General features: G+C 44.9%; 1 protein-coding gene, 1 long non-coding RNA gene and 1 pseudogene across 3 annotated transcripts in view; 2 read left to right on the forward strand and 1 right to left on the reverse strand.

The window, feature by feature from the left end:
* Nucleotides 1–996, forward strand: part of LOC133887564 (uncharacterized) — a 9,239-nt gene extending 8,243 nt beyond the window's left edge. Inside the window, exon 3 of one of the 2 annotated variants that reach the window (XR_009903602.1) lies at nt 66–996. This is a non-coding gene — a long non-coding RNA (uncharacterized LOC133887564). The other variant, XR_009903601.1, reaches the window with a different exon arrangement.
* Nucleotides 997–4,338: 3,342 nt separating this feature from the next.
* On the forward strand, nt 4,339–7,215 carry LOC133886381 (early nodulin-like protein 18; annotated as a pseudogene).
* A 24,216-nt stretch (nt 7,216–31,431) lies between these two features.
* LOC133886815 (putative F-box protein PP2-B12) lies at nt 31,432–50,696 on the reverse strand. Its single transcript, XM_062326669.1, has 3 exons — nt 50,279–50,696; nt 50,076–50,194; nt 31,432–32,186 (listed from the first exon to the last, which is right to left on the reverse strand). The coding sequence occupies exons 1-3, from the start codon at nt 50,600–50,602 to the stop codon at nt 31,760–31,762; spliced, it is 870 nt and encodes a 289-aa protein (XP_062182653.1). The 5' UTR covers nt 50,603–50,696; the 3' UTR covers nt 31,432–31,759.
* Nucleotides 50,697–72,089: the final 21,393 nt, after the last annotated feature.

Here is a 72,089-nt window from a genome sequence, read left to right on the forward strand (position 1 = left end):
TTGAATCTGGCACTCATTGCTACAATGCTGATTCTGCATGTTCCCCAATTTTTTGTATGCACAAGTTTTGTTGACTCCTATGGACCAGCAGAATTTCTATTGGAAAAGGTGAAGTGCTATGAAATTTGTGATGTGGAAAATCGAAACTAGTGTTGGAGGTGAATAAAGCAATTCTGGAGAGCTATATTGTCTACAAAGAAACAAGTGAACATATCATGTTTTGTTAGTGATTTGCAGTAAACTAGTGTTGATCTTTGGCCTATTTTCTCAAAGGACTAGTGGCATTTAGTCAAAAACTAGTGAATTGTATGTAACATTTCACGTAGATATATTTGTGTTGGAGCAAAAGTTCATCTTGCCTGAGCAAGTACGGCAAGAATTTCTTCTAAGGAGGAGACTCAAGCTTGGAGACGAAATTTAAGAGAGAGGAACACCACGAATGTATTGATGGTAAAAAAAATAGATCGATCTGGGGGGAGTATCACAGCGTGGCTTGGTGTTTTTCCACCTCTGTGTCTTTCTACTGTCTAGCCCTCCTTTTTTTTTGCCCAGGCGGCTATGGCCCCCTATTTATAGGGCCGTTCCTAGCTTGACGTACAAGTTACCATAATGTACCAATATCTGGGATCCGACTGATTTACTGGGTCTTATCTTGGATAACTACTTTTGTACCTTGCTTGGGAGATAAATATCTACCGTTGTAACTATCGTGGTGCTTGCCCCCGGAAGGGGGCGAGCCTGTTGCCAATTGCAGCCTGGCGCCACACTGTCAGGGGTGTCAGGATAGCCCTCATTACGCCAGGGTGCCAGAGTGGCACCCATCAACCTAGGCCTTTAATGCCGGTCACTTCCTGGTAGGAAAAGCACGACCGACGCTCTCTTTTCAACAAATCTTCCCAGGGCCTATTGACTCATCCTGCAGTCTTCGGGAAGGTGGCCTGACCGTCCCGAGGCGAGGGCCTTGGGAGGCGTAGAGCAAGGATGTAAAGGCGTTGGGAGGCGGGACCCCGGAGGACCGGGACTTCGGGAGGCTGAAGCTTTGGAGGATCAAGGCTTCGGGAGGCCGTGTTTTGGAAGGCCTCGGGGGGTTGAGCCAACGGAGTCATGGGAAGGCTTCGTAGGCGCGAAGGGGTACCGTGAGAGGATCTGATGATATCGGAGGTCGAGCTTCTAGGAGAGGGTTCTGGGGGACCGGGACGGTGATCTTCAACTGTTATTCTCAAGCTAGCTTATTTTCGCCCCAACAATTTGTATCTATGTATCAATTGCTAGGAAAAACAGCAACAATATTGTATAGAATTTTGAATTTTTGTTATGTGTTTTCTGGACAACTCAAATGATGCTTCCAGGATGGATAGGCAAATTTGATATCAAGTGAGAAGTGGCAGTATAGTAGGCTAGTACCCGGGAAGGAAATATCATCCAATTGGATCTCAACTCAAATTACTGTATGGAAGTAAATATCATCTAATTGGATCTCATCTCAAATCCAATGTACAGGGGATAAGTATTTCAATTTGATCGAGTGTAGAAATCTCAGTACTGCTAGCTGCAAGCTCTTGTAAATCATATTGATGTATGCATCATCAAAAAAAAATGTCTGTTGATGTAATTGCTTCTGTCATTAGGCCCTAGCAATTCTCATGTCAAACAATAGCCACAAATTTTGATGAATTATATAATTGCACAGTTAAGCCAATTAACACTTGTTAAAAATCAATTTATATTTTATACCTGACCGAGTGTATCTTACAAACGGTCCAAACTTATGTATCAATTTATTTTCCACTGCTCGATGGAAAGAAGATATTGTTTTCACTTTTCCATGTTCACATCTGGATCCTTGGTTTAGAACTTCAGACAAATCAATACAATTATTCTGCCAAAAAAAAATCAATACAGATATGGTCTAGCAGACAAATCAAAGATATTAACTTGCTTGTGATCCTGTTTTCAGAGCTTGCTTGTGATCCACACTTTCATCTTTTGAACGTCCTTCGAACCAATCAGAGACATTAACCCCCGCAGCTATCAGGAGGGCTCGAGGCAATCAACACTACTAATGGTCTAGCGGCAGCCTGTCCGGCAACTTGGCAACTTAATATGAAAATCAGAAGCGTCTTTTTCTTTATAGCTACCTAGCCAGCTAGCACATGTCCATGAGCAAGACAATGACTTACTAAGCATCTGCATGTTTTACTCGATGCATATATTGTGACCAAAATTTTGATTACATATCTCATTAATTTTAACTCTAAATCAAGTGCTTCTTGTGTCTAAAATTTTTATGTATGAATGGCATGTACAAAATCCAACCGCCATGCATGGCCACATCCCGTCCCCCCTCCGATACAAGGCCCCTCCTCAGATCCGGCTCCAGCCTCGGTACAAGATGAGCCTGCAAACATGGAGCTTGACCAAACGAGAGGCGGGAGCCCGAGTGCATACCAGAACATGGATCAATTTGAGGGCCTGTTTGGTAGAGCTCTCCCTGATTCAAATTCTTTGCAGAGAGTGATTCTCTGGGGGAAGTGAATCTGTGGTTGAAAGTGATTCTCTAGTATAAACTATATGGAGGAAGTGATTTTGTGCGGGAAGTGAATCAGGGGAAGGTGGTTTTCTTTAGCTCCCCAGCTTCTAGTTTATTTCAGATAATCACTCCCAAGGATTTCACTCAGGTAGCTAAAAGCTGAAAGCTATTGTTTGGCAGAGCTCCCCCTGATTCCAGCCGGGAAGCTGCTTTGGGAGCTCTGCCAAATAGTCCCTGAGTTGGAGATTGTTGCTGAGACTCTGCAGGGTAGGCTCGAAGATGATGCTCTGGAGGATCAAATCAATCTAGATGCTGATGCTCTGGAGGGTGACGAGATGACGGGAGAAAAGAGGAGTGAACGACGTCCCAGCAGGATGCCCGAGGGATGTTTCATCATCATGGAGGTTAACTCAGTTGGGGAGCCAATGAGACATAAAGCTGTTCTGGGGCTGTTCAAACAGCAATCAGGTGTCTAGTGAGGGACCATGTTGCAATCACATATAAAGGTTGGAGAGGCAGACGAGATGATATGTGGGTGGTTCCCGATAAAATCAAAGATCTTATATGGGGCAAATTGGTGGCGAAGTTTGAATACCCTGAAGGATGGAACATGGCCACAGTGAAGCGTCGTGCCCTATGAAAAATGGCCATTGTGTTCATGAATTTCAAGGGTAAGCTATGGAGAAATTATTACTTGGTGGGTCGGACGCCAAAATGGGATGATTATCCGACGATGGAACCATTTTGGAACGATTTCGTAGAGTACAAGCGGTCAGAGGAACCACAATGACTATGTGAGGTAAGCAAGGCCAACTTCCACAAGAACATGTACCGCCACAGAACTGGCTCGTGTGGGTACGTGAGGAAATATGACGAGTGGGAAGAGATGGAAGAACAAGTAACCCGTAGTGGTGCCACACCTCAGATGGCCGACTGGATTGAACGAGCGAAGCACTATCTGTGTGCGAGAGCGGTAACTTTGTCGACAGATGGCAGCCTAATCTTCAAAAGCGATAGAGAACAGGAAGTAACGCAAAAAATTGTAGATACCCATGCCCAGTCTTCCCAAGGCTCTTTCAGGCCAGAAAGGGAGAAAGGCCAGCTAACCTTGGCTCTGGGAAACCAAGGAGCACCCAGGTCGCACCAGAGGCAAGGGTTTGGTGCCTTGGAAAGAGGGATTCCCAGAAGTCGCCGAAAGTTACAGGAGTCAGAAGAGAAGGAGAGAAGAACTGGAAGGGCTGTTGGTTGTAGTATGATAAGAACTTGTACAGGAGCGTCAGATGACAGACGCCAAAATCAAAGAATCACTTCAGCAAGTAAATAGGAAGCAAGGCGAAGAAAATGTTGTGAGCCCTGGTGGTTGTCGGAGCAGCTGCACGCCCGCGAGATTTGCAGAAGAAGAATCGGCCCGTTACCCCATGGATGACATCATAGAAAGCAAAGTATGCAAGCTTGTCGTGCCCACCTTGAACATTACCACCACGGTGGCTATGGGGCAGGTCGACCAATGCGTGGAATGAGCTCTCTTCAACGATCTTTTGATACCGCGGGGATATGCCAAGGTCCATGTGGACTCTGTGCGAAGGCCGTACCGTAAGATTGACATGGATTACCCCCGGAGAGATAGGTTCCAAGAGGCTTGGATCAAATGTGGGTGGCTTCGTTCTGTGGCCCAATCACTACAGAGTGCTTGAAGGTAAGACCAACGATTCATCTGATGTGGAGTCAGACCCACCACATAGAATTTCTCTGACTCCTCCACGGTTGCTGCCACCGCCACTATCACATATAAGAGAGCCAACTCCTCCATGGTCTCCGCCACCACCACCGTCACCCAGAATAGAGGCAACTCCTCCCACTCCGATGTCGCCACCAAGGGAGCCAATTCCTCCCCCTCAAAAGTCAGCACCAGTTCCACCAAGAGAGGTAACTCCTCCCCCTCCGAAGTTGACAACAGCGGCACAGTCTAAGAATTTGAATTCATCTTAGAAGTCGGCTTCATCCTAGAAGCAAAGGGCACATAAGAAGGTGGCAACACCTGAGAAGATGCCTTATGAACAAACACCAGAGGAAACTAGAGTGACAGTGGACGCCAGTGTCAAGAAATTCTTTCAAAAGCTAGAGCCTGAGAAGAAAATACCAATCCATGCAGAAACACATAAGTATTTCTTGAAGATGGCCAAATTTGTTGAGCATAAGACTAAATCAGACTACCCCCGCATTAAAAGCAAGAAATACTGGAAGGAGCCTTCTATCGAACAGATACGACAAGAACAAAATTTAGAAAGATTTCTTGAAGATGCTAAAATAACAAAAGAGCAATTTCTAGATTAATCCATCACACCAAAAGCAGTCGAGACATGGCAATTTAAGCTGGGAGAACTCTTGGTTGCGCCAAATGTGTCAGACAAACTGACATATCAACTTCAGAAATTCCATGCGTGGTACATGAAGGTGTCACGAGATGGTAGAGAAATGTTTGAGGCCAGATACAAGGATCGAGTTTTCCTCCACGGGGATGACTCTATTTATATATTATTTGAGGAAATGTATCGACTGTACCAGCAAGATGCTCTCGACATATCTATCTTGAGTTGTTGGACTCTATAAGTGCCATATACATATAATTCATAATATACATTCATGTATCATTGGATTGAATGTCTTAACTTATTCCTTACATAGAATGGAGGTACAAAGATGTAGGACAGAGGGCATCTACCATGTGGGATTCATCGACCCACATCATGTAAACCCGACAATGATGCAATTCGATCCAAAAGGAACCAAGGATTATGCATTGAAGTGTATTCTGGAGCTATGATTGAAGAAATACATACTTTTGCCCTATCACTTTAGGTATGTGCTTCTCTTCATAAATATTCTACTCTTTTTGAGCAATACATAGTTAGAAATTAGGACCAACTAACCTATGGTGACCTATGTGTAGTTATCACTGGATCCTCCTTGTCATCCAGCCAGACATCAGCAAGATCATTGTTTTTGACTAAAAAAATAACCCAAAAGAAACCTACCAACCCGTCATTGACTTGCTACAAAGGTAAAAACCCGACCATTTTGTTATTGCTCTTGTAATATTTTATTTGATTGAATCTAAGTCTACTTACGGTAATAATCACATACATACAGAGTGTACCTGTGATACATCAAGAAGAGTGTCAAACACTGGCCATTCGCGAAATAATAGATTATCCGATATGACTTTCCATGTAGGAAGCAGCACCTAGGCAATAATTTATGTGGTTTTTATGTAATGGGATTCATGCACAAATTCAACGGAGACGTATCGTACCAGGTGGTCGATGCTGAGGTATGGGACATACATCTTGATGACTAATTTTCAGGTTTGACACGTGTTCATAAGGATTGATTTCTTCAATTGTTGAAATTGCAGCTCCTCGCGCTGTTTAGAGATCGAGTCATGGCCATTGAAATCAACGTACTTCAAGAACAATTTTCCGAGTTCATCAATGACTAAGTCATCAGTCCAACCAGCGAGTTCCATGAATTTGGCTCCTCTCTCTCGTTACTTTCATCCAACAAGAAAAAGCAGAGTCCAAAACATTCGATTAGCAAGAAACCTTAAACTCTTTTTCATTGTTGTAATGAAACCTCACATATATGCGGTGTTTTAGAAATGAAATTTATATGTGCTTGTGTATATATGCTACGATAAAACTTGACATATTGTAAACTAAATTTATATGTGCGTGTCCATAAATATATCGTATACTATTGCCAGCAACCGCCAAAATTTGACATGTCACGGTATTTGTGGCAACCGCCATATTTTAAAAAGAGCGGAAATACCTATCAGTCTCGGTTGGTAAAAACAAACCGGCACTGATAGTGATCTTCAGTGCTGGTCCCATACCTGACACTAAGTCACAGACTATCAGTGCTAAGTAATCAGTATCGGTTCAAGACCTACCACTGATAGCGATTTTTAACCGACACTGATGAGAATATCTGTAGTAGTGTAGTCTTTGTTGTTGTCTCCATTGTTGCTTCAGCGGCTGCAGGAAATGCGACGGTGAGCCTGAGCGCCGCGGGCAACTCGACAGCCAGCCCAAGCCGAAACACCACGCCGTAGACACGAACCACGCCGTCGGCGACGTCATCGGGTGGTTCTTCGACTGGAAGGCGAATGCCTCGGCCATCAACTACTCTACCTGGGCTGCCAACCGCACCTTCTACCTCGACGACTACCTCAGTGAGTTCTCTCAACTTCCATTGGACAAACTAGGAGCTCAAAATTAGCCTGGTGACTGACATTATTCTCGTTAATTTGTGACGTGTGCTTCAAAACGGACACATGCAACACGGTGGTGCAAACGACCAACACCACGGTTTACAAGGTCTGCAGTGACGGTGACACGGCGAGCGGCAGCAGCGGGTGGAAGCCGGAGGAGGCGTTCCTGTCCGTAATGCTAACGACGGAGGGCGCCAACTACTTCTTGTCCGATGCCAGGGACGTGGAGCATTGCCGGAAGGGGATGCGGTTTGAGATCACCGTGGCACATGGCCGCGGCCTCCCATCAGTTCCACTATCGTACTACGAGCACCTCTCCAGCGCACCGGCCGGGTCGCGGCCGCGGGACGTCAGGGTTGTGGCCATTTGGCCTGCTACGGCTACTACCTTTGCTGTAGAGTTGGTTCTCTGAGGTCCCAGTTGGCGCTCATTGTTGATCATGCACAGCAAGAAAGATTGCCGTTTCGTAGTCTTGTAGATGCCAAAATGTCCTATCATCCTGGTAAATTTTGCTTTGAAATTCGTACCTTTAGAACATTTGTTGTTAGGGTGCACTCTTGCTCAGCTCGCTATAACCACGAGCTGGTGCCCTCACTACTACAGAAACGGTCTTATATGCCGATCTATCACTGCCGGTTTCTAATAGAACATCAGTGATGTCCTATCGTGGTTTATGAACTGGCAATGATAAGAATCATCACTGTCGGCTGATAGCTTGAGCTGTTAGTGATACCTAGCTCCATTATTACTACCGGTTGAAGCCACTGATCGACAGTGATAGATAGATATCACTGTCGGCTAGTGGTATGAGTCGACAGTGATGTTTACAGTACAAAATAGTGGCCCTCCTTAGCCGAATGCAAGCACCAAGAGAGCAGAGCACAACACGTCTTCCATGCCCTGACGAGGCCCTCGAGCCTGAGCTTGGAGCTCGCCCACCACCCCTCCGTCGAATCCCACATGAGCCCCTTCTTCCTCGGCGCTGGCCAACTTTTTCCGCCCCTCTTTGTTGAGCTGCCTAACTGTTGCCTCTTCGCGTCGACCGACCGCATAGTGAGCCCTCATGCCATGCTAAGTCTTGTGCACATGTTGTTTTAGCCTCGGCCCCATGCTGGCACGGGTCTCCGCATGAGCTTCCCGATGCTGTACACTATGCAAGCCAATGATATGGGTGGTGCTAGGAGGCAAAGCACAAAAGCAACAGCAAAACAGTTATGCCATGTTTGGAATTTCTGAAGAACATTACAGGAATCCCTTAGGAAACAGTACAATTTCGGTAGGAATTTGAAATAGAAAGATCCAACATTTCAAAAAGGGCCTTGTACTATACAGCCAGGCATCACCTTTGCTTCTGTAACTTCGGCTGCATATAAATTTCTCCGAACATGCATTCATCCAAATTCTCTGAATAAAAGACGAAATATGGAACGGACCTAGTGACAGACAATCGTTCTTGAAACTGCAATAATAAAAATAGTATTATGCAAACTAAAAACTTTTTCATGGATTAACTAGTTCGATCGGACTATATATCCAGTGTTGTTGATAGAAATATACAACGTACACTCAGGAAATCCAAGGCTCACGAAACCAATTCAAAACTTGCACGGTTAATAAAAAATCTTTAGATCTTGAGATTGTGGTCCAAAACCTGCTACATTTCAGCATGTTACAGCCATGCATCATAGCAGGATGGAATGAAAAGGCACGTCCACTGAAAGATTGACAAAGGAAAAATGAGGTCGCTGAGAGAGAACATTCCGAATGCAATTTGGAAGGGATCGGCGTGAGCAACAGGTTTTCCAAGGGTAATTTATTTGTACAGACCTGAAGTTCCATACCTTACTAAGGTCAGAAATCTGTTAGGTCCTAACTTTAATCTAATCATCATGAATACTAGCTCTAGTAATTGAACACCTCTAAACATTATTGCGGAAGTGTGAGATCAAACCTGAGTTCTGCCGATGCCATTGGGTCTTGATGTTAGGGCTCGGGGTAGATGGTGATGCAGTGGATGCCGGTGTGAGGAAGAGGTCGCCAGCCTGGTGTTGCTGCATGTTGATGATTGCCGGCAGGTAGTCGTGGACGAAACAGCCGGCCGTGAAGGGGCTGCTGGTGGTGATGGCGATGGCAGCGGCGGTCTTCACCCCGTTGTCTGTGGCCCTCTGATCGTCTTAGGGTTTGGGAGACTTGACTCAACTCAACCTCACAGGCCCCCCCTCATCTATATAGGCACAGCACGAATTGGAACCGCAACCAAAACGTTGGTTGTGCTTCTGATCAAAGCACCAACGTGAGGAACGTAGTCCTCCATAGGACTCGGTCTCCAGTTGACTCGTGAAGGGAGCTGAGATCACACCAACATTCTCCCCTTTGATCGTAAGGCTAACATTATAAGCCCTCTCTCAATGTAAACATCATACCAAGGCAAAGCGTTACGACGGCTAATGAAATGCCACTGAAACCCAAAAACCTATAGCATACTACTCCATCTCGAAATAGATATTCGTTATGATTAATGGGAGTTCGTTCGTTTTATGGTCCTCTTATCCAGAATCATATTCTTTTCAATAACCCCATGCTGGCAACATAATCACGAAAAATGTGGGGTGGTAAGCCGTTTATGAGCAGCGTCACAAGCATTAATTCAATGTTTATATGCTTGACCCTGATAGTTTGATCGTGGATTCTACCTTTCACAACATAATACTTAATGTCAATGTGTTTGGCAGTACCACTTGACTTGTTGTTATTTGTATAGAAAACTAAGCATAACATAAATGGTTTCATAATACTATCTTACATTCTTAATTCTCGGATAACATAAGGTCTTTAGTCATACAGCCTACCTGGTAGCCTCATAACATGCTACAAACTTAGTTTGCATCGTTGATGATGCAGTAAGTGTTTGTTTGAAGGTTTTTCATGAGATAGCTCCTCTAGCGAGGGTGAGGATAAAACATATCGTGGATTTCCTTAGTATCCACACACCTCGCAAATAGATTCTTAAACATGAGCATGTAGTGCTTAGTGCCTTATGAATAATGAAGGTGTTTCTTAACAGCTTTCAAGTGGTCCAATCCTGGATTTGTTTGATGTCTGCCAAGTATCCCAATTACGAAAACTAATAATACGGCATGTACATAATGCTTTTGATAGCTGAAGCATAAGGAACTGACTTCATCTGATCAGTTTCATAATGGTTCCTTCGACATTACATATTAAAATGTCCCAAACATATTGCCCTTAACAATAGGAGTAGGCAAGGCAGAGCACTTATGAATATTGTATTTCTTTAGTACTCTGTCAGTGTATGCCTTTGGACCTATCTTAGTGAATATTATTACAAAGAACGTAAGAAGCTTCATCAAGATCCTTCTTATGACTAAAATGGTGAATTTTCCCCTTCTAAACTTTACTTAAATGAAGAATCATTAGTTAAGCTTTATTATTGTCAATCCCTTATCTTTGAGCATTGTTTTGAACCTTTCGATGTTTTCCCTTAGAGTCACTATTTTTTTTTAAGATCCATTTATAGTCTACTATTTTGGCTCTGTCGGGAGTGTCTACTAAGTCTCATTCATCGTTATCGCTCATAGACTTTAATTGATCATTCATGGCATTAAGCCACTCAGGCGAACATTATTTATACGAGTTGGGATCTTCTAGGACTGCTGAGGCTCATCGTTAGGTGTTTCATTAGGAATTTCATAAACCTCAACAACTCCCCCTCATTGTTAGAGAAGTCTAAAGAGTGGAGAATCACTTCCTTAATGAGACGCTCTATTATCCCCCTTGAAACGTGGCTCAAAAGGTAATGCCACGGTTTCGAACAACTCTCATTGTTTCCATCACAAACATTCAGAGATATCAAGAATTCACTCAGTGGAAGCAAGACTAACAATTTCATAACTTAATGATACAATTATTGTCTCCAAAATTACATTAACAACCATAATCGTCCAATGGAAAAACTAAAGAAAGATTCCTCCTAATGAAAGTAACATAAAAACATTATTAAGTTGAAGAATGAAGCCGCTATCTAATACTAATGGCAGTGATCTGATGGCTTCAACTACATCTTTAATCTGTTGGCAACTCTAAGACTTTGCTCCCCCTCTTTTATGGTTCTCACAGTATGAAATGCATGTAATGAGTTGGCAACGTGCACAATGGCAACTAAGTCAATGAAATAAGGGAGAAATTAACATAAGGAGATTCATTAATAAACGTTATTATATTATTACCCTTTGTTGCAAGCCACTTCAGGAAACTAGGACAGTCTTTCTGGTAATGTCCTTTCTTGTTGCAGAAGTGGCAACCATCATCCTCAGTTTCTTCAGTGTCAAGGGCAGAAGGAGCAGGTGCATGGGTCGCCCTCTCTGCTACCTTGTTGTGCTTAGCGATGAAAAACAACTTCTTCTTAGATTTATAATCCACTTGGAATTTCTTTTTATTCCTGAGGCTATTTACTTGATTAACAAAATCTTTATTTTCAACCCTCAACCTCTCTTCCTCTTGGACACACATTGTGATCAACTCACTCATGATCCATTTATCTTTCTGAGTATTGTAGTCGATCTTGAAGGGAGAAAACTCAGGAGGGAGAGAGGTCATAATAAAGTGAACAAGAAAATCATCAGAAATTTCCATGTCTATACCCTTGAGTTTGGTAGCTATGTCAGTCATCATCATAATATGTTCTCTTATATTGCCGAACCTATTATACTTAGTGTTGAGGAGTTTCTGAATAAGTGTACTGGCATAAACCTTGGAGGTGCCTTTGAATTGCTCCTCCATAGATGCTAAGTACGTCTTAGCTTTCTCTGAGCTAGGGATTGCTCCCCTTATAGCATCTGAGATCGAGTTCTTCATTATCATAAATGACATGTAGTTCGACCATTCCCACCTCTCTGAAAGTGCATCATAATTTTTCTTTAATTCATCATAATTCTCCATGGCAATGGCGGGAGTAGTGGGAGCGTCAACCTTGAGTGCATAGTCATGGTCCAAAACACCAAGGACAACTGTCACTTTAGCTTTCCAAGAGGGAAAGTTGTTCCCCGTAAGTTGATCTGTGCTGTCAATTGTGGAGGCAACAGAGGAAGCCTTAAGAGCTGAGGAAAAGATTTGGCAAGATTAGAGAATCATCATGAAATAATATTTGCACAAAATTAACTCTACATTGGTCTGATTAAAAACATGCAAAACTCGATCTTAATCCGTATCACCATTGGGCAAAAGACGAAAAAGCATCTAATAAATACATAAATGGCACATAATTACAATCAATGTTGGTCAGAAAGTAATTATGAACCTTTGTAAAATCAATCGTAAATTTAGCATATGATCGCAAATAATGTTGGTCAATTTGCAACCACTGCCAAAAATATCATCAAAATTCTCAAAATAAATCTTCCCGTTGGTTCCAATTTATCCAGAAAAAAGTTTGTAAATTTTGGTGCATAAATTATCATTATTTGGGCCTTATTAGTCAATTAAACCAGTGCATAAAACAAAAATATTAAGCTCACTGGAAAAATTTCAGTGCATTAAACATTATTTGGGCCAACATGAATTATATATTATTTATTTGGGCCATTATCATCAATTAATCTAGTGCATAAATTAAAATGCATTAAAATCACTGGAAAAAACTGATTAAAAAAGAAACAGGCCCAAAAGCCTGGCCTTGCGGCCTAGAAAAAATGCGCGCGTCCCATTTTTTGATCTCATACGCCCATTCCACCCAGTCACGTGGTGGTTGGCCCAGCGCATCCGTGCGTGAACGCGGCGGCCCAACCGCGTCTGCTTTGGCCCGGTGCGACATTGAGATGCAATCTCGGCTGCACAATCTCATACGATGGTTGTCCAGCTGTTTCGATCAGAACAAAAACGCGGGCACCCCCAGAAACCCTAACCTTTAATGCAGTTTTGCTCGTCTCCACTGAGAAACATGCAGCTTCTGTGAGAGGGGAGTGAGTGGGGGAACGACCAAGCGGCAAGAGAGAGCGATGCCAGCGTGAGAAAAGGAGCAAAAGCGTTCCCACCATGGGTCTGCTCACTGGCACACCCGTGCAATCGAGGTCGCACGTTGCCCCTTCGAGCAGATCACCGATGGTAACCATGAGTGCGGTGCGCGCGACGAAAGGGCGAAGAACACCGGCGAGCCTCCAAACTGTGTGCACAAGAAGGTGACGCCGGCGATCAAAAGGAGATGATGGTGACTTAGAATCTGCGCGTGACCGACTAGGGATGTCGAATTTGTCGGAGAAGATGTGGAATAAGGCTCCGGCGGCCTCAAGAATGACAGCAACACGTAAGTATCTCTTCCCCACTTTAGATTAGGGCTTGGTCATTGGGGATTTGAGATTAGGGTTCCCGAAATGGGGAAAAAATAGGTTTAGGTTTTTGGATGTGAGGAGGAGAATTGGGAATTTCTTAGCGTTTCGTTAGGTTTTCTTGAGTTTTTCCCGAAATTCCACTCCTTCTTATTGCTGCCTGAGATCAAAAAGACCATGACCAAGCCTCAATGGATCCAAACCAAGCCAAAAACATCCCCAAATCAAGCCAGTAAACACATAAACACGTAACCAACATCTAATTCATAAGCATAAATGCATAAACATTCACTGATTGCATTAAACCGAAGCTAATTTAGGCTTGAAGTGACTAATCAACAATCATCATAAACAAATTAGGAATAATTGGATATTAATTAGCACTAACTAAATCCAATTTGGTTCAGATTAACACTAATTGAACTATCATGAGGGCAATTAAGAATTAAAAAACATTATTCCGAAGCTAAATTGGCCCTAATTCATGAATGTGTGCACATAACAGTGATCTAATTGCATTAACCTGAGCCTAACAAAACTTCAAACACATAATTGATCACTAATTAGCATCATCCGAACCTAGTTAGATCTAATTAAGTCTAATTGGGTTCAATTTGAGGCTAGCATGGCTCTGATGCCAAATGTTAGGTCCTAACTTTAATCTAATCATCATGAACACTAGCTCTAGTAATTGAACACCTCTAAACATTAGTGCGAAAGCGTGAGATCAAACCTGAGTTCGACCGATGCCATTGGATCTTGATGTTAGGGCTTAGGGTAGATGGTGATGCAGCGGATGCCAGCGTGAGGAAGAGGTGGCTGGCCTGGTGTTTCTGTGTGTTGATGATTACCGGTAGGTAGTCGTGAACGAAGCAGCCAGCCGTGAATGGGCTACTGGTAGTGACGACGAAGGCAGCGGTGGTCTTTACCTCATTTTCTATGCCCCTATGATCATCTTAGGGTTTGGGAGGCTTGACTCAACTCAACCTCACAGGCTCCCCCTCATCTATATAGGCATAGCACGAAGTGGGACCGCAACCAAAATGTTAGTTGTGCTTCCGATAAAAGCACGAATGTGAGGAACATAGTCCTCTATAGGACTCGGTCTCCAATTCACTCGTGATGGGAGCCGAGATCACACCAACAAAATTGAGTCCTCCTGAGCTGAGGTTTCAGTTATGGAATACTACAGAGCTTCTGTTTCAGTGTGATTACTGATGATTCATGAATTTATGGCGCATAAAAGGTAGATTCATGGATGTCCTGAGCTGAGGTGTTAGGATAAACACCGCCAAGAGAATAGCTGGGTGGCGTCAGTTGATAGGAGAGGGATTAAACTATTGGGGAGTTGTCTGGTAGAATCGAGAGATATAGAGAGGATTGAGAGAGAGAGAGAGAGAGAGAGAGAGAGAGAGAGAGAGAGAGAGAGAGAGAGAGAGAGAGAGAGAGCTGACGTGAGGGAGAGATAGGAGACAACTTCTTGATTGATTAATTAATCATGGCAGGTGCCGAGTATATATAGCCGGCTAGGAGATAACTCAGCCGGTCTACAAATACCTCATTCAAATCGATTCTAACTTATGTCTAACTGAATCTGATTCAAACTAACAAGCCAAATAGATAAATCCTAATTTGAAGTCTCTGAATCTTATCTTTCCTGCACATAACATGAAGATTCATGGATCTCTGGCGCATAAAAGGTAGATGAGAAGAAATAAGCTTGTGCCAAGAGCAATTCAGAATGGAACTAATACAAACTAGCCACCGAGAATTCAAGCCATTTAGTTGCTCTTAATCTCATTCAGTTTCTGGCCAATTTCTTTTGCACAGTAAAAGTAGTCACTACTAGAAAACCCCGGTTCTCCTATGGCTGATTTTACTAGGGGAAAGAAGGTAAACATAGGGAAATAGTTTCCCTACTGATTTTCGTAGTCAAAGGATGGCAGGGGAAGAGACATCGGGGGAGGGAAATTTCCCTGCTGTTTCGGATGAGAAAGGGTAGGGAAAGCAAGTTTTTTTGGTTGCAACAGGGAACAGTGCTTACATGGCATGCTGGTCCATGTGTTGGAATAATCCATGTTGGAGCACAGATTAACTGTTTTTTTATATCCGTGTCTGATTTTTTGTTAAAAGATTGGGAGTCCCTATCTCACTTCTGAGATGAGATGACCCCTTAACATCCAATAACAGGTGTCATATCCTGTTTTGTAACTTCTCTGTGCTAAGATATTGATAAGGTACAGAAGCTATATAAAAAAATAATGCAACTACAAATGGCAAAATCGCTGCTCTTTCTTTTTTGGGGGAATATTACTGTGTAAATGCAGTGTTCCACACCTTCCGTTGTAGCTGAGACAATACGTCATTACTGCATCTCCATGGGACAGTTCTTGGTGAACATCGACACGATGATGTCTACATGATGCAATGCTGTAATATCAAAATTGCTAACCCCTTTCTCTCTGGAGAATTTGTTACATGCGTGCACATTAAACCAATAATTTGCGTTGAACTTCAACCTTGCAATAGAGTGTACCTGGAATTTCACAATTGTTCGGGGAACAAGTGGATGTTGAACTCCTCACGTTCTACTGACCACTTGGCTAGCTATTTGTTCATCTACTTCTTGATTACAAAGGACATCTACTATTGGGGAGGTAGATACAACTGTAATCTTGTGTGATTGAAAATAATACTTAAGCTTACAAGAACTCGGACAACACAGAGAAGTTTATGTACTTGAGAATAATGTACCTTGGGCCCATGCAAAACTTCACTCACATAGTATACTGGTCTTTGAATGAATTGTTGCTTCTCAACAACTCTTCGTTCTACCATCAGTACTGTGCTAATAGCTTGTGGCATGGCCACAATGTACAGGAACAATTCCTCTTCTACATTAGGTGAGTTTAGCACAGGAGCTTGAGAAAGATACCTTTTGAAGTCCTGAAAAGCTATTTCTACCTGCTCGGTCCACTTGAAACCTTCATGGCTTCTTAGAAGCTTGAAAAAAGTAATCCCTTTTTGCCTAAATGGGAAATAAAATGATCAAGTGCTGCCATACATCCAGTTAGCTTTTGAACTTCTTTGTTGTGCTTGAAGATCGCATATCCTCAATGGCTCTTATCTTCTCGGGGTTTTCCTCGATGCCTCGGTTGGATACCAAGAACCCCAATAGTTTTTCCGATGACACTTCAAAGATATACTTCTTGGGATTTAATATCATACAATGTTTCCTAAGGTTACTGAAGGTTTCTCATAAATCAAAGAGCAAATCTTGTTTGAGTTTGCTTTTAACAGCCACATCATCAAAATATGCCTCAAAATTCCCTCCAAATTGATCACTGAAAGTAATCTGGATACACCATTGGAAGGTAGCACTAGCACTCTTTAAACCAAAAGACATCTTTATATAGCAATAAACTTCAAAAGGTGTGATGAAGGATGTTTTCTCCTCATCTTCCTTGCACATGCTGATATGATGATAGTCCGAGTATGCATCCAAAAAACTTAGCAACTCACACTCGGGACTTGAGTCGATCAACTGGTCATGACAGGATTAGCCAACTACTCGGAATAAATGACTTCTTGTATAAAACCTGCCTTTAGGAGATTGACTATCTCTTCCTGAATTGCTTCTCAACCATCACTAGAAAAATGACGGAGTTTTGCCGAACTGGTTTTGAACTAGACTGAATAGCTAGCCTATGCTCGAGCACCTCTCTAGAGGTTCTAGGCATGTCAGATAGTTTTCATGTGAACACATCTGTGTTTTCCTAGAGAAAAGTGACAAACATGATTTCCTATTTAGGATCCAGTGTGGAGCCTATCCGAATGCATTTGTAATGGTGTTATACGCCATCTCAAAATCAACCACGTCGAACAGGATCCTTTCTGTTAGAAAATTCTCAGACATCCCCAAAGTAATGCAGAGCGAGACTTGGCTGAAAAACCTGGAATTATCCCATGAAAATCATTCTTCATGGTATGTTCAGTACTCCGGAATGGCATATCTTTGTCCTCTTCATCACGTAATTGGGATATAGAATCGGAAGATCTAGTCGAGGGCTTTGTCTTCTAATTCTTCTCCACTTGTTTAAGCACGATGAAGCAGGTAGCCAAGTCATGTGTATCCCATCTATGGATAGGACACCACTTTTTGTTCGCATCCTCCTCTGATAAGGGGTTCTTACCCTTGTCCGGAAATCGACAGGACTTAAAGTCCTTATCGTGAGTCATGGCCATGATGTTTGGTGTCTCAACATTCTTATTCTTTTTAGCCTTATCAAATAGCTCTTTGACACTTTGTGGCAATCACATGGCCTTCAGTTAGCCTCCTATTGAAAGATACCTTTTGAAGTCCTGAAAAGCTATTTCTACCTGCTCGGTCCACTTGAAACCTTCATGGCTTCTTAGAAGCTTGAAAAAAGTAATCCCTTTTTGCCTAAATGGGAAATAAAATGATCAAGTGCTGCCATACATCCAGTTAGCTTTTGAACTTCTTTGTTGTGCTTGAAGATCGCATATCCTCAATGGCTCTTATCTTCTCGGGGTTTTCCTCGATGCCTCGGTTGGATACCAAGAACCCCAATAGTTTTTCCGATGACACTTCAAAGATATACTTCTTGGGATTTAATATCATACAATGTTTCCTAAGGTTACTGAAGGTTTCTCATAAATCAAAGAGCAAATCTTGTTTGAGTTTGCTTTTAACAGCCACATCATCAAAATATGCCTCAAAATTCCCTCCAAATTGATCACTGAAAGTAATCTGGATACACCATTGGAAGGTAGCACTAGCACTCTTTAAACCAAAAGACATCTTTATATAGCAATAAACTTCAAAAGGTGTGATGAAGGATGTTTTCTCCTCATCTTCCTTGCACATGCTGATATGATGATAGTCCGAGTATGCATCCAAAAAACTTAGCAACTCACACTCGGGACTTGAGTCGATCAACTGGTCATGACAGGATTAGCCAACTACTCGGAATAAATGACTTCTTGTATAAAACCTGCCTTTAGGAGATTGACTATCTCTTCCTGAATTGCTTCTCAACCATCACTAGAAAAATGACGGAGTTTTGCCGAACTGGTTTTGAACTAGACTGAATAGCTAGCCTATGCTCGAGCACCTCTCTAGAGGTTCTAGGCATGTCAGATAGTTTTCATGTGAACACATCTGTGTTTTCCTAGAGAAAAGTGACAAACATGATTTCCTATTTAGGATCCAGTGTGGAGCCTATCCGAATGCATTTGTAATGGTGTTATACGCCATCTCAAAATCAACCACGTCGAACAGGATCCTTTCTGTTAGAAAATTCTCAGACATCCCCAAAGTAATGCAGAGCGAGACTTGGCTGAAAAACCTGGAATTATCCCATGAAAATCATTCTTCATGGTATGTTCAGTACTCCGGAATGGCATATCTTTGTCCTCTTCATCACGTAATTGGGATATAGAATCGGAAGATCTAGTCGAGGGCTTTGTCTTCTAATTCTTCTCCACTTGTTTAAGCACGATGAAGCAGGTAGCCAAGTCATGTGTATCCCATCTATGGATAGGACACCACTTTTTGTTCGCATCCTCCTCTGATAAGGGGTTCTTACCCTTGTCCGGAAATCGACAGGACTTAAAGTCCTTATCGTGAGTCATGGCCATGATGTTTGGTGTCTCAACATTCTTATTCTTTTTAGCCTTATCAAATAGCTCTTTGACACTTTGTGGCAATCACATGGCCTTCAGTTAGCCTCCTATTCTACACTCCTTGTCGAAATGCTTGAATTACTGAATAATAAATTATTTTATGAATTGTATTCTTGATATTACTAAACCTTTTGATAAATTGCCATAGAGTTTCATTGTTCTCTTGGTGAAGCCAATGCAAGTCGTCTTCCTTCCCGAGACGCTCGTAAGTCCCCTAAAGTTTAACCAATAAAAGGTCACACAAGTGTTCCTATAAGTAGACTAATTTTGCCAGCAAATTGGTCAACCACGAATGGGTAGACCCTTCAAGTGTTATGGCGAGTTAGTTGGCCATAATCTTCTCATCTCCTCTGACCACTTAGATAGTTGTTGTATAGATCTTAAGAAATTCCAATGGATTAGGACTCCCATCATATTTCTCTGATGCTCCTAGTCAGAATCTATTCGGCCAATGTACTGCTCAGAGGTTGGGCGTAAAAGCTCAACACCCGATTTCTACCGTAGTGCTTCTCCGGTGGTTGGACTCATAACCCCAACCTTTAGGAATCGAATTGTCATGATTCCCAGAAGTTGGCTTGGTTCTTCTGTGAGATCTATCTCGATATCCCATCATGATGTCCATTAATCTCGTAACATAGATCCACATCTGATCTGGGAGGTGTTACATGACGTATCATGTGCCCTCGCATAGGTTGGTCTGACATCTCGTCTCCTACTAGGGGAACTGAATTGAGATTGTGTTGACATGTGCTACTCGTTCGAGTAGTTGATCTTGTTGAACCTGAGGCTTCTACTCATTCCTACACATCAGTAACAATCCTAGCAATATCTTCCAACCATTGCATCCCTTCTAAAGTATCTTATCCTCCTTGAGGCGGATTGGAGAGTAGGGTATTTGCCCCTTGTAGGTATTGAGCTATACTAGAAGCATTTTGTTTCCCATTGTCTTGTTGACCTATTGAACTGAATATCAGGCAGCGAGATGATGATAGCTGGTTCCTGTGACGTTGATTCCCATCATGAGTGTCAATTGGAGTCGGGAATTTTGATGGACTCGAAACCCTTCTTAGAGCATTATCATCTATTTTTGTCACTATAATTTCATGTCTAGGGCTAGTGTCTGACCGATCCCCTGGAGGATTAGTAGAGAGTGCATTACCTCGTAATGTTCTGCATCTTCATCTGTGGAAAACCATATACGATTATCATATATGTATACAGATCCCCTAGGGTTTTCTATATTCTCGGAGCATATGTTCATGTCTGGGAAAGAAATCCTTAAACGTATGAAAATTGCCCGTAGGTAATAGGGTATCTCGTAAACAAAGAAGTCTATCTCCAAGGGCAATAGAATTCTATTCGAAAAGGAGTTCGAAGGCTACATGGCAAACCCCCCACAATATTATTCTACACCACTGGTCTAACCCAGCCGACCCAACTCCCCCCACGCGCCCCGACCCACGCGCCCACACACCACACGTATGCAAGCCCACACACCTACCCCTCGCGATGCGTATGGTGCATCGGTGTGTTGCGTACAAACTTATAAAGCATCATCAGCAAACAAAATCAAAAAGCTTGCAAATTGCAACCACGATAAATAGGGGTCACTTAATCTGAACTTAGGAGCCACATTGCAGCTCCAGAAAACCTTCTCTCTTGGAAACGAACTGAGATCATCAGCTAAGACATATGTGGAGCTGTGCTCGTTGACTGCTAGACTACTGAACTAATAACTATTGAACTATTATTCAGTAGTTCAGTAGTTTAATAGTTCTTAGTAGTAGATTTAGCTCAATATCAAACTATTGACTACTGAATATCTGACTACTGACAGACCTATAACTACTGAAACTACTGAATACCTAACTACTAAAACTACTGAATACCTGAGGAATATTGACTAACCTAAAACTACTGAAACTACTAAATACCTGACTACTGAATCTATTGAATACATGGGGAGTACTGACTAACCTAGAACTATTGAATACCTTAGGACTACTGACTAACCTAGAACTACTGAATACCTAAGGACTACTAACTAACCTATAACAACTGCAACTACTGAATACATGAGGACTACAAACTAATCTAGAACTACTGAATACCAGGATTACTGACCAAACTAGAACTACTGAAACTACTGGCATAACTCGTTGCTTGCTAACCGCCCACGATAAACACTGGCCAATTCTTCTTCTTAAAGAAAATTAGCCTAGTACACTTCCTTTTGGCCACCTCTGTTTGTCTCTTCTTTCTCATCGATCACCTCCTTGGGGTATGTATCCGAACCTAACCAGCTGCATCTGGCTGGGGTAGCTCAAAGCTTTCACGCACATGTCCTTCCCTGGCCATTTTACGACTAACCATATGTCCTTAATTGAATCATCACACCAGATGATGGGGGCGCAGGGTTGGGCGTATGGGCATGGGTGTGCGGGTGGGTGTTGTGGGCGTGGGTAGGGTGTGACCACCTGATTGGCTAGTGCGGGAGGGGGGCGACCTGCGCTAGTCTCGGGTGGGCTATGCTGGAGCGGGTGGGCTAGGCCATGTGGGTGTAGAATATTATACACCCTGGGTGTAGAGTAGCAAGCCACAAGCGCTCCACAAGTCCCAAGCCTTTTGTATTCGCAATCTACATCAACATCTAGGTTAGGTTTAGATCCCATCTAGGTTAGCCAAGACCACCCCTTGCAATATGTCTCGAAGATCAATACAAGAACACATGGCGTAGGGCTATTATACTTTGGGAGACCTAAACCTGTACAAATCTCTATTTTTTGGTGTATGATTTGGTAGAAGGGAGTATCCCTTACTTTATTCACGTATTCGTAAGATCAGCGATTTACTAATCGTCGACAGCTGGTGTCATCTGTGGTGATTATGTCCAACGACGCCGAATCTTCATCATGCAACATGTCGCTAACTCCACCCAAGTCTACATCAAGAACCATCTTCTCAGGTGTGGGGTTCTACGATAACTTTACCCTCTTGTCTAACAAGGATCCGATGATCGATCGGGTGGATCTAAGAGACAAAATTCCCGGTGAAGATTTCAGCAACTATGGCATTAAGCTCGAGTCGCTCAGTGATCATGGCGATCGCGCAAGCAATATTCGCCACAAGTCAAGATCTTCCCCCATGGCTTCCGACAACATGGATTGTCGAAGAACTTATCCGGAGTTATCGTCCAATGACAAATCTATGATGGATGTGGACTCCTCTTCTAGCGGAGCATACCCCCGAGAAGTCTTCACCATCGGGGATGGAAGAACCACTCCATCCATTCCGGACGATGCTTTGATGAATTCGTGAGATATCATTGATCTGTCCACGGGGAATAATAATAAACTCCCACCGACAACGACGACTCGTGGCTAGATCCAAATCCCTAGCAGAAACCCGAATCTTACCTCTCTTATTCGTAAGCAAGGTGCCCAATGTTTCAGATCTGCAGCAACTCAAAGGCTACTAAGTCTGCAGGATGCCCTCCGATAACCCCCACTACAGATCTGACTACTCCCGAGGGCAAGGGCTGGCTCAACTTGATGGACAATCTCAGGCTGAGAACTCTCATCAAGTAGCAGCCGCTAACAGCTCTACCCGGGGGAAGTTTCACACTGCTCCTTCTTGTGATGAGTTAGATCTAGAAAGATGTAATCCCCAGAATAAAATAGGTTGGGAAGACAATCGAGCTCATCGCCGCTGGAGCACCTCGCCGATCAGAAACCATCCTATCACTGACCTTCGCAAAGTCATCGACGAGCGAAGACGCTCAAAGACCCTGAGGAACAGTCAACCTCTCCTCGATGACCAAACTGGAGATCACCCCAGCATCACAATCATTCGAGTAGAAGTCATGGTCGATCTCCTACCCCAGTGGGCTAAGCATCTGTGGCTACCCGGATCAATCAGGGTGCCATCAATAGATACCGGGCTATCTCTCTAGATCTCGAGAGGGTTAACTACCCAGCTCGGTTCCGACCTGGGTCAATCAAGAAGTACAACGGGGCCACGAATCTCACTAAGTTCCTCCAACCTATAGCTCCCCACAACTCTTGAGGGGTCTGCCAGGACTTGGCTAATTACCTCCCCACAACCCTTGAAGGGTCTGCCAGGACCTGGCTAACCAATCTACCTCCGAGGATGATCTCCTCATGGGAGCATCTCTGCGATCTATTTCAAGAATTATCCATTATTCTGGGGTACCCGGATATGGTAATTATCCATTATTCATCGTCAAGCCCCTCATCAGTACGTGAAATGAGGCTTCAAAGGATCAAGTATATGGCCAGCAAAAATAAGCTTTTTGTCCGACCATGTCATCGAGTAGGAATCGGGTCCTCGATTAGGGTGAAGTATCTAACCGGGTTTTCTGTTCTTCTACTCAGGATTCCAAATGTCTCTGAGTCCCCAAGAGAGTCCTCGAGAAGGTATTCCATCTGAGTAGAAGATCAAGGTTAAGGAGGCGACCAGGGTAGCCAAGGCCTACATGGATGTGATGGACTTCTTGCCCTCGGCGTAGTTCTCTTACTTTTACCCTGCAGTTTGTAAAAACACTTGGTATATTTTGTTAGTTTAAGTCAGGAACTTAAATTTTTCTCCATGCTTGATGGAATACTTCGTTCTGGACTCTTTTGACATCATATCATGATCTTTTATTGGTTTCTTCCTTCGATTAGTTCAGGACATGTTGATTACTAGTCGGAGCCCTTATTATGACTGGCCTTTAGTTCACTTGAGTGGGAAGCATCGTAGCCCCCAATCACCAGTGGAACATGACAAGCAACCTTTTTGCAATCCCGAGTTCGTAATGCAACGGTTCTTCTCTTCTCATTAGAATATGCTTTTAGAGAACACACAATATTTTATTTTTGGTTTCCAGTACCTAGTACTTATTAAGCCCCCGACTGTCTACTCGGAAATAGAAATTCCGAGTGGGCAGTCCAGACAGTAAAAAACATCTTTAAATTAGTTCCAATAGGTGTTCCGAGTTCTAGCCCTATATCGTTCAGGTTCCTCTTGCTAAAGCAGCTGATGTAGTAGTTGGCTGCTTTGCCATTGTCATCATCGTCGTCGTCGGAGGGAGAAGGCAAAGAGGAGTCCTTTGCCTCCTCCTTCTTCTTCTCTTCCTCTAGGGCCTCCTCTTGACGTATTTCTTCTTCCAGGAGATTCCAATCCACCTCTTCTTGACACCAAGATGAGGGCTCAGCGGCCAGAACCTTGCCTGGTTGCCCGATCTCAGTAGCAGTAGGACCGACTGCTACAGCCTCCTCCATCGCCTCATTGTCATAGGAGACGACGATGAGTTCGACACAGGAGTCTGACTCAACAAGAGAAGGAGGTAGGGGCGGTGGGGGAGACTTTGGTGATGGAAGTAAGGGCCCTAGAGAAGATGCTGGGGGTTGTTCTGTCACTTTAACTCTAATCCTAATGTCCTGAGAGCTAGAGGAAGATGAGGATGCCATGTCTAAAATTGAAGGCTAAAGTAGATGGCTTTGGATGACAACGCCCACCACCCTTGATTTATAAAGACCTCCAAGCTATAAGGCAGCTATGACCCTTCATTTTTAGGCATTGTACGGCAGGTCTAACCACTTAATTGTTCTCGGTAAACCAAAGGACTACCAGAGGTCAAATCATGTCTACTCAGAGAGCTCACGCGAACAAAAAGGTGCTTGACAATTCTCCGACTAGCATGGTAACGGTTCCGATTGTAACTCAGGGCCAACCACCGTCCTGTCGCATTTAATGCTTGATATTTGTCTCGACGCATGCAGGAGTAGTTGGAACAGAACCCTAAGGAAACCGACGCACTACCACGCCAAATGCGCATAGTTTTCAAACGTCATCATGATCCTGTGCTAGGGAAAGAATCTCTTCACCAATACACGAATTTTCCGCTACGACAGTTCAAATTTCAAACTTGGCCAATGAAGAGTCTTTTATCCCTGTCCTTTGGAAAGGTTGGGATGATATTTCTCGGATGACTCAGAATTACTAATCGGATGGAATACCTACTCGGGGGCTTACGTAAGCACCCGGAGGTGTTCGAAATCTCTAGTAGATGACTCAAGGACTTCTGAATACCTGGTTAGATGTATAATCCTATCCGGGGACCCGAGTTATCACTCGAAGAAACAACTTGTCAGAATGTTTCTCCTTGCTGGGCAAAGTTTTTGATCCATCATAGCCTCATTTCACGTACTGATGGGGGGCTCGATGATAAGTAGTATAAAACTATTGTATATGATTATCCTATACGTATATAGATTCCCTAGGGTTTCCTGTATTCTCATAGCATATGTTTGTGTCTGGGAAAGGAATCCTTAGGCGTATGAAAACTACTTGTAGGTACCGTGGTATCTCATAAATAGGGAAGTCTATCTCTAAGGATAGTTGAATCCTACTCGGAAAAGAGTCCGAAGGCTACACAGTAACCCCCATATATATATGGAGCTAGGGGACCTTGAGGAGGACAAGTCAATTCAAGCAAGCCACAAGCTAAACAGAAGTCACAAGCTCTCCACAAGTCCCAAGGCTTCTGGAATCGTGATCTACATCAACATCTTGCTGAGATTGAAAGCAAGAAGCTCTCAACTAGATTTAGATCCCATCTAGGCTAGCCAAGACCCTCCCTTGTAATGTATCTCAAAGAGCAGTACAAGAACACAAGACGTAGGGCTATTATCCTCTGAGAGGCATGTACGTGTATTAATCTCTATTTTTTGACATACGATTCGACAGAAGGGAGTATGCCCTACCTTATTCACGTATTTGTAAGATCAGCGGTTTACGAATCGTCAACAAACCCGGCTTTTCAATAAAAAATTCGTCATCGGAGATCAAGGAACCTCCACCAACTATCCGGGTCTCATGTAGATGTTGAGTCCGAAGTCGTCTTAGAACCTGTCATCGAAGTAGCCCATTTCAATACACTTGATATGCTTAGTTGATGAAGAACCATCTGTTCGTATCTCTACGGATGACCCCAACTATCAACGATTGGTAATGTCGATTATACGAAACACTTATATAAACTAGGGATACTTGTGGTCTCAACGTGCGTATCAAAGATAGACCTGAGTTTGTATATAGATTCTGGCCTCCCTTAAAATAATAGCCCTATATCATATTCTACTTTAATTAATCTCAGAGAAAGACAATTATAATTGGAGTTTGTCTAGTTATAATCCTAAGGCTCTCATCGAGTTCTCTCATGTTCAAGGTCAAAAGTCCTTGTCGGATGAATGTTGTCATGGTATGACTCCGTTGTGGACCTCAATAGGTTTTATTTAGTCCTACCTAACTAGGCTTAGTCTGCAATGTTTATCCAGCTTCTTGATGGGAATTTGATATGGCTCCAGATCTCTGGCTTTGGCTCTTGGTTCTGGGATCCACTTAGCCTCTCAGAGGAGATGCCTTTAATGTAACCTCTCCCCCTCCTTATATATTCAGGGTATAGAAATATACTCGGAAACTCCAAGCCATTCCCAAACTGTATTTCTTCTGGATATCTGAAAGATTTCTTCCTAATTTAGGGATGATTTTCATATAGAACACAATGAACTGTCTGGAATATCAGCACATACCTTATTTACCCTATAGCAATTGTAAAACCTATTGTATCAAGTTAAGGACACATATACGATGGATGCCCTCTACAAAGATATACTATATTTAGGACCTTTGCCTAAAATAATTCAGATTGACTGAGAGAGAATTAAAACTTTAGAAAGAGTTTAGGCTTCTTGCCTTTTGCAATTGATGGGCGACGGACCAAGAGGCCGCGGGCGGCCGTGCCATGGCGGCCTTGGCAGCGGCCAGCCGTCCTTTGGGCTCCATGTACTGGTGCTGCCAGGCAGTGAGCAGGGCGGCGACGCGACTGTGCCGGCAATGGTGATAGGTAGCAACAGTGGTGAGTGTGGAGGAAGGAGAAGGATGTCTTGGTTTGGAAAAAAAAAAGAAGAAAACTGGGAGCACTTTGGTCCTATCACAGAATCCTAACTGAGCAACTAGGTGGAATGTTTGTAGAGCGACAAAGCCTGATGGAAGAGTGGCAATATTTGAGGAGGCCGCCTATAGAGCGCTAAGAAGGTGACGAGTGAGCGATTCCAGAGAGTAAAACGACAAAAACTTTCCCCCGAACATCTTCAACCATTTCACCTCTCCTTTTCTCCTCCCACCAGACGCTGGCAACCTCGCCGATTGCAAGGAGTGCTCCAAGAAAAAAAAACAGCTGAATGGGAAAGCCCAAAAACTATCAACTAATCCAAAAAAACTTTCAGTTCAAAACGTTTTAACTCGATCCAAAATAAACTTTCAAATTGATGTAAAGAAACAATAAAAATGTTTTTAAAACATTTCAATTGAAGAACTTTCAAATTCATTTTGAAAAACTTTCAATCAGATTTAGAACTTCTCTATTTGGGGATTTCCATGACAAATTAGACTCCGAAAAAAATGGTTTAGGGGCACCTTACCCGGGGTTCCGGCGAACTTGCGCCGCCTCTCCAGCGACCTCATGTCGCCCCTCCAGCAAGCTCGCACGATCATGCCGTGACCCAAAAGCACACAGATCTAGAGAGAGAGAGAGAGATGACGGCTCCACACAGTCGTTGTTGTTGTCCATCGCGCTCCGCCACGCTGCCAGACCAACCCCGTGCTCTACATCCCCATACTGCGCTCTAGTTTGAGCGGGGGAGAGAATGCGAACACGATCAATTCAATCCGTTGAAAAGTCGAAGCAGAACAGCGCGTTTTATAGTAATTTCTAAATATCGCAATTTTGCATGGGTCCACCCTTGTGGGTTCATGTCGTAAATCGCTCATCAAACAGCCATCGTGCGCGTTTATAGGAATTTCGCAATATCGAGAGACCCGTCCTCTTTTCTTATTGTCATAAGTGAGAAGTTGACTTTCACTTCTGACAAAAAAAATCCCTAGTTCAGCTGCCATTTAAAACTTCCGACTATAATTTTATTGATAATAAAAACTTAATTGATTCTTATCGTTACATTAAAAAAAGACAAATGTATATGAGTTCGTCCCCAGCCTCTGCAACTTCCGACTGCAATGCATATTACCTTTACGATGGGCCTACAAAAACTAAAGCGAAGGTACTCCCCCACTCCATTGCATATATAATACTTTTAGCATGTATTGGAAAAGCTGAATAGAATAAACGCAAGGTGGATATTTCACTTCTATGATGAGCCATGATGATCATCAGATAGGCAGATACCATAAATTTCAGAAGGATGATGGAGAGCAGGTGTTGGAAGTCGCCAGGACCTGGCGCAGGCCGCGACGCCGGCGGAGGCATCTCAAGTCTGGACTCCTGTCCACCCAAGTTCGCATGCGCGGTTTTCTTCGCCTGGTTGGTTAACTCGAGATGGTTTCTTTGAGTTAGTGGAGGATGTATGGAAAAAGGAATCCAAAGGCCAAGCACCGTTGCAAAGATGGCAAAATAAAATATGACGTCTTCGTCAATTCCTGAGGGGTTGGGCGAAGAACATTACGGGTGCCAATAAGAAAGAAAAGAAACAAATCCTAGAGAAGGTGAATGAGTTGGATAAAAAAGCAGAACATATAGTGCCACATGAGGTGGATTTAAAGCAATGTCTGAAAGAAAGATTGATCCAATTTTTAAGAGAAGAGGAAATCAAATGGTTTCAAAGGGCCAAGATGACGGATTTGTTGGAAGGGGATTGTAACACAAAATATTTTCAATTGGTAGCAAATGGTAAACATAGAAAAACTCGTATACTTCAGTTAGAACATAGGAATCAATTCATCGGAGGGGATGAACCGCTAAAATCATACATCACACAATATTATCAAGGTCTATTCGGACCATCAGATAATGCGGTGTTTTCTATGATTGAAAGCTGTAGAAATGATATACCACAGGTTTTGAATGCTGATAACGAGATGTTAACAGAAATGTTACTAAAAAGGAGGTAAAGGAGGCCATTTTCCAAATTAAACATAACAAAGCGTCGGGACCAGATGGATTCCCAGCCGAGTTTTACCAGGTTTTTTGGGAGGTCATCAAAGAGGATTTGATGTCGCTCTTTCATGAGTTCCATAGAGGGAATTTGCCACTTATTAGCCTTAACTTTGGAATAATTAGTTTGCTACCAAAGAAAAGTGATGCCACACAAATACATCAATATAAACCAATATGTCTTCTAAATGTAAGCTTCAAGATCTTTACGAAAGTCGGAGTTAATAGACTATGAGGCGTGGCACAGAATCTAATTAGGCCAACTCAAACTGCTTTTATGCCCGGTAGAGACATAATGGAAAGGGTGGTAGTCCTTCATGAGACTATTCATGAATTACATAAGAAAAAGTTAAATTCGGTAATCTTGAAACTTATTTTGAGAAGGCTTATGACAAAGTCAAATGGCCCTTCTTACAACAAGCTTTAAGAATGAAAGGCTTTTCATCCCAATGGTGTTCTTGGGTAGAGCAGTTTGTTTCTAAAGGAAGCGTAGGTGTTAAGGTAAATGATGAGGTAGGACGTTATTTTCAGACCAAAACGGGTTTCAGACAAGGCGATCATATTTCTCTAATTTTGTTTAATCTAGTGGTCGATATGCTTGCAATCTTTATTGCACCAGCAAAGGAAGATGGGCAAATTTTTGGTGTGGTTCCTCATTTGGTTAATGGTGGTCTTTCTATCCTTGAATATGCGGATGATACAATCATCTTTATGGAATATGATCTGGAACAGGCAAAAAACATGAAGCTGTTACTTTGTGCATTCGAGCAATTATCAGGCTTAAAGATTAATTTTCATAAAAGTGAATTATTCTGCTACGGGGAGGCCAAAGTTTATGAAGACCAATATATTCAGATTTTTTATGTGAATTAGGGAACTACCCGTTTCGGTATCTGGGAATTCCAATGCATCATAGATACATAAGCAATAAGGACTGGATTTGAGAAAAAATTAAGCAGCTGGAAAGAAAAACATTTATCTTATGGGGGTAGGGTTGTTCTTACTAACTCAGTGTTGAGTAGTCTGGCCATATTCATGTTATCTTTCTTTGAAATACCAAGGGGTGTCCTCAAGAAGTTAGACTATTACCGATCTAGATTCTTCTAGCAAGGTGATGGGCACAAGAAGAAATATAGGTTGGCAAAATGGAGCATACTTTGTGGACCAAAAGATTAGGGTGGTTTGGGTATTCAAGACCTTGACATCCAAAACAAATATCTCTTAAGTAAGTGGCTATTTAAACTAATTAATGAGGATGGAACATGGCAATAGTTGATTAGAAAAATGTATTTAGGTAACAAAACTATTACTCAAGTGGATACAAAACCTGGTGATTCACAATTCTGATCAGGATTAATGAGTGTCAAGGATCTATTCCTAAGCTTTGGGAATTTTCAATTATGTAATGGCACTCAAAAAAGATTCTAGGAAGATAGGTGGTTAGGGACAACCACTTTGAAAGAGTAGTACCCAACTTTGTATAACATTATACATAAGAAAAATGATACTGTATCGGAAGTTCTAAGTTATGATCCTCCTAATGTATCTTTTCGTAGATCTTTGGTGAGGGATAAGCTTGAGGCATGGTAAGGTCTTTTAGCTAAGATTGCTGAGGTTGATCTAAATGAGGAGCTGGATCTTTTTAGATGGGCTTTACACCAAAGTGGTTAGTTCTCAGTAAAATCTATGTATAGGACGGTGCTAGATAGCAACATAATAGATAATAACTGATACCTTTGGAGTTTGAAAGTTCCATTAAAGATCAAAAAATTTCTGTGGTACTTGCACAAAGGTGTAATACTAACAAAAGACAATTTAATAAGAAGAAATTGGCATGGGAATGAAAAGTGTTGTTTTTGTAGTTCAAACAAGACTATTCAACATCTTTTCTTTGATTGTAATATGGCCAAATTCATTTGGAGGATAGTTCATGTCACATATAGAATACTTCCCCCGACTAGCATAGCTCACATGTTTGGCTCAACTATCTGTTGGGCAATCTGGCTCAGCCAGAATGATACGGTTTTTGACAAGATCAATATATCAACTCCTATGCAGGTTATTTACAGGGTAACATACTGGATCCGCTTCTGGGCATTACTTCAAAGGAAGAAGGAGGATCACGAAACTATGAGGTCAAGATGTCATCTGTTGGAGATCACAATGATGGATATCTTCGTAAAGTTCGGATGGAGGTTTAGCAATAGATTAAGTGTTTAATATGAACATGTCTTTATTGTTAAAGTTCCTTTTCCCCAGGATGTTAGTTGCCTTTGTGACAGATAGAGTCTGCCCTTTTACTTTTGTTTTCTGTAATAATGATCGGCTGCATTCATGTTGTCATGAAGAGGTCGGGATATTTTTCATTAGCTTAATGAAATATCAATCCCTTTATCTAAAAAAAAGAGACGCAATATCTCTGTTGAACTGGAAAAGTAGTTGCTCTGTACTGAACCCGGATGAATTAAGTGAAGCTACCATAGCTCTAGTGCTCTTGTGTGCTCTGCCAGAGAAACTGTCCACGGTAGAGCACTGGAGATGCTCCTAACTGCTCAAATGGGATTCGGCATGACTCAGCACGGCCATTCCTCTTCCACTTGCAACTACCAATATTAACGAACCATATGTTGTCTCTATTGAATCATCGATCTATTATAGCTAGCGCAACATGGACGGCATTAAAAGAAAAGCTAAACAACAGGTACCATGTACAAAACGCCAATACAAATATGCTGCTTAACTTACTTATTTACTACTCTATCTCTGGATCTGTTGGAAACCTACATATTTATTACTTTCCAGGACAGAAACAGTTCAATATATTTTCGCAACAACATAGAAAAATTTCTACACTCCCAATAGGGCCGGCCTTAGTCCTACAAGCTCTCCGCCCTCGATCAGTTCTTAGGTCTTATCTCAAGGCCCTGCAAAATAAGGCCTTTCTTCCAGTTGCCTCCGATCCTCGTCTCCTTGATGCTGGCGCAAACCACGCTGTCGTCGCCTCCGTGGTTGTACCAGTCTCCTAGCTCCAGCTCCATCCAGCCGTCGGGCCTCTCCTGAGGGAGCCGAGGAGCAGCTTCTTCGTCAGCACCGTCGTTCTCTTCGTAGTCGGCGTAACTCTGGAGGCGGGCTGGGTGGGTTGATGTGTCCTCTCCGACGCTAACCGACGCCACCTGGAGTGGAGAATCTAGGCCGTAGGAGTCATCGTCCATCTTGAACACGAGGTAGGCTGCATAGCGCGTGTCTCCGGAGAGCATTCTGCTTGCTATCCTGCCAGTGATGTGGAACCAACAAACAGCCAACAGTTCGGCGCATTCTCGGAACCTGTGTTTCAAAACAATATACACGATGGTCAATATCTAGACGCAACAAACATGAGAAGAATGGACTCATCATTAATGAGCCTTTCGTTTTTGGTAACTACTTCATGTATCCCTCTCGGAGAAACAGAAAACAACTTCAGGTATATGGGCGCTCCTAGTGCCCAACATTGCGCATAACCATTTGCAACAGATGAAGTTAATAGTTGCAACAAAGTAGAATTTAGTCGTAAAACAAAATGGCAAGAGGACATAGTGTTTGAACAAAATCACTTGTAAGTATATATCCATGTCCCAAACAAACATTTAATCATAAAGATACACAAACATCAAAATGGAAAAAGTTTGTGGTGTTAGAATTGTTGCAACATTTTGGAAATACGTATGCAACAATGGGAGGAAACAGTTCCAACAAAGTAAACAAGTAGTGCACCAAACACCCACATCAAGTGAAGAATGCAACGAAAAAATGCATTTGGTTAACAATCGATAATAATAAACATTGTAGTAAACAAGAGACATTTGATCTACAAATAACATATCTTCATGAAACAATAATTTATCTGTAACAACCCAAAAATTCGAACTTTCAATTTTTTGAGTGCATGAAGAAATTAAATAAAATAAAATTTGCCAAAGATTAAATTTTGCCTAAACATGTTGTTTTTGTTTGCTAGTTTATTGTTTGATTTTGTTGTTGATTGTGAATGTTTTTAGTTAATCAAATAGTAGTAAGAAAAGAGAAAAAAAAAAGAAAAGGAAAAAAGAGAAACCCCTCTCTGGGCCAAATCCCCCCCCCCCCCCCCTCTCTTTCCTTTTCCCCTCAGCCCAACCTTTCCCTTGGCCTGTTTCCTTTTAGCCATTCCTCACCGGCCCGTCACCCATATCCCGGGCCTGTTTTCCCCTCGGCCCGATCATCTTTTCTTTTGGGCAGCCCAAATTTTCCCACATGAGCACTTGGGCCAAGGCCGAGAAAAAAAAACTCCAAACTAAGGTGTGCACACAACGATTATCTGCGCCGTTCATGAGCTTTGAGATTTGAAAATATCCCCCACCACCCGAAAATATCTTCCGCATTGATCCCTAAGGGCAAAACTGTCATTTCGCATGAGGGCCATACCAAAAAACTAGAAAGTGTTACCATACTACCGGAACAAACGCAAACAAAATCAGAACATTAAAAAATGTAAAGTGTGGACATCCCACCAGAACAAATGCATACAAAACCGAAAAATTTACACATCATACAAAATAACCGGAAAGTATGGTCATCCCACCGAAAAAATGCATAAAAACCGAAACATTAAAAAACGGGAAAGTGTGACCATCCTATTGGAACAAACGCATAGAAAACCGGAACATTTGCACAACATAAAAAAACCAAAAAAGTGTGGCTAATAAAACTATAAAACTATTGTATCCCACCGGAATATAGTTGTACCAACAGGTACATTTACATATCTGCTATTTTCAGTACTTTTCTTTGGTTTGCTTCAAGATTAATACATGAAATATACGAACGGTCAAGATAAGAGTCGTGTGCATACCACCTTCTGGAAGTTTCATGCACACCAAGGCCGTCATAGCCAGGTGACAGTCGCCCCAAGCACCGTGTCGCTTCGAGCTGAAAAGACCGTTGCGGCCCAATCTCCAACCGCCTCCCATCAAGGGCGGATCCAGGGGTGCTGGGCGTGCTGCAGCACCCTTGCCAGCTTACAACTTCTCATATAGCTTCTTTAGGGAGAGAAGGTGATGTAGGAGGAGATGGAAGGAGAGGATCATCACCCCTTATTTGGAACTTGTTTGGATGAAGGAGATCAGTACCCCCCTCGAGCCTCCACTAGCTCTGCCACTACCTCCCATCGTCTATCTCCAGCACACAGCCCTGTTCACCGTCCGAAGCAACTCTGGCAATGCCTTCCACGCCCCAAACCCAACCGGACTTTAGCCGAGGACATCATAGAAGCTCGGTAAACATATCGGTAAACATATTCTCCATAGCTAAACTCCATCATTTATCCCTGATCGAAAGGGTTTCAAACTTTGGAACCGATATACTTTGTCGCCGCCCAAGATCTAATATAATCCTAAGCCGAAGTTTTTCCCCTTATCCACACTCTCGGTTGGCCATCGAAACCACCTCTCTGACATTGGCTGAGCTCAGTCACCGCACATCGCCATCGCCAAAGTGCTATGCACCTCCGTGTCTACCAAATCACCCTCAATCGAGTTCGCAGGGTCTCTCTCTCCGTTTTCCACCACTTGTCGGAGAGACCCATCCACTACAGCATGGTTCCGATCATCACCGACAACAGCGCTGCCACGGGAGAGGAAGTGCCGCCATTCGGTCCGACCAGAAGTCAGGAAGGTAACCACCTACCATTCGATCTAGGGTCAATGGTTAATATTAGATCTGAAGATACCACTTCGGTCAAGCCAATCTCAGCCGTTAGATTAGGAACCGACAATCTAGATTTAATGAACTGGTGGCCTAGTCAGCACTGCCCTATCCGCCATCTCAGCTAGTCGTGTCATCTGTTCTATCTGCAATGTCAATGTCACATCAGTTGGTTTGCCCACGTGACATCCCAGTTAGCATGGCCCAATTAGCTGACACCTTTGCGCCTATGTGTTTGTCACCTCAGAGCCATATTAGTGACACCTCAGCCCTAATCCTACATGTCAAGCACAGTTAGCAAGTCCAGCCAGCTTTTCTTTTCCTTTTCTTTTACTTCTTTTATTTCTTTCTGCTAACGCCACAGTGGTCTTTAATGATGCAATAATTTGTTTTTCTCATATAAAAATAATTCTAATAATTAGTTTTAATTTGATAATTATTTTAATAATATTTTTATTTAATAAATAAATAGTTAATAATTATGTTTAATGTTTTTCTTAGTAAAATAATTCCAATAAATACCAGACAAATCATAGAAAATCTCAAAAAATAATAGATCACTTCAAAAAATTATAGGAAATTCCTAATCACTTAATTTAATATATAATTAATCTTTTTATCCAATTTTAATCTACCAGATGCCCTAACTTGTCAACCATAGCTCCGATTTGATCCTTTTTAAATTATCAAAAGAATATTAATCTACCTAGTGAGTTGTTTATTGTGTATTATTTGGTTCTTTTTGGTTCTTGATGGTTATTTGTGTGTGTCTTTTCATTTGCTTTTCGCAAGTAGACGCCGACGTTCCGAGGAAGAGCTAGAAGGACTTCAAGACCAAGACTTCGAATACCCCACTGAGTATCAGGAAGTCAAGTTGTGTCCTTGACCATATTGATCATAGGTTTTCAAATGTTTTATTTTACAAACATGCATGCTAATAATATTGTTAGGAATCTCAAGTTAGGCTATACCCTAGTTTTCATTTAACATCCTTATCACCATGGTTATGATTTTGGTTGTGGAAGGGTATACGATGCTTAACCTTGCTTTGGGATGGTGATAATGATAATAGCTTAACTTAATATGATAATAGTTCTATGCAACTATGACAAAAATGATGGAGTAATGTTTTGTAGCAACATGGAAATTAGAGTTTGAGCAAGTGATTGGATGACACAGGTTTAGGTTGCATGGATGTGTTGTTGATAGTCTTACTCAAATCGTTTTAGGACCGGTTCGTGATGCGTTCGGACTGAGCTTTACATTATAATCACAAGCCTAATATGGGATGGACCTAGCTGATTAATTTAATATTTTCTCAACATAGTTTAGGCCAGATGGTGGTACATGGACGATAGGCTGTACTTTCTAGAACTATTTAGCACAAGAAGGGATTACTGTTGTAGAGGGTGTACTCCCGCACCAATGAAACCTTAGCGGGCATGCATATATGGGGAACGCTTTTGTAAGGTCTTTGTAGTGATTTCTAGCCATACACATCAGAAGTGTGTAAGTGTCTAGCTAACATGAGCATAATGAAAATCATGACTTTATGTGTAAAGTGTACAACCTCTACAGAGCGTAAAACTGGTTAATCAATTGTTCTCACGGTCAAGAGCAACGAGGAAAGCTACACATGATTAGAACTTGATTGTATTGTTGGTTGGTCAATATGGTGGTGGGAACCGTGATTGAGGTGGTTTGATAGTTGGTTAACCTTGGTGGAAACCACAGTTGAGGTGTTTAGTTTTTGTCAACCTTAGTTGGAGTCATGATTGAGGTGGTGGAATCTTTGGTTAAGTCAAGATGTGAGAATCTTAAGGTTGTTATTTACCTTATTGTGATCATTTAATTAATTACTCAATTTTCAACTATTTCAAATAAATGTTTCTTTTCTTCAAAAGAATCTCGTCAGCCTTATTCTTGTTTAAGATTGTATATGCATTCTTTTTCGCACAACTTAGGGTGTACGACATGTACTCACACTTGCTATACCTAAACCACACTCAGTTGGGGAAGATTTTGAAGACTTTGCAGAAGAAGGTGCCTGCTAGGGAGGTGTTCTCCGTCGATTGCATATGGAGTTGTCCATTGAAGATGAAGACTACGCTTAGAGTCACTATAGTTTTATTTGCCTTTTGACCCTTTGAGGTCTCTTTTGTAAGACAATATAAGTCAATTAAAATGTATATTATTATATTATCATTATAAAGTCACTATATGTTGAAATTGATTCCTGGACTCAATGCATATGCATGAGAGATTGAACTATTTTCTTGGTCCGGTCTCAACATTATCATTGCAATAATATAATAGAAAAACCCTAATGCAACAAAGAGTTATGTTGTTGCAACAACACCCACCAACATGTTGTTTCTAGTAACCAGAATGCTAAGCCCATACGCCATTATCGAATATGTCTGTTGGACCAAGAGTTTGTCTTGCCCCAGCAAGTACGACGAGAGTTTCTTCTAAGGAGGAGACTAAAATTTGGAGACGAAGTTTGAGAGGAAGGAACACCACGGGTATATTGATGGTAGGAAAAATGGATCAATCTGGGGGAGTATCACAGGTTCGCTGTGATGCGTGTTCTGTGTCCGTTTTTGCCCTCTTCTGCCAAGAGGACCATGCCTCCTATTTATAGAGCCATGCGCAGCTTGGCTTACAAGTTATCATAATGTACAAACATCCGGGATTTGGTCAAATTATTGAGCCTTATCCCGGATGACTACCTTCTATCCTATCGGAAGATAAATAACCACCGCGGTAATAATCGTGGTGCCTGCCTCCTGAAGGGGGTGAGTCGGTCACCAATTGCGGCCCGACGCTGCACTATCAAGGGTGTCATGACAGCCCTCATCATGCCGAGGTGTCAGAGTGGCATCTATTCAACCTAGGCCTTGAATGCCGGTCACTTCCTTGCAGGCAAAGCATGACCGGCGCTCCCCTCTCGGCAGATCTTCCCAGGGCCTCATGACTCACCTCACTGCCTTCGAGAAGGTGGCCTGATCATCCCGAGGCGGGGGCTTCGGGAGGCATAGAACAGGGAGGTGAAGACGTTGGGAAGCGAGACCCTGGAGGGTCGGACTTAGGGGGGGTGAAGCTTCGGAGGACCGAGGCTTCAGGAGACCGTGTTTTGGAAGGTTTCAGGAGGTCGAACCGGCGAAGCCAAGGGAGGGCTCCGTAGGTGCGAAGGGTACCGTGAAAGGATCTGTTGATATTGGAGATAGAGCTTTTAACAGAGGGTTCGGAGATGAAAGGCTCTGGAGGGACCTGGATGTTGATCTTCGACCGTTATCCTCAGGCTGGTTTATTTTCCCCCCAACGGTACCCCCTCATTCTCGGGCCCTGATGTTTCGGAAGGGGGAGAGGATACAGAGGAAAAATCAACCCTAGCCTTGTATCGTATCAAGGATGCCTGATGGCATTTCTCTGTCCTTCAGAGTCGCCAGAGTAGAGGTTTCGTGTGGGTTTGGAGAATCCCACACGTTCGCCTGGCGGGACAAGACGTGCCACTGTTGCATTCTAACTGGATAATGCGAGGGGTCGCTAGGGTCTTGCGCCCGTGATCCTATCACACGCCGAAAGGGGTTTGTGTCATTAATGTGATGGGACTTCCGTGTGAGAAAACGAGGTATTTCGTCGTGGAGTGCTGCCACGTGTTAGAGGGAAATCGGATAGGACCACAGCCCCCTCCCCTAGGAGTTTTAATGGGAGGACATGGTGACGTTTGTCTCGCTTCATCTTCCGGACCTACGTGGCTATGTGGCTCGGGTATAAAGCCAGGGTTACCCGGTTGGAGTCTCCACAGCCCATGAGCAAGCAGTTAACCTTGACTTGAGTATGACATTGTCTTCCTCCTCATCCTCCTCGGAGACTTCAATGATCTCGACAACTCTTTCAGGAGCCGGGCTATTTCGGTCATCGGTAGAGGCGTCGGAGGTGAAACAGCCTCCAACTTTGCAGGGGAGGTGGTTGTCCGCCGCTATGGCCTGACCTTTGGCCGGGGAGGGCGTGCCTGTTGAGATCATCGATATCTCCAATGATGACAAGGAGATCGACTAGGGTCTCCTGCGAAGGGAGAGTGAGCCTGCGTCAGTGGGCCCGGTGTTGAAGTAGGAAGAGGCCAGGAAGGTGAGGTAGAAGGCCTCTCTAGTGACCTCCTCAGATTCCTTAGCGTCCTTCGACAGCCCAGGAGCCAGCTACTTTATCGCCTTCCGCAACAGCAGGCCGCAGATAAGGCGCATACGCCGTCTCATACGTGGCCCCTGTCGAGACCCGTAGGAGGTGAAGGTGGTCACCGGGATGACGTATTTGGTGACACCGTGATATACCCATTTCACGGCAGGACTTAGTCACCTTTTACTCTTTCTCTCCTTGTTTTGCTCCATAGGGTTCCATGTTCTTCGTGGCAATATATGTACGGTTGTTTTAGTTTGTATCCCCTGAATGTACTGGTTGTTTAATAACGTGGATCTTTGGGAATGGTCATGTCTCCTTCTGTATCGCAATGCGAGAGGACCTTTCGAATGGGTGGCCGTGTATGTGGGTGCTTTTGTGCTCCCAAGCTGTACTTCTTCGTCCCTTTCAAAGGTGATGGCTAGTTTTTCTGACGACCGGTGGATACTTAGGGTAACTGAGGAGAACCGGGTGGAGTAGTGGCGACCTCGTCTTGTTTGGTTACTGCGTACTCCTTGGGCCTGGTTACTATGTACAACTTCCAAATTTGTTCCAGATTTTTTACTTAGCGAAGTCCCTCTAGAACCTTTGGAGATGAGCTCCAGAGGTTGTCCTTGACCCTTCGGGTTCCTTAGCAATTGCCCGAGTTGAAGGTGACGATGTGTCAATGGCGCAGCCAAAGGCTTAGGCAAGAGAGGCGGTCCACGACCCCCTCGGCCCTTAGCCGCTACCTGGCTCTGGAGGTATTCCGTCCGGAGCCTGGTGATGCCAAGTCGGAGGCAAAGCTGAAGGCTGGGCGGAAGAGAGGGTCTGTGACCCCCTCGGCCCTTAGTTGCTGCCCGGCTCCGGAGGTATTCCGTCTGGAGCATAGCAACGGTGTGTCGGAGAAGAAGCTAAAGGTTGGGCGGAAGAGAGGGTCCGTGACCCCCTCGGCCCTTAGCCGCTGCCCAGCTCTGGAGGTATTCCGTCAAGAGCCTGGCGTCGGCACATCGGAGGCAAAGCCGAAGGCTGAGCAGAAGAGAGCGTCCATAACCCCCTCGACCCTTAGCCACTGCCCGGCTCTGGAGGTATTCCGTCTGGAGCCTATGAAGATGCGTCGAAGGTGAAGCCAAAGGCCTGGCAGAAGAGAGGGTCTGTGACCCACTCAGCCCTTAGCCGTTGCCCGGCTCTGGATGTATTCCGTCCGAAGCCTAGCGACAGAGCGTCGGAGGCGTAGCTGAAGGCCGGGCGGAAGAGAGGGTCCACGACCTCGTCGGCCCTTAGTCGCTTCCCGGCTCCGGAGGTATTCCGTCCGGAGCCTGGCGACAGCACATCACAGGCGAAGCCGAAGGCTGGGCGGAAGAGAGGGTCCGCAACCTGCTCGGCCCTTTGCCGCTGCCCGGCTCAGGATGTATTCTGTCCAGAGCCTAGCGACGGCGCGTCGGATGAAAAGGCGAAGGTCGGGTGGAAGAGAGGGTCCGCGACCCCCTCGGCCCTTAGCAGCTGCCTGGCTCTAGAGGTATTCCGTCCAAAGCCTGGCAACGGCACGTCGAAAGAGAAGCCGAAGGCTGGAAGGAAGTGAGGGTCTATGACCCCCTCAGCCCTTAGTTGCTGCCCGGCTCTGGAGGTATTCTGTCCGGAGCCTAGCGACGGCGCGTCGGAGGCAAAGCCAAAGGCTGGCGGAAGAGAGGGTCCGCGACCCCCTCGGCCCTTAGCCGCTGCCCGACTCTGGAGATATTTCATCCGGAGCCTGGTGTCGGCACGTCATAGGTGAAAACGAAGGTCGAGCATAAGAAAGGATCCGCGACCCCCTTGGCCCTTAGCCGCTGCCCAGCTACAGAGGTATTCCGTCTAGAGCCTGGCAACAGTGCATCGGAGGTGAAGCCGAACGCTGGGCAGAAGAGAGGGTCCGCGACCCCCTTGGCCCTTAGTCGAAGCCCGGCTCCGTAGGTATTCTGTCCGGAGTCTAGCGATGGCACATCGGAGGTGAAGCCGAAGGCCAGGCGAAAGAGAGGGTCTGCGACCTGCTCGGCCCTTAGCCGCTGCCCAGCTCCGGAGGTATTCTGTCCAGAGCCTGGTGACGGTACGTCAGAGGCGAAGCCATAGGCCGGGCGGAAGAGAGGGTTTGCGACCCCCTCGGCCCTTAGCCGCTGCCTGATTCCAGAGGTATTCCGTCTGGAGCCTGGAAATGGCGCATCAAAGGCGAAGCCGAAGGTCGGGCGGAAGGGAGGGTCCGTGACCCCCTCAGCCCTTAGCCGCTTCCCGGCTCCGGAGGTATTCCATCCGGAGCATGGCGTCGACGTGTTGGAGGCGAAGCTAAAGGTCGGGCGGAAGAGAGGGTCCACGACTCCCTCGGCCCTTAGCCACTGCCCCGCTTCAGAGATATTCCGTCCGGAGCCTGGTGACTGTGCATCAGAGGCGAAGCTGAAGGTCAGGCGGAAGACAAGGTCCGCGACCCCCTCGGCCCTTAGTCTCTGCCCGGCTCCGGAGGTATTCCGTCCAGAGCCTGGCGTCGGCGCATCTGAGGCGAAGCCGAAGGTCGGGCGGAAGAGAGGTTCCGCGGCCCCCTCGGCCTTGCTGTCTTTGCAATGGATAGTCGGGGGTTCCACTATGTTTCTCGTGCCATGAGGCCTGTGCTTTTATTAAATGTTAGTATAACCCTCATAAAATAACATGTAAAAGGTGTTTCCGGAGGAGATGGTAGAGTAATGTTTTTACCTTTTACCATACGTGTTTGAGTCACGTGATCATACCTTCCTCTGTAGGGAGGGGATCTTGGTACCTTTTCTATCTGTGTGCAGTGTTCTTTGGAAACCAGCGGGTTTCATACCCTTACGGCATGGAGACATTCGGCTTCAAGATGCTGGGGTACTTTTCCCGATAGGTCTTTTTAGAACCTTTTCACCCGGCAGAGTTCTCAAAAAACATCCCATTCGTGGGGGTTTTTGGAAGTCTTTCCATTTTGGCGGAGATTTCGTAAAAACTCTCCGTGGTGCGGAGGTTTTTGAGAGGCTCTCCGTTTTTACCGGAGGTTTGTAAAGCTCTCCATTGTGCGGAGGTTTAGAAAAGACTCTTCGTTTTTGCCGAAGGTTTGTACAAAACTTTCTGTTGTGCGGAGGTTTGGAAAAGGCTCTCTGTTTTTGCCGGAGGTTTGTAAAACTCTCCGTTGTGCGGAGGTATATAAAACTCTCCATTATGCGGAGGTTTGGAAAGGCTCTCCGTTTTTATCGAAGGTTTGTAAACTCTCCGTTGTGCGGAGGTTTGGAAAAGGCTCTCTATTTTTGCCGGAGGTTTGTAAAACTCTCTGTTGTGCGGAGGTTTGTAAAAGGCTCCCGGTTTTTACCGGAGGTTTGTAAAACTCTCCGTTGTGCGGAAGTTTTGAAAAGGCTCTCCGTTTTTACCGGAGGTTTGTAAAACTCTCCGTTGTGCGGAGGTTTGTAAAAGGCTTTCCGTTTTTTCCGGAGGTTTGGTAAAGCTCTCCGTTTTCACCGGAGGTTTTTGGTAAATCTATCCGTTTTCACCGGAGGTTTTGGTAAAGCTTTCTATTTTAACCGAAGGTTTTGGTAAAGCTCTCCGTTTTAACCGGAGGTTTTTGGTAAAGCTCTCCATTTTCACCGGAGGTTTTGTAAGGTTCCTTGGCATGTATTAATGCTGTAACACCCTAATTTTTTCTAATTCCAAATTTTTCTTAATATTTGTTAAAGTTCAAATGAATTTAAATATTTTATTTTAAAAGAGAGAAAACCTTATTTTATATGAAAGAAAAAGAAGATGACATAGGATATAAGTGAATATTTTGCATTCATGCTGAATTAGGCAAATAGTATTTTATTTGGAATTTTGATGAATTTATTTGAAGATATTTTTGCCTAGTTTTTGAATTCTAAGTTTGGATTTGAATTCTTAAGAAAAGAAAAAGGGTTAAAACCTCTCTAGGGCTGTCTCTTGCATTTTCGGCCCAACACCTCAGCCCCGGCCCAGCTGCCCGGCCTTCCTTCCCACCTGGGCCGCTCCCCTGCTCCGGCCCAGCGTCCTGCATCGCGCGCTCGAGCCAACCCGCGCCGTGCACCCGCGCGCGAGCCGAAGACGCCTGCGCAGACTCCGTCTTCACCTGTGCCACCGCCAGGTGGGACCCGTCGGTCAGATCTATCGTCTCCGAGAAGGACTCCGCCGCGCCGCCGAATCTGAGCAAGAAACCGACGCCGCCTTAGACTCCTGCGGTGCCCGTGACCTCCGAACCACCTATATATGTACCCGCCCCTCCCCGATCTCATCTCATCCCAAACCCGCCCAATCCCGAGCCAAAATCGCCGATCCCGAACCCCACTGACGCCATTGTCACCGCCCTTCGGATTGAGCACGCTGCCGAGCAATCCTAGCGCTGTTGGGCTTCACCCGAGCAGCCTAGCGGAGCCGCGGCCGAACACCGAAGCTCTCCCCGCCGTCGCCTTGACCTCTGCGCCGCCGGAGCACCATCCCCGACGAAGACCCGAGCCTCCCGCCGCCCCTCGTCGACGCCAAGCTTCCCCAGAGACGAACTACCCTCGGTAAGCTGTCAAACGGGATGCCCTCGACCCCCTGGTGCTTTTCCGCCGCTCGTCGTCGCCGCCGGTGAGCCCTAGCCGATTCCGGCAGTTATCCGGCCGTGCGCCGCCGTGAACCCCTCGGCGTCGCCCTGTTCTTCCCCTCCGGCCACCCGATCTCATCTGAGTCGTCAGATCTGTTTTGTGCGGCCAAGATTAGATCCGAACGTACCCCTTCAGCAACCCATAGCGTAGCGCCACGTGTTTACACTTAAACCCAGTCAGCTGTTTTGCCACGTCACCCTGCCACCTCAGTTGCCATCTCAGCCCTCTTGCCTATGTGTCCAACCAGTCAGCAGCCACGTCATAAAAGAGGTTTTTCAATCTAAAAATAATTCCTGATAAATCCTTTAATTGGTAATTTTGCAATTTAACCCCTGAACTTTTCTGAAATAACAAAAAGAGCCCTGTCTTTTTACAGTTAGGTCCCTATACTTTTTCATATTTACAATTTGGTCCTTCTGTTTGTTACAAAAAGGTCCCTAGACTTTCTGATAATACAATTTAAGTTCTTTTCTTTTTTCCAGATTTAACCCTAGACTTGTTTTAGCCCTAACTTTTCCATTGTAACTCCGATTTAAGCGATTCTTGCGTCGATGGATTCGTTTTTCAGTGCTCTTTCTTTTTAGCAAGTTTTTATCTCGTTGTTCTTTTGTTTTATGCTCTGTTCTTAGTGTATCTTGTTTGTTTGTTTGCCGGTAATTGTGCGATTAGCCGATAACGTCCGGGGTCAATTTGAAGAACATCAAGACCAGGAGCAAGAATACACTGAGCAGCAGTAAGGAGAAGGCAACTGTCCTTGATCATATTGAACCTATATTTTTAAATGTTTTGTTTTACAAAATTTCATGCAATGTCTGTCAATATGATGGGTAGTCACCTATGTTAGGGTTTTCCCTAGATATTCCCTTATTATCCCTTGGAACCTAGATGGTTTATGGTTAGGAGTCTTTTATGGGTAGATTGCTTAGCCTTGCTTTTGGGATATTGGGAAGTGTCATAATTTTGACTAATGAACATATGCAGTAATGATGGTTAATATGATAATGTTTTAGCAACATGGAATCTTAGGTCTTGAGCATAGGGATGTTGGTGATGGTTGTTAGGGTTATGATGTTGGATTAGTGTTTGCTCAAGTAACCTAAGTAAGGACCGGTTCGTGGAGTGACAACCCAAGAAGTAACGTACCAACCACGAGGCTGATATGGGTAAAGTGTGACATACTGATTAGAGTCTGTCCAGTGTGCGTTGGGTCAGCACAAAAGGGGGCTTCTGGGTAGGAGCTGTTGCTTGCGTAAAGCCTGGCGGTGAAACCTAGTGGGCAGACATGCACTGGATTAGTCTTTGGTTAGTGGAAAGTGTCATACAGTGATTCTTGGCAGCACACCACTGGCGTGTGTTAAGTGTCTTGCAAACACGGTAACATGGAATTCACTGACTCGTGGGTAAAGATGGACAACCTCTGCAGAGTGTAAAACTGTTATAACAGCCGTGCTCACGGATATGAGAGACTTGGATCCTCACATGATTAGAGGGTGGTTTGGTTTTGGTTCTGGTACAAGGAGTACTAGATGTTGTGGTCTTGGTCTTAGTGCGGGGAGCACAAGACAGTTGTGGTATGCAGGGTGGGGAGCCTTGTATACTAGATGATGGATTGTTGGGTTACATTCATTAAATACATGTCTAATGCTTTTGAGTCCAAATGTGTTTTCATTACTCGCATTTACGCAAATAATACCTTCTGTCAGCCTACTCTTGATATAAGCCTGCATGTCATTATTTTCCCACACTTGCTGAGTACATTATGTGCTCACCCTTGCTTTCTCCTACCAAAAACATATGCTGCTCAGTGGAAGACTTTGAGGATTTCCAAGACCACGACCTGGTGTTCTAAGGAGCGTATCTTCCAATCGGTGCCTGTGGACTTGGCCGCCAATGCTTTCATTCCGCTGCCGTCGTTTAGATGATGTTGTTTAGGTTAAATTTTGAGTTTTGCTTAGGTAAAGTCTTTTATTGTAAGAGGTGAACGTTTAAATAAATAAAGTATTGCTTTTGTTACTTCACCTATGAGGTCCTTATGTGTGTTAAACTTCCTGGGCACACATAAGTCGCATCTGATTTTGGCCGTTAAAACCAGGTGTGACAAATGCCGAAGGCCCTACACACTATCGGAGCTACGCAATACCTTCTAGGAAACCTAGATAGTCTTGCCTTCCAGGTGACCTAGGAATGCTACGCCCACAGTTTGTAGGCATGTCGTACTCCCTGGGAAACGCCCTGGGTGCACCGCAACACTGTCCACCAAGGATGTACCCTAGTGCGTGGTATTTATATGACTGAAGCTATGCAATACCATCCACGGCACCCTGGGCATAATCTACCTTGCAGGTGACCTAGGCATAAGTGGTGCCCGTGGTATATAAGCATGTCGTGCAAAGAGGATTCCTTGCGACAGCATTCCTCAGAGCACCGCATCGTCACATCAGGCCAGTCCTCTGATATGCGGCATCCACACACTATCGAGGCTACACAATACCTTCCAGGAAACCTAGGCAGTCTTGCCCTCCAAGTGACCTAGACATGCTATGCCCGCAGTGTGTGCGCTCCACTTCCTACCAGGGCAAAGCCTACCATACGGGAAACCTTTTCAGGTGACCTTGCATTTAGGCAAGCGATGCTTACTGATACGTGGGCTTGTCATGCCTTCGGAGAAATCCCCCGAGGGCGCCGCAACTACATTACCAAAGAAGTCTCTTGATAACCGGCATCTACACACTATCGAGGCTACACAATACCTTCCAGGAAACCTAGGCAGTCTTGCCTTTCAGGTGACCTAGGCATGCTACACCCACGGTGTGTAGGTATGTCGTGCAACAAGGATTCCTTGCGACAGCATTCCTCGGAGCACCGCAACTCCACAACCGAGGACATCCCCCGGGGCGTGGCTTCGATACCCGAGGCTATGCAAAGGCCTTTCAAGGCACCCTAGACATAATCTGCCTTGCAAGTGACCTAAGCATAGGCGGCACCCGCGGGTGTGGGCCTCACTGTCTATCAAGACTACGTAATACCTTCCGGAAAATCTAAGCAGTCTTGCCTTCCAGTTGACCTAAGCATGCTACATCCACGATACGTGGACTTATCACGCCACCCGAAGATGTCCTACGGGTGGCGCCGCAACACGGTCTATCAATGAAATCCCTTGATACGTGGCAACCACACTTCTGAGGCCACACAATGCCTTCCAGAAAACCTGGACAGATCTGCCCCCCAGGCGACCTAGGCACGATGTGCCTGCAGGAGTGCAGGGATGTTGCATGGTTTATACTAGCTAAGTTTTGCAGTCCAATGTTGGCAATAAGAAGCTATTTGTAGCATGAAACATAGCTAGGTTAAACAACTGCTCATGCTAAATGAGAATGTAACTTAAGTTCTACTGTATCTACTTAGTAGCTATCTTATTACAAAAGATTTCTAACAATATGGTTGGAGGCCTCCAACAGACTCTAACCTTACCGTATGAACGATGGATCAATAGGTAAACTACTAGATAGTTAACAGTGGGCGTACCTTTGTAGGAATAAGGCCTCTATTGTGAGGCTTGGCAGCCTCGAAGCCTGTAGCTAGGCTGGGAGAGGCGGTGCTTGACCCCCTTAGCCTTTAGCCGTTGCCCGGCTTCGGAGGTAATCCGTCCGGAGCCTGGCAGCGGCACGTGGGAGATGTGGTCGAAGGCTGGTCGGGAGAGGCGGTCCTCGACCGCCTCGGCCCCTAGCCGCTGCCCGGCTCCGGAGGTACTTCGTCCAGAGCCTGGCGATGGCGTATCCCCGACTCAGTTCACGTTGTTGGGTATGGTACCATTGGTAGTAGGGTTGGTGGTGATGGTGCAAGGTTGAGGGGCCTGGGATTCGCTCGAGAGTTTGCCCCAACCCTCTGAACTCTGTGTCATCCTTTGCCGGCTCCTTCTGCGGCCAGGTGTTCTGCTTGCCTTCCGAGGTATTCCTCTGGAAGGTCATTCGAGTGCGACAGTCGTTGGTGTTGTGGCCGTGCTCTGGTCCGTGCGCACCCGTGTGTCTCCGGGGGCACCGGAGCTTGGAGTTGTCGTTGGGGTCGCTGCCGAAGGCGGTGTGCCTCGGAGCCTGTGGTTTCCCCAGGGTTTCCTTCCCCCTTGGGAGACCATCGAGGCCGCCCGGTGAAACGACTTTTGGAGCCGAAGTGGTTCTGACTAGCCTCCCTTGATGAGGCGGGCTTGGAGTTTCCCTATGCGCGGTTGGCATTGCGAAGGCAGCGTTGGAGGTGCTAGCGGGGTCTGCGCCATCCGAAGCCCTCCGTCTCCTTGGAACCCTTTCTTGCCAGAGGGGCCCAAGGAGGCCGCTGGGTCGACAGACTTTTCAAAGATGTTGGCTCGCTCGGGGTATCCCAGGTGTGGTCGAAGGGGATACCTAGGGACCAAGCCCAGTTGGGAGCATTCCTGGGTTGGATCGCCTAGAACCATTGGAAGGCGGCCTGCTTGGCTGTGGCTTCGGCCGCGTCCTCTTCTGAGATGGTGAGGTCTTCATTGTGCAGGGGCTGGAAGGCCCCTGTGCCATCTGGAGTTCCTGTACCAACCCAGGGTTCTGGGTTGGCCAAGATCAGAGGAGCACTGTCCCACATGGCAGCGGGGCTGGAGCATGCATACGGCGCGTATGGCTGAGACAACCATGCATATGGTTGCATGCTTGCAACGGCGGGTATGGTGGCTTTAACCGATTCTCTGGTGGTTTTTCTGGTGGATTCCTACCTCCCTTAGCACTTCTGTGTTCGAGTCCCCACGAATGGCGCCACTGTTGGAGCAAGAGTTTGTCTTGCCCCAGCAAATACTGCGAGAGTTTCTTCTAAGGAGGATACTCAAGCTTGGAGACGAAGTTTGAGAGGAAGGAACACCATGGGTATATTGATGGTAGGAAATATGGATCGATCTGGAGGGTGTATCACAGGTTCGCTGTGATGCATGTTATGTGTCCGTTTTTGCCCCTCTTTTACCTAGAGGACCATGGTCTCCTATTTATAAGGTCATACGCAGCTTGGCGTACAAGTTATCATAATGTACAAACATCCGGGATCTGCCCAAATTACTGAGCCTTATCCCGGATGACTACCTTCTATCCTGTCGAGAGATAAATATCCACCGTGGTAATAATCATGATGCTTGCCCCCTGAAGGGGGTGAGCCTGTCGTCAATTGCGGCCCGGCGCCACATTGTCAGGTGTGTCAGGATAGCCCTCATCACGCCGAGGTGTCAGAGTGGCGTCTATTCAGCCTAGGCCTTTAATGCCGATCACTTCCTTGCAGGCAAAGCACGACCGACGCTCCCCTCTCGGCAGATCTTCCAAGGGCCTGCTGAGTCACCTCGCTACCTTCGGGAAGGTGGCCTGATCATCCCGAGGTGGAGACCTCGGGAGGCATAGAACAGGGAGGTGAAGACGTTGGGAAGCGGGACCCCGGAGGGCCGGGACTTAGGGGGCCGAAGCTTTGAGGCCGTGTTTTGGAAGGCTTCAGGAGGTCGAACCGGCAAAGCCAAGGGAGGGCTTTGTAGGTGCGAAGGGTACCATAAAAGGATCTGATGATATCGGAGATAGAGCTTTCAACAGAGGGTTCGGGGATAAAGGCTCAAGAAAAACCTAGATAGTAGTATTCAACCGTTATTCTCAGATTAGTTTATTTTCCCTTAACAATATCTTCGATCTTCCGACGAGGACGGTGTGAAGTGGAGGCTATAGGAATGACAGTGTATTAAACAACAACCTGGCTCCATGGAGGCCGCGCTCAGTGCTGTGCTCACCTTGATGGAGTGCAGCATATATCAGATCTGCCGGCGGAGCCCTTTTTTGCCCAATAAACAATCAAAATTGCAGAAGCCGAAAGAGAGAGATAGGCACAGTGCGGATGCCTAATATGGTTCTTAAGGTTACTAGGTCATCATACCTAAGTGAATTTAGCCGGCAAGAAAAGAGATGAGTTAGGTGATAATTAGGAAAGTCTATAGAAAAATTCGTGAGGCTCCTATGCAATCTTCTTTAGTTATCATTCTCAATACTTCAATTATACTTCACCTTCGTATATGATGTTAACTCGTGTGACCAAAGTTATATGGATCTCATGCATACTTCACTGGATCACGACTTACGTGGCACACACTGTTAGAGGGACTTAATTAGACTATAATGTTTTGTGAAATAACATTTATAAATCGGCCTACCCGGTGATGGCTAAGGTTCGACATGGTAGGTCATAATAATTTTTGTTAGTTGGTCTAACTTGGGTAGCTAGACTAGAAGATATGCTGATTGGTTTTCTGTGTACAACCGAAAGGAGGTCTAATCCTCCTTACGGAGTTACGAGCGGCATGGGTGGACCCAACGTATAGCGAGCGATGGCACAGGTTCCATTCAAATTTTTGCTTTCAGTGGATTTTACTCTTTTTTTTGTGAAATTGCAAAACCCAGTCATTGGTATGCCCCCGCTGAATTTTTGAGCAGGGTCTGCCCCTAACAAGTGGCACCACGGAAATGCCGAGTTATAGGGGATTGGCCATTTCTCATCTCTATAAACATATTGTAGAGTTTAGCCTCTAATCAAGAATTCCAACAGACTGGAATTCGCCAGAGGAGAAGACTGCATGGTGAACTCAAATAACCCACTAGGGCAATTTGTTTTCACTCCATCGAAGAACGGCAGATCTAAAGAAATAAATAAATATATGGTCGAATAAGCGAACCTAGAGTCTGCGTGCGGGATCCAGCGCCAGTACTCCGGCACGTCGACCCAGCAAATCGACATAGCCCTCGCCGCCACCATATAGCACTTGGCGCCGCTCTCCCTGTCCAGCCACGCGCACTGCACGACGCGGACGCACACGCACATGCTCATCAGCTCGTCGATCGGTAATTTTCGATAGAGAAAGGAGTCAGCACTGCAAACCGTGAGGCCGTCCGGAAGGAGGGCGTGGGTGCTGGAGAGGCGGAGGAAGAGCTCCTTCTTGGACCGAGGCGGAGGCTCAGGGTAGACGAGCGGCGCGAGGTCCGCTGGGAGGAAACGTGACCACACTACGTCGGAGTCGGCAGCGGCACGAAAGGCCGGGGACACCGTGGCGGCGATGCAGGCGCCCCGCGGTCCCAAGGTGGCGAGGGAGATCACCGCCGAGAGGACGTCCTCCGGCAGCCGGATGTCCTCCATCGGTTGGTGCCTGTTGGTCGTCCGGCCGGCCGGCTTCGCTTGATGGAAAGGAGAGCAGCGAGAAGCCATTTGTGGGTGGGAGTAGAAGAACGAGGTTCTCGACTGGGACCGAAGCCTCGCTGACCAACGCACCGGCTGTTTACATGACCAGGCAAGGCAATCTAGCTAATAATGTTCTCACGCTAGCACGCCTTCACCTGCAGGGCACTATTTTTTTTCAGATTACATCCAAGACGTGCACACCCACCGCTCTCACATGCATCAAGATACGTGAGGCAGCGTCCTCTATCTAGGACTGTTTTTTGGGTTCAGGAAATACGGTATATCGGTAAATACGGTATTATTTATTTACTTAATACGGTATTTCCTTAGTGAATGGCTTGGTTTCGGTTAATACCAAATCATTTCGGTTCAGTTTCCGAAAATATCATATTTACCAAATTTGAAGCGAATTGTAAACTCGACAGATCACAAATTAGCGATATTGTGGTACCATTATACTAAGACAATTCTACGTCCAACACTCCAATAGTATAACACAATTACACAAACACAATAAGTGATCGGCAAGTGAAGTCTGCATTGAAGTACAAGTATGTAGTTCAGAATCATGTAACATTGAAGTACACTAATCTTGCTGTTTTTTAATGTTTTCAAGGATGCAGTTCAGAATCACATTGCAGTTTCAAGGTGCAGTTCAGAATCATACAAACTTACATGATTCTGATTGCATAAACATTAAAAAAAGAGCGACGGGCAGCAGTCCAACAGAGGAGCGGGCCGAGGGTGGTGGCTGGGCAGAGGAGCAGGTGGCGGTCTGGCAGAGGAGCGAGTGGAGGATGGTGGCCGGGGAGAGGATCCGACGGCACACGGCGGCCAGGGAGAGGTCTAGCAGAGGAGCTGGCGGAGGGTGGTGGCTGGGGAGAGGATCAGGCGGTGGGCGACGGCCAGGTAGAGGAGTGGGTAGAGGGTGACGGCTGGGGAGAGAATCGGGCGGTGGAGGACGGCAGAGGAGTTCGGGGGAGGATCCGTCTGGGAGATAGCGGAGTCTGACGGAGGACGAAGGTCGGGGAGAGGATCGGGCAGAGGACGGTGGAGGACTTTGGTTATAGCGGTGAAATCGATATACAACCGTTTTTTCGGATCAAACCGAACCTAAAAATTACCTAAATTTTGAAAACCGAATCGAATATCAAAAACTAGTCAAACTGAGTTGACCTATGCGGATCGACTGGTTCGGTTCAGTTTTTTGCCTCGATATCAGAAATGTACAGTCCTACCTTTATCATACATATAGGAGATGCTGCAACAACTGTACTACCACACCAAGAAAAACCTGTATTCACACGGACACTTTTACAAACACGGATAAGCACTACGGAGGCGAGAGATTCTCAATCCCATGTCCATCCGCAAGGAAGCGACTGTTCCATACCTCTTTTTTAAATAGAATCATAAGAAGATTCGATTCTCACGCAACGACTAATTCGCTGACACCTATCACTTCATATGTCATCTTGTCGGCACATTAACTATTGCCTATTTAGGTGTGGCATATTCTAATAAAGCTACTCCGATGTTTTAGACAAACTTCCTGTTATACTTCTAAAGTTGTCACTACTAATATATCATAATTTTATTGCATCTTATGACTATATAATAAAAAATAGTGATCGAAGCTACTCTTCCAAAACGTGAAGACTGGATGGATTAGCATTTTGCGTGCTTAGCACATTAATTGATTACTGTTTCACGTCCCTGTTCTGACAGCTGCCTTCTTCCAACTCGGAAACTTCTTGTTTCAGACAAGTCGTCTCCCCCGAGCCCCGATCAATTTCACAATGAGTGACCTTTCGCTATTTAATTGACAAAAAGATGCATATAAACGTATGTACACACGGTGCCGTGAAGCTGGTAAATGGTAATATTAGACCGATGACCTTTACTCGGCTTTATTGAAAGCTCAACGAATCAGAGTGAAGCTGACTGCTATAGCTCTCCACGTATGTCTATCTAACCTCTCCTCTTGCATTGCTCACGCTCTCTGGTTTGTTGATGCTTGGCTCACTGTCACAGAATCAGTAAATATACACATAGTCTCACAGACAGTTTTTTAAATCCATCACTGATAAAATATCTACAGACAGTTGCTAAAACAAACGTATCTGTAACATAACCATAGTCTAAGTGTGCTAGAACTCACAGATGGTTTTTACGAATCCGTCCGTTTATATCATACAGACATACACGGTGTTTAGAAAAATCCGTCTATGATATTGTCAAAAATAAAATCCGTCTATGATATTGTCAAAAATAGTTTCTTATAAGATCTGTCTGTGTCTGTAAGATAGATACAGATGGATTTTCTAAAAAAATTATTTGTAGTTAAAGACCTGGGTACTGTTTTATAATTGACCTCTTACTCTTCAGCTTCCCACTACACCCATAAGCACACAAACTGCTCAACTCCAGGAGGTGTATTTCGGTGGCAGAAGGAATCTGAACGCTGGATGGTCCGACGATGAAAAGGAGTATACACTGGAGGCTTCAGTGGAGCATTTTCTGGGAGATGTTGTAAACGCTAGTTCTGGTGTGCTTGTACACACCAGATGATCTAGTGATCAGAAGATCTACATGCCGAACAAATGTAGAGTGAGAAGTGGCTCGGTCGGCTCAAGTCTACACACCAGATAGTCTGGTGATGGTGTTCAAGGTTACACCAGATCATCCGGTGTTCACAATGTGTTTGAGTAGGGTTCCAATGGCTGGTTGCTGCTACTGTACATGCCGAATGATTCAGTATTAGTACTGTGTTGACGCTGGATCATCCAGTGTTTAAAATCTTTTTGAGCCGTTGGAGCAACGGCTAGTTCACGGGGTTGAGGCTATAAATACCCCCCACTCAGCCATTTGAGTGTACTGGAGTCTAGAGAAGCTTATATATATACCTGAGAAGGTATCCAAGCCATTAATGTGCTAAAAGTGATCATCCAAGGCAATTAAGTACAAGATTAGGGAGTGATTAGTTCTAATAGGTTTAGAGAGAATTGTTGCTAGGTGTTGCTTCCTAGAGAGGGGATCAAGGAGTGATCCTACATTATACCAAGTGGTACGCCAGCACCTTGGAGTCTTGGTGACTCATCATCACTATGAGCATTGGTGGCTCAAGCTTGTTGAACCTCCGACTTGGTGTGGAGCAGCGGCAAGATGCTTGTACAAGGATGTAGATACTCCTGCCTTTATGGCTCAAACTCCGAAGTGAAGATGGCAGTAAGTGACTGGAAAAGAGGCTTGTGGTGAGGTCTTGCCTTGGTGGGTTGGTGGCTATACCTACTTAAGATCTAGGTAACTCGAGAGTTACCGAGTGCCATCAGTAATAGCCTAGGTGGTTGCTCCAACATGGACTAGGGGTTGCGTTTATGCCATCGATACTACGGGATAAAAATTCTTTGTGCCGAGTTTGCTCTCTCTACCTTCTTTACATTTCCGCATTTACATACTTACAATCTACCTTTGCTTATTTACCTTCCTAGAGTAGTTTGGTAGGATTGGCTATAGATTGCGAACTCTTTTTGAACAGTAGAGTAGACACACTAGATGAACCTTGAGCACACTTAGATAGAAATTGATATAGGTTTATCTTGTAAAACATTTTGAGCCGATTAGTTTTAGCTATCCTAATTCAGCCCCCTGTTAAGACGTCAACGATCCCTTTAAATTGGTATTAGAGCCAGGGCTCACACCTTTCACAAGGTTACGCCAATCCAAGTGGCATTTGAGACTGTGGCTAGATTTTGATCGGTTAGGCTTCACCGCCTAGTGTGTTGGTGTCCAGGGTAGGATGAATATTGGTAGTTTTCCGCATTTTGACGGCACGCACTTCCCCTGTGGAAAATTCTAAAGACTTATTTTCTTCAGGCAAAAGGTTTAGATGTTTGGAGAGTCACCGAGGGGATGAAGGAATGTCCCGCAAACAAGGAGAAGCAATTCGATACATTGGCGAAGAGTATCTTTTTATCATCTTTATATGTTGATACATTCAATCGAGTATATTATCTTACCAATGCACAAGATATTTGAACTAACCTTATTGAAATACATGAAGACACAAAGGATGTGTGCAATTGGAAATATCATGTGCGAGTCACTAACTCAATAGTATCAAACAACTTGCATGAAAGTGCTAATGACATGTACTCACGTTTGAATATTCTTGTCAATGAGATCAATGGGCTAGGTTTGATACCAATCGGAGACGATCAAGTGGTGAGAATAATACTTCAAGCTCTCCTTCCAAAGTACAAGTTGATTGTGTCCATCATCTACGACAACAACGATATTTGTAAGATGACTCAAAGCCAAGTACTTGGCAAGATCACCGCCTATGAGATGACCATGAACATGAAGGTTGAAGTTTCCTCCTCATCCAGCGCCAAGGACAAGAACCTTGCCCTCACAAGTAAGCAAGCTCCTTGCTCACAAATGAAAGAGAAGATGAGAAGGCAAGAGCAAGAGTCAAGCTCAAGCGAAGATGATTGTGATGAAGATGAAAAAAGCAATGAAGAAGATGAGCAAAACACCTTAAGTGATGAAGAAATGGATCCCAAGATCGCCAAGCTCATCTTAAGATTGGAGAAGGACATCAAGAGGATCAATGCCAAATGGATCGTAAAGAGAGAGGTATGCCAAGATTGATCATCCAATCTTCATTAAAGACTTGGTTAACTAAATTGATCATATCAAGAAGGAGAAAAAAGATCAAGAACAAGAGGGAAACAAGGTGAAGAAGCAAAATATTTGCAAGTATAGGAAGATGGATGAGTGAAGATAAAGATTCAAGCTCAAGTGATGAGAGCTTCACCATTCACTCCTCCAAGAGAAGCTCTTTCTCAAGGACGTCATCACAAAAGTCATCATCACACAAGTGCCTTATGGCCATAGGTATAGAAAGCGATATAAGTGATGATGAATCCGATGAGGATTCACCCTCTTAAGAAGAACTTCTTGATTTGATCAATGAGAAATAAATGACCTTAAAGAAACAAGTTAAAGAACTTAAGAAATTAAATTCTCTTAATGACATTCATGCTACCTTTATTTTTAATTATAAATAATTATTGAGCAAATTTGAATTGCTAAATAAGGAGTATGAAGAGCTTAAGGAAAAACTTGAGGGCATTGAATCTCAACCTAAGACCTCTTTGAAGCAATCTATCTCTCTCTTTAATTTCAATCCTAAGGTAGATGATTCTGCTTCTTATGATGATTTGATTTATCTATCTAGCTCACCCCTTTGCAATGAGACGTGTGTTGAGAATGTTGTTATAGAATCATGTAATGATCTCATTGCATAAGAAAATGATAAGTTCAAGCAAGAAATGGAGAAGCTCAAGAAGAACTTAACAAGATTGAAGGGAAAGAATCATGTCTAACCTCCTCAAGATAACCGTGACAACATGATGAACAGACTTGCGAAGGGGTCCACCGTGGCATGTTTCAAGTGTCATCAAGAAGGCCACAAATCCTTCAAATGCAAGCAAGTCAAGAAGAAAACTAAGGAGAAGAAAAAGACAATGAACCTCTCAAATAAAACCTCTAATATCTACACCAAATCTAACTACAAGATCAAGATCAAGAGTAACCACTACAAACTCAAGAAGAAGGAAAAATGGTAAAGTGGTTGCACATATGGTTGGGAGAATGGATGGGGCGTGGAACCAACCTATTTGGATACCCAAGGAAGTTATCACCAACATGAATGAGCCCCAATCGATTTGGGTTCCAAAGAAGACTTGAAGTCTACGGGTCGGCTAGGTGGATTTGGAGACTTAGCTCATAAGATGAAGTGAAGGTTCAAGAAAAAAAGTCAAGTGTGCAAGATTTGACGTGCTGATGAAAATATATTGATCATCATATACCCAGCCCCCCCATTCCAAGGTAAAAGAGGTAAAAGTAGCTAGATTTTTGTCCATGCATTTTGTTTTGCATCTACTATCTTTGTCTTGTCTAGGATTGCATGTGCATATTTCATTTTCTTGCAATACCTACTGTAGGTTTTTCATATGGTAGGTTGCTTGTGTTTCTCTCTAACCTATGAGCAACCTACATGGTTTATTAGTTGTAGGTTTTTTTATGACACTTGTTTTCAAGTAGTTTGTTCTTTATGTGACATAAGTCCAATTTATATGATAAATTCCCCGTTATTATCAATGACAAGTGCATGTATCGCACAAGTATTTGACATTTGTATGCACATTTTTAGGGGGAGTGTATCCTATGAGTTGTGATTTTGAGACTAACATGTGTTATAAGTGGTATCTTTTGTAGTCTCATGGAGTAATCTACAAGTCTCCGGAGGTATGCAATGCTTATTCGTCAATTGGTATAATTGTCAATTCATTCGTACATTTAAGCTACCTCCATGCATAATATGGCTTAAACTTTCTATCTCTACATATTATCTAGTTGCACATATATCATTACATACCTACAAGTGGTTTATCAGAAATAGGTCTCATCATATGTATGTACACATATAAGGGGCGTTTAAACTATATTATGTGATTTTCATGAATTGTGATCCATGTATTTTCATTTCAAATGGTATCCACATAGCTCATTTCAATTGCATCCCTACAGTTGGTATCATACTTTTCAATTGGATTCCTACAAGTTGTATCATCTTATTGGATCATGGTTCATGGAGATCCCTCATGTGTGCTCTAACGTTTTCTCTTGAGTTCAACATGTGTTTGTAGGATTTTTGAGATTTTTGACAAAGAGGGATAATTTTGATGACCAAAGTAAGTTCAAGTTGCATGATTATTAAGCAAGATGCAAGATTGTTCCTCGGACGGGAGAATTTTGGAGACATGATGCAAGAAGCGTGCATGGAAGGATTACAAGTGATATCACACGCAAAGCAAAGGGTTTTTGCATGGGTCGATCAAGGCAAATAGTGATGATGGAGAAACGGAGAGAATTGTCTCCATGACAGTCACAAAAAAATGAGGACAAAATGAAGGTAAGAACAAGATATGATAAAGATAGGATCTTTCCCTTACAATTGGTTTATTTTCAATTGGTATTATTGGTTTTCTTACAATTGGTATCATTGATTGTTTTTACCATGCATCCAAGCAAAGTGTAAGGTCTTGTGCATGTTACAATTGTTGTCATCATTATGTGTGCATTTTACAATTGACATCATTTATTATCTTCCACTTGCTTTGGTTGTATTGTCACCAATCACTAAAAAGGGAGAGATTGTAGCGAACATGACCCTTTTAGGGTATGTATATGATTTTGGTGATTAATGACAACATAGTCAATGGGATTAACATGTTTGTCAAATATATGCTTTAGTAGGTCTCATGCATGCAATACATGAAGAAGCTACCGAAGTGGAACTCAAAAAAGTTTGAATTGGATGAGTTCAGAAAAGATTGTACTCACTGGATGGTCCGGTGCTCAGTAAAATGTACACACTGGAGTGTTTTTGACTCAGAAGAGAAAATTGAAGAACACACTGGATGGTCCAGCGTTAAGGTGATGAACATGCTGGAGCATTTTCCAGGAGGTGTATTTCGGTGGCAGAAGGAGTTTGAACGCCGGATGGTCAAGTGATGAAAAGGAGTATATACCGGAGGCTTCAGCGAAGCATTTTCGAGATGTTGTAAAGGCTACTTCTTGTGTGGTTGTACACACCGGATGGTCCGGTGATTAGAAGATCTACACACCGGATAAATGCACAATGAGAAGTGGCTCAGTCGGCTTAAGTCTACACACCGGATAGTTCGGTGATGGTATTCAAAGTTACACCGGATCATCCAGTTTTCACAATGTGTTTGAGTGGGATTCCAACTGCTAGTTGCTACTGCTGTACACGTCGGATGGTCCGGTGTTAGTACTGCTATTGACGCCAGATCATCCGGTATTCAAAGTCTTTTTGAGCCGTTGGAGCAACGGCTAGTTCATGGGGTTGAGGCTATAAATACCCCTCACTCAACCATTTGAGTGTGTTGGAGTCCAGAAAATCTCATCTACACCTGAGAAGACAACCATACCACCAAAATGCTAAAAGTGATCATCCAACGCAATTAAGCACAAGATTAGGGAGTGATTAGTGCTAATAGGCCTAGAGAGAGTTGTTGCTACCTAGAGAGAGGATCAAGGAGTGATCCTACATTGTACCAAGTGGTACGTCGGCACCTTGGAGTCTTGGTGACTCGTCTGCACTGTGAGCCTTTGTGGCTCAAGGTTGTTGACCCTCCGACTTGGTGTGGAGCGACAGCAAGATGCCTATACGGGGACGCACAGATCCTTGCCTTGGTGGCTCAAGCTCTGAAGTGAAAATGGCGGCAAGTGACCGGAAGAGAGGCTTGTGGTGAGGCCTTGCCTTAGTGGCTTGGTGACTCAATCTACTTGAGGCCTCGGTGGCTCAAGGGTCAGGACAGGGTGTCGTCCGGGAGCAATAGCCTAGGTGGCTACTCCAACATGGACTAGAGGTGACATTTATGCCATCAATACCACGGGATAAAAATTATTTGTGGCGAATTTGCTCTCTCTACCTTCTTTACATTTCCGTATTTAATACTTGCAATCTACCTTTGCTTATTTACTGTACTAGAATAGTTTGATAGGATTGGCTATAGGTTGCAAACCTTTTTGAATGGTAGAGTAGACACACTAGATGAACCTAGAGCACATTTAGGTAGAAATTAATATAGGTTTATCTTATGAAGCATTTGGAGCCGATTAGTTTTAGGTGTCCTAATTCACCACCCCCCTAGGATGTCACCGATCCCTATCAGCCATCCGAGCCCTTTCCGCAAAGGTTAGCTCGGGTTTGTTTCCATGACAGAGGTGAGTAGGGTTTGCATGCATCGCGGTTTTGTTATTGTTGTTAGGGTTTGCTTCGATCCAGTGTACTCATGAGGGTAATATCGTGTTTGTGTGTCTCAAATCTACATTGTCTTTGTTCACTACTATCAAGCGTTGGAGGATGTGGTTCTTCCTATTGCTGCTTCAACCGTTTGGATGCTTGGCATCGATTTCGGTCGTGTGGATTATGTGTTCTTTGCTGCTGTGAAGGGCACCACCGTGAACCCAGTTTTTACTATAAATCGTGTTCTACATTATGTTCTTCCAGATGAAAATTTCTCTATTGTTGTTCATCACAATAGAGATATTTTCGTCAACTGCAAAACTGGATTGAACTATCATCTCTTACTTAACATGGGCTGGCGATTTGGCAGCAATATAGTTGGGTTCTGGCACATGACTGAGTTAGTTAGGATGGAGCCTAATATGGATGATGGCGATATGATGATTGAAGATGATGCTTAGGTTGACATTGTGGTGAAACACAAGCAGTTGAGATGATGTCAATCATTTCAACCTTCTAGAAGGTGGCGTCGTCTAATGATGTCAATCATCTCGTCCTTCTGGAAGATGACATCTCCAATGATGTCAATCATCTTATCCTTCTGGAAGACGACATCAATAATATCAATCATCTCGTCCTTCTGGAAGACTGCACAAGATACAATTAGGGATTGTGTATAGCTAGCTATCTAGTAGCTATGTTTATTTTATGAACAATGTGTGATGTGCTAATCAGATGGTGTATATAGAATAATGTATTCATTTTGTTATACATCTGTGTTCTTATGTGTTATATATGAGTGTGATGTTCTTATGTTATGTATATACCCATAATGTTCTTATTTGTGATATGTAAATGCATATGATGTTCTTATTCACATCATGAAGTACATGTGATGTATGCAAGAAAGCTAGGAAGCTAAATGAGGGCAGCCAGGAAGCTAAATGGCTTCTCAGGGGAAAAGGACACACAGACGGTTTTTCAAAAAAAGTACATCTGTGACCCTTAATACGAACAGATGGTTTTTCAAAAAATCCGTCGGTGGGTAGCTATATTACAGACACATGGCTTATTTAGATACATCTACGTGTAGCTCTGTTCCAGACAGAGTTGTAACCGTCTGTGATAACCCATTCAGACGTAGTGGCTACTTCAAATTGAATAATGAGCGAGGGGTATACCATGGTGCTTTAAGGTTGTTTTGGTTGTGCCAGAATCAGGATTTGAGGTGGGATGGGTTCGAATAGGCTAAGAAACTGGCATGTTTATGTGGAATGGAGTGGTCTGTGAGTTATTTCATGGGTAATACAGCAGTGAGCTGAGGAATTTGGTGATCTATTCGGATACTGAAGCTCCTGAGTGGTAGCTGGCAGAATAATTTGTTAGATGTTCTACATCGAACTGTCAGCGCTCTGCCGCCTTTTGTTAGAGCTCGTATTCTGCTACAAATTAATGTTTATATCAGTACGGACAGATTGATATCTGCTGCATATGCACGGTGAATATTGGTTTGTGTGTGCAGAATTTGAGCTTAAAGCGGCAGCAGATAGGTTGCAGCTTTCTGTGTTTGTTTATTGTTATTATGCTCCTAGATCAGTGATGTACCGCCTCTTGGGGGGCTCTGGCAGGTGTCTCAGCATGTGTGGATCACGCTTGGGAACATCCAACAAACATAGCAAAGTTTTGATCCATGTAGTTACTTTAGGTATTTGATGGTAGGTTGCCAATTTGATAGCTTTCAGTTTCAAAGGGAAAAGGCAGAGGATTAACCTATCATGGTTTCCAATATCATGATAGCATGGCAGATATATACCTGTTTTGTTTCAATGATTTACATGCTAGCATTGTGTTATGCTGTTTTTATTTATGTCCTACTTCTGTCCATAATCTTTTTTCACGGAATATCCTTGAGTTTCTCTGAAAGGGGGCTTGTGTTTGCTATGAACAGAGGTTTATTGTTTTAAACGGAAAAGATATATCTGAACATCAAGAGGAAGATATAAGCAAGGTAATTGCAGTGCTATCGATTACAAGGGAAGAGGCATGTGTTCTCCTTCATCCTTATAAATGGTGAGTTTGTTTTTACTAAAGGTTGTAAACTCTTAATAGCATTTACCCATATTATATTGTATATATCATGTAACACAGAGCACAATGCATCAGTAGGCTGTTTCTTACTTTTAACCACCTCTTGAGATGCTAGCTGCCCCATCTACTTAGTGTTGAAATACCTCTATGAAGCTATAGATAGAACCTGTAAATGTTCCCTCAAGATATTGTTGCAGGAATGAGTATAAGATATACCATTTGCTAATCATGGATTTGTGGTAATGACTTTCTAATTTTTCATAGGTTTGCATTTGTACACAAGCCATCAAAACTGAAAACTGCTATCATTGTACTACTGCAGAAAAGGCCACAACCGCCGGTTCAAAAACTGCATTACTGCCGATTTATGAAGTGGCAGTGATAATCCATAATTATCAGTGCCAGTTACAGAATTGGCAATGATTGTACATACCACTGTTGGTTCATAATATGAACTGGAAGTGATACTCAATTCAGGATAAAAAATAAAAATTTAAGCATTCAGCATTAATTTAACTGAGATTTATATTACTAATCACGATAATATTTGAGTTTATATCACACTAATCCTATTGTACACAAAAAGCTAACGTCATCATGGTCACGCGCAAAACCCTAAACCTTCATGCGCAAAAACCTTAAATGCGCGCGACTAAGCTACCGGCCGTGATGATACTCAATAAAGGACAAAAAGTAATCATCGTCGTCGCCATCATTATCCTCGTCATCAACATTGTCACTGTTGCCAAAGTCATCACCGTCATTGAAGTCGTCCCTGGCCTCCTCCTCCAAATCCTCCGCTTCCTCATCCTCTTCCTCCTCATCCTTCTCCTCCTCCTCCTCCTCCTCCGACGATCTCAACAGGGGCTTCCTTGCCTTCGGCTCATCGACGAAAAAATCCCACACCTTATCGTCGGAGGGGGACCCCGCTGAATCACTAGAGTTCGAGGTCGTCGGCACCTCATCCGACGATTGCGCTAGCGGGGCCTCCTCCTCCTTGGACGACGGCGTGGGTGTGGGAGGCATGGCCGAAGGAGGCGGCGGAGGCAGTGGAAGGGGAGAGTGTGTGAGCAAGTGCGAGAGCGAGCAAGAGAGTGAGAGCAAGTGAGTGATGAGTTGATTGAGTGTGAGAGTAGTAGCATTTAAAGGTTGTTGGGGTAAGAGATCGTCATGCCCCAGCAAGTACGGCGAGAGTTTCTTCTAAGGAGGAGATTCAAGCTTGGAGACGAAGTTTGAGAGGAAAGAACACCACAAATGTGTTGATAGTAGAAAAATAGATCGGTCTGGGGGGTAGTATCATAGCATGATTTAGTGTTTAGGCACCTCTGTGTCCTATGTGTTGCCTTGAGCGTTCTCCTTGTGACCTCCCCTCCCTAGATGACCACGACCCCTATTTATAGAGTGGTGCGTAGATTAGTGTATAAGTTATCGCGATGTATAAATATCTAGGACCTGATCGAATTAGTGGGTCTTATTCGAGATAACTACTTTTTACCCTATATAGAAGATAAATATCTATCGTGGTAACTATTGTGGTGCCTACCCCCTGAGGGGTGAGCTGGTCGCCAGTTGCGGCCCGCGTTGCTCCGCCGGGGGTGTTAGGACGACCTTCATCGGGCTGGGGTGTCAGAATAAGCACCACTTACACCGGCATTAATCGTCCGTCACCTCGTGCTAGGTCAGTTGCAGGGGGGTGTCCTTTCTTCTCTGATATTGTCTTTGGGGACCTACTGCATCTTTTAGGCTTCGAAAGGCCACGCAGGCACTGGAGGCATGGCCCGAAGGGGTCCGCAGCCTCTGAGGGCAAGGCCTCCTACTGAGGGTTCGGAGGCCGAAGGCTCTAGAGGGACTTGCTATAGCTTTGAGTCTTTGGAAGGCCACACATGTATTGGAGAGGTGGCCCAAAGGGGCCTATAGCCTCCAGAAGTCGGGCCTCCTGCTAAGGGTCCGAAGAACGAAGGCTCCGGAGGGACCTTTGATAATAATCTTCAACCATTGTCCTCAGGCTGGTCTATTTTTCCCCAATAGTACCCCCTCATTCTCTGGTCCCGACGTTCAGAGAGGTGTGAGGATGTAGAAGAAAACCAACTCCATTCTGAAATAGTAACAAGATTGCCCAAAGGCAATTCCCTGTCCTTGAGAAGTTTTTTGGTGGGAACCGTGGGCGTTGATGGTGAAGCTCAAGGTTGATGATCCATTGGTGGTGGCGACACATCCCGGGGGTTATGCTGAGGTCGGAGGTGCAGTCGGCGTTGAAGTCGAAGGCTGGAGACGTATTGGCAGAGGTGGCATGCTCCGGAGCCTATTGGAGTTGGTATATGTAGTATCAGGACCCAAGGCTGGAGAGGCGTCGGTGGAGGTGATGCACTTCAGGGTCCGTGCCGAGGCCAATTTAGATTCTTCGGATTTCTTTGGTGATGGTTCTTCTTGCCATTTGAGTTTGTCAGAGTGGAGATTACGTGTGGGATCAGGGGGCTCCCCACGTTTGCCTGTTTGAGGATGGTAGGATGGGATCTGTCACTGGTGCGTTTTGACTGGATAATGCGTGGGTTCATTTAGGGTCTTGTGCCCACGCCCCTGGCATGCTCTAAAAGGATTCTAGGTCATTAATGTAACGGGACATTCGTGTGAGAAAACAAGGTGTTGTCGTGGGATATTGCCACTGTCGGCGGAACAACCGGGATATGGCCACGGGGTCCAAGGAATTTAATGGGGGACGCCATCGAGTGATGTCGCGTCGGTTCCGCTTCATCTCCCGGGTGTACGTGGCTGCTTGGCCTAGATATAAAGTTGGAGTCATCTGGTTGGATTCACCACTGCCCTACGAGAGAGCACTTAACCTTGACTTGAACATGGTATCGTCTTCCTCCTCATCCTCTTCGGAGATGTCGATGATCTCGACTGCTTCTACTGGGGCTGGTCTGGCTCGACCGCCGGTGGTAGCCCCGGTGGCCGTCCTGCTTCCGTCCCTGCAGGGTGTACAGCTACCTGCTACTCCTGTTCAACCCCCGACTCAGGAGACCGCGCTTGTCAAAATCATCGATATTTCCTATGATTATGAGGAGACCGACTGGGGATCTCCTACGAAGAAAGAACGACGAGGAGGAGCGGGCGTCTGCAAAGACACCGACGGCGAAGGAGGAGGTCAGGAAGAAGGGGGAGGAGGCCCCCCGATGGTGGCTCCTTTGGTATCTTCTTCGTCTTCCGATAGCTCGAGGACCGGTTACTGCATCAACTTCTGCAGTGGCAGGCCGTGGATGAGGTGCATACACCGCTCAATGCGCGGTCCCTATCGGGACTCGTAGGAGGAGAAGGCGGTCTTCGAGGGAGCTTCTGGTGAAGCCGTGGGATGTCCCTGTCTAGCGGTCCGACTAGGGCCCCGCTGCGGGCCCTAGTTTCCTTTTGCCACCTTGTACTCTTTCTCCCCCTGGTTTGCTCTTTCGGGGTCTGTCTCCTCCGTAGCGGCCTTTGTATTGTTGCTTCTTTGTACGCGTCCTCCGGATGCATGATTTATTTAATAATATAATTCGGACCTTTGGGGCTGATTGTATGTCTTTTTGAGCCAAAGTGTAAGGGGATCCTTCGAACAGGTGACCGCATGTCTTTGTGCCTTCGTGCCTTTGTGTCGCGCTTCTTCGCCCCCTTCGTAGGCGATGGCTGGTTTTTCGGATCACCGAGGTATCGAGACTTCGCATAGATCGTAGCCAGCTTCGTTCCTTCCTAAGGAGAGGTGGCCTCAAGAATCTGGTAGCGGTAGACATGTAGGGAAACTAAGGAGGGCCAGGCGAAGTAGTGGCGACTTCGTCGTTACCGACCATCATGTACTCCTCGGGTTCGGTGTTGGTAGGGCCTTCTTCCAAATTTGTTCCAGATTTCCGACATGACGAAGTCCATATGGAATCTTTGGGGACAAGCTCTAAAGGTGGTCCACGACCCTTCGGGTTCTTAGCTGCTACCCGGCTCTGGAGGTGATTCATCTAAAGCCTAGCGACAGCGTGTCGGAGGTGAAGCCGAAGGCTACAATGGGAGAGGTGGTCCTCGACCCCCTCGGCCCTTAGTCGTTGCCTGGCTCCGAAGGTAATCCGTCTGGAGCCTGACGATGGCGTGTCATAGACGAGGCCGAAGGCTAGACGGGAGAGGTGGTCCTCGACCCCCTCGGCCCTTATCTGTTACCCGGCTCTGAAGGTAATCCATCCAGAGCCTGGTGACGACGTGTCGAGGGCGAAGCCGAAGGCTAAATGGGAGAGGTGGTCCTCGACCTCTTGGCCCTTAGTCGTTGCCTGGCTCCGGAGGTAATCCGTTTGGAGCCTGGCGATGGCGTGTCGAGGGCGAAGCGAAAGGCTAGACTGGAGAGGTGGTCCTCGGCCCCCTCGGTTCTTAGCCGTTGCTGAGCTCCGGAGGTAATCCGTTCAGAGGCTGGCAACGGCATGTCAGAGGCGAAACCGAAGGCTAGACGGGAGCGGTGGTCCTCGACCCCCTCGGCCCTTAGCCGTTGCCCGGCTCCGGAGGTAATCCGTTCGAAGCCTGGCGACGGCATGTTGGAAACTGCTGCCTCTATTACCTCCGGAGCCTGACGACGGCATGTTGGAAATTGCTGTCTCTGCAAAGAATAGTTGGGGATTCCATTCTATTTCTCGTGCCACGCGGAGTGGACTTTTGCTTAATATTAGCATAGTCTTTATAAACGATGTATGAGTCATGTCTTAGATGAGACTGTAGGGTAATCATTTTACCTTTTACCATGTGTTTGAGTCACGTGGGCCATACCTCTTCCTGCGGGGAGGGGGATTTATACCCCTTTGATCTTTTGGCTATGCTTCTTGGAGGCTAGTGGGTTTCGCACCCCTCTGGCGCGGAGGCATTTGCCTTCAAGATACCGGGAGATTTTGTTCGATAGGTCCTTTTAGAACCTCTCTGTCTCGCGGAGCTTTTGGAAGACATCCCCATTTGTGGGGGTTTTTGAAGACTCTCCATCTTGCAGAGGTTTTTGCAAGGCTCTCCGTCCTACGGAGGTTTTGTAAGACTCTCCATTTTGGGAAGGTTTTTGGAATTCTCTCCGTTTTGACGGAGGTTTTGTAGTTCTCACTATTTTTGCTGGAGGTTTTGTAGGTCTCTCCATTTTTGCTAGAGGTTTTTGTGGAAGACTCTCCGTCTGGCGGAGGTTTTGGAAGACACTCCATTTTTTGCAGAGGTTTTGTATCCCCTTTGGCATGTATTAATGCCAAAGGCTCTACACATTATCGGAGCTACGCAATACCTTCTAGGAAACCTAGACAGTCTTACCTTCCAGGTGACCTAGGCATGCTACGCCCGTGGTGTGTAGGCTTCTCGTGCTCTCGAGAAAATGCCTCGGGTGCACCGCAACATTATCCACCAAGGGTGTGCCCTGACACGTGGCATTTATATGACCGAAACTATGCAATACCTTCCAGGAAACCTAGTCTTGATGCCTTCGCGGTGATCTAGGCATGCTGCGCTCACGGTATATAAGCATGTCGTGCAACAAGGATTCCTTGCGACAGCATTCCTTAGAGCACCGCATCCTCACATCAAGGTCATCCCATGATATGCGGCGTCCACACTACGAAGGCTATGCAATGCCTTCCAGGACACCTTGGCATAATTTGCCTTTTAGATGACCTAGGCATGCTACACTACTACAGGTGTGTGGGCTCCACTGCCTACCAGGGCAAAGTCTACCCTCCGGGAAACTTTTTCAGGTGACTTTAGGTTTAGGCAAGCAATGCTTAAAGGTGTGTGGGCGTGTCACGCCTCCCGAAAAAATCCTTCGGAGGCGCCGCACTACATTATCAAGGAAGTCCCTTGGTAACTGGCATCTACACACTATCGAGGCTATGCAACGCCTTCCAAGAAACCTAGGCTTGATGCCTTTGCGGTGACCTAGGCTTGCAATGAGGATTCCTTGCGATAGTATTTCTCAGAGCACTGCATCTCCGCCGCCGAGGACATCCCTCGGGGCATGGCTTTGACATTACCGAGGCTATGCAATGTCTTCCAGGACACCTTGGCATAATATGCCTTTTAGGTGACATAGGTTGGTAGCGCAGCTACAGGTGTGTGAGCATTTGCATGGTTATGTACTAGCTAAGTTTTGCAGTCTACTGTTGGCAATAAGCAGCTAATTGCAGTATAAGACATAGCTAGGTCAGACGACAATTCATAACTCATGCCAAATGAAGATGTAACTTAAGTTCTACTGCTTACTGCTAAACAGGGACGTAATCTAGATTTACCATTTCTACCTAGTGGCTATCTATTGTAAAAACTTCTAGGAGTAAGGTTGGAGGCCTCCAACGTATTTCGATCTTACTGTATGAAAGAGAGACCAACTAGGTAAACTATCGATACGTAATATTGGGCGTACCTTTGCCAAAATAAGGCCTCTATTATGAGGCTTAAAGGTCTCGAAGTCTACAGCTAGGCCAGGAGAGGTGGTCCTCGACCCCCTCGGCCCTTAGCCATTGCCCGGCTCCGGAGGTAATCCATCCAGAGCCTGGCAACAACGTGTGAGAGGTGGAACCGAAGGCTAGTCGGGAGAGGTGGTTGTTGACCCCCTCGGCCCTTAGTCGTTGCCCAGCTCCGAAGGTAATTCATCCAGAGCCTGGTGATGGCGTGTCGGAGGTGGAGCTGAAGGCTAGTCAGGAGAGGTGGTCCTCGACCCACTCGGCCCTTAGTCGTTGCTGGCTCCGGAGGTAATTTGCCCAGAGCCTCAGGAGAGGTGGTCCTAGACCCCCTCGGCCCTTAGCTGTTGCCCGGCTCTGGAGGTAATCTATCCGGAGCCTGGCGACGGTGTGTCGGAGGTGGAGCCAAAGGCTAGTCGGGAGAGGTGATCCTCAACCCCCTTGGCCCTTAGCCGTTGCTGGGCTCCGGAGGTAATCCGCTTGAAGCCTAGCGATGATGTGTCAGAGGTGGAGCCGAAGGCTAGTCAGGAGAGGTGGTCATCGACCCCCTTGGCCCTTAGTTGTTGCCCTGCTCCGGAGGTAATCTGTCCGGAGCCTAGCAACGGTGTTCTCTGACTCAGTCCTCGTCGCAGAGTTGGTGGTGACGAAGTGGGGTCAGAGGGCCACGGATTTGCCCGGGAGTTTGCCCCAAACTTCCCATCCCTGTGCTGTCCTTTACCGATTCCCTTTGTGGCCAGGTATCCTGCTTGTCTTCCGAGGTACTCCTCCCTAAAGGTCGTGAGGGTTCGGTAGTAGTTGGTGTTGTGATTGTGCCCTGGTCTGTGTAGGATGCACCTGTGTGCCTCTGGGGGTACCGAAGCTTGTGGTTGACGTTGAGGTCGCTGCCAGGGGCCACGTGCCCCGGAGCCCTTGGTTTCCCTAGGGCCTCCTTCCCTTTGGGGAGACCATCGAGGTCGTCCGGTGAACCAGCTTTCGGAGCTGGAATGGCTCCGAATACGCCTCCCTGGACGAGTTGGAGTGGTTCCTTACGTGTGGTTGGCATCACGAGGGATGCATTGGGGGCGCTGGCAGGGTCTGCGCACTCTAGAGCCATGCGCCTTCTCGAAACCCTCTTTTGCCTGAGAGGCCCGAGGAGGACGCCAGGTGGACAGACTCTCCGAACATGTTGGCTCACCCGGGGCATCCCAGGTGCTGTCGAAAGAGATACTTTGGGACCAAGCCCAGGCAGGAACATTCCTGGGTTTGGCTACCCAAAACCACTGAAAAGCGTCCTACTTGGCTGCGGCCTCAGTCGCGACCTCTCCTGGTGTAGCGAGGTCTTTGCCATGTAGAGGCTGAAAGGCCTCCGTGCCATCGGAAGTTTCCGTACTAACCCAAGGTTCTAGGTTGGTCAAGGCCGGAGGAACATCGTCCCATATGGCAGCGGGGCTGGAGGGTGCACGTGGTGTGCATGGCTGAGATAGTCACACATATGGTTGCATGATTGCAATGGTGGATATGGCGGCTAGCGTGTTGGTGGTTTTTCTGGTGAATTCCTACCTCTCTTTAGCACTTATGTGTTCGAGTCCTCATGGACGACGCGCTGTTGGGGAAAGAGATCTTCTTGCCCCAGCAAGTACGGCAAGAATTTCTTCTAAGGAGGACACTCAAGCTTGGAGACGAAGTTTGAGAGGAAGGAACACCACAAATGTATTAATAGTAGAAAAATGGATCGGTCTGGGGGAGTATCACAGCGTGCTTTAGTGTTTAGGCACCTCTGTGTCATGTGTGTTGCCTTGAGCGTTCTTCTTGTGACCTCCCCTCCCCAGATGACCACGACCCCCTATTTAGAGGGTGGTGCGTAGCTTAGTGTACAAGTTATCACGATGTACAAATATCTTTTACCTGACCAAATTACTGGGCCTTATCCCGGATAACTACTTTTTATCCTATGTGGAAGATAAATATCTACCGTGGTAACTATTATGGTGTCTACCCCCTGAGTGGTGAGCTGGTCGCCAATTACGGTCCGACGCTGCTCTACCAGGGGTGTCAGGATAAGCACCACTTGCACCGGCATTAATCTCCCATCACCTCGTGTCAGGTCGGTTGTAGGAAGGTATCCTTTTTCCCTGATATTGTCTCCAGGGACCTGCTTCATCTTTTAGGCTTTGGAAGGCCGCACAGGCACCGGAGGGGTGGTCTGAAGGGGTCCGCAGCCTCTGGGGGCTAGGCCTCCTGCTGACGGTCCGGAGGCTGAAGGCTCTAGAGGGACTTGCTGTAGCTTCAAGTCTTCGGAAGGCCACGTACGTATCGAAAAGGTGGCTCAAAGGGGCCTTCAACCTCCGGAAGTCAGGCCTCCTGCTGAGGGTTCAGAGAACGAAGGCTCTAGAGGGACATTTCATAGTAATCTTCAACCATTGTCCTCAGAATGGTCTATTTTCCCCCAACAAAGGTTTTGGGAGAAGCCAAGCAGGCGCGAGCGTGAAGCGGAGCAGGCGTGCGTGTGAAGCGGAGCAGGCGCGCACGTGAAGATGTATGAATTTTTGTATATCACTACCGGTTCTTAAATCACTGCCGACAGTGATACCTATTGTCACTGCCGGTTATTAAAGGCACGTCTTTTAATGAGCTAATATCACTATTGGTTATTAGCTAGAACCAATAGTGAGAATTTGAATATCACTGCCAGTTTGTAACACGAACCGGTAATGATACATCACTGCCGGCAGTGATAATCACTATCACTACCGGTTCTTGCTGGCTTGGCTTTTTATATGCACCTGGAGCTTTCGAACCGGCAGTGATATGTTATCACTGTCGGTTATTTTTGAACCGGCAGTGAAGAGGGGGTACGGATGACTCTTTCTGTAATAATGTTGCAATGTGCATTCCATTATTTGAATCTATCAATCTCCCCTGTTTTTGGTGGCTGGTACTCACAGAAGGCAATGGACTTTTTTTATGTGCAAGGACATTTTCAGATTGTTAATAATAATAAAATCTGGGCTAGAAGCAACACGCTTACATTTTCCTATATGCCTGATGGTTGAAATGTTACGAGTTCGATGTTGTGGAACTAATGTCGTACATTTGTATTCTGTATTCACGGTGCAGGGACATCAGCAAGTTGAATGACGAATGGTTTGCAAATGAAGAAAAAAATCCGCCATATTGTTGGCTTATTTTTTAATGGAAGTAATTTTCCTAATTCCAGGAAGGCAAGTATTATTCATTCGTACTTTCTTATGTCGTTGTTTCATCAAATCAGAAGGTCAGATCTGATTGAACCTTTGGATGTGTCATGTGTTCATGCTTTATTGATCTCTAACATCTGTTTTGGTTGCAGCTAACTTGTGGAATATGTTTTGAAGGGTATTCTTTTGATGTGATAAGTTTTGCTGGTTGTGCTCATTTTTTTGCAATGAATGTTGGGAAGGTCTCTCTCCTGTAACTTTTTTGCTGTAATTGCACATAAATTATCACAGTCTATTTCCCTTTGTACAAGGTCCAGTTTTTCCCACAGTTAGTGCAGGTGATTAAGTACGCATATGTTTGTGCATATCATGTATATTGCAGCATAATTTCATGTTTTACCTTGGCTACCCACTAACTTATTATGAGGACCGATGACAATGAGTTTGGGGTATTATACATGTTTCTATATACATATGGTAGAATGATATTGTGACAGCTAGAATGTTAAAAGAAGTATACTTGAAGTACATTTTACGTTTCTTTTCCTAATTAGACTTCCTAATTTTCATATGATTTGAAATATGTTTGCTAGGAGTCTAGAGTTTTTACGAGGGTGTGACACTATGTGAAAAACAGATAAAAGAGATACGATTTAGTGACGGGTCCTTCTACGACATGTCACTTATATAGTCTCGAGTCGGGACATATCCATAACCCATCACTAATAACAGCTCATCAATGACGGGTCATAAAGTTACTCGTCACTTATCACATTAGTGACAATCGTAACTACACCTATCACTAACGTATAACATATAAGTGATGGGTCTCCCTACACAAGTCATAAGTGACGGGTCATGTTACGACACGTCACTTATGACTTGACATTGGTGATGGGTCTCCCTAGGTCAGTCATAAACAACGGGTGATATTATAATCCATCACTTATGATAAGTCATAAGTGATAGGTACTCTTATGACC

Source organism: Phragmites australis, chromosome 12, assembly GCF_958298935.1.
Source record: "Phragmites australis chromosome 12, lpPhrAust1.1, whole genome shotgun sequence".
Classification (NCBI taxonomy): domain Eukaryota; kingdom Viridiplantae; phylum Streptophyta; class Magnoliopsida; order Poales; family Poaceae; genus Phragmites; species Phragmites australis.

Bases quoted from the DNA above. Each gene is read 5' to 3' on its own strand.
- LOC133886815 (XM_062326669.1), bottom strand. From the start codon at position 50,602: ATGGCTTCTCGCTGCTCTCCTTTCCATCAAGCGAAGCCGGCCGGCCGG. The intron at 50,195-50,278 runs GTTTGCAGTGCT...CGCGTCGTGCAG, and splicing joins TCCTTCCGGACGGCCTCACG to TGCGCGTGGCTGGACAGGGA. The intron at 32,187-50,075 runs GTTCGCTTATTC...TTTGAAACACAG, and splicing joins ATCCCGCACGCAGACTCTAG to GTTCCGAGAATGCGCCGAAC.